The 72,089-nt window shown below is 35.0% G+C and overlaps 1 protein-coding gene across 1 annotated transcript; it reads left to right on the top strand.

Annotated features, from left to right (window-relative positions):
- The first annotated feature begins 27,477 nt into the window (after positions 1–27,477).
- Positions 27,478–31,891, top strand: LOC124358384. The gene is made up of 4 exons (XM_046810685.1): positions 27,478–27,999; positions 28,172–28,227; positions 29,720–30,340; positions 30,382–31,891. The coding sequence occupies exons 1-4, from the start codon at positions 27,478–27,480 to the stop codon at positions 31,889–31,891; spliced, it is 2,709 nt and encodes a 902-aa protein (XP_046666641.1).
- Positions 31,892–72,089: the final 40,198 nt, after the last annotated feature.

Genomic DNA, 72,089 nt, shown 5'->3' on the forward strand with positions numbered 1-72,089 from the left:
CCAACTCAAAGATTGCTCATCTCTTTCCTTCATAAACTTTATTAAAATATTTAAGACCTTTTTTAATTACTAACACGTTATTTACATTGGATTACAAGGGGGGGGGGGGGTTGACCTGAATTTCTTCTCTCATTCATTCACTATAAACAAATAACAACATGAAATTTGGACACACAAGAAGAATGTTAGTACATCAATAATATAATGTCTTTATACTAATATCAGACAGTATAATGGTTGTAGACACTATTATTAAATACTACATTTCTTAATTTTAAATCCTGAGGCCATGTAATTATCCTCTTCGTGTAAATATTTATTTATATGTCATAAAAATCCCCTTTTTTCTTTTAATACCTGAAAGAAAACACAAAACCTTGACTTGGCCTATGGTTACTCAATTATGACATTTTAATATGGGGATTTTTTTTTTTAATTTTATGCTGAAAAAAAAAAATTATCCAATTGGCTCTTAACTGTCCAAGTGTTCCAATTAAATTTCACTTAAGCTGGGTCTCAAAACTTGTAAATGCACTCTTTTCAAAATTTTTAAGTCCTTGGTGTGCTGTATTATATAACTGTTCTCTGAGATAATAATCACAATCTTGTATGGTCCGTCAAATTTCCTATCCAATTTATTTCTGTGTCCAGGTATTTTACAAAACACTTCATCATTAATTTTAAACTTTCGTGGTTTCTATTATAGGGCCTTAACTTCGAATTTTTTAATAAAACTGTGTATTTAAATTTTCCAACGCCTCCGCATATTTTTGACATTTTTCCTTCGGCACTAAATTTTCAAAATTGATTTCAAGTTCCACTTTAAATCCAAACTCATTGTTAGGTTTAAAATTAAACATTAAAGAATATGCGCTATACGCCCAGTACTGTCATTCACACACACGTGTTAACTGCTTGTTGAATTTTACTTAAATCAGAGTCCCAGTTCCTTTTGCAATCACTATACAAGCAAGTCAAAATTGAAATTTAAGTTTCTTAAATATCTTTCAGATTTGTTACCCTGGGGGTTGTACGGGATTGTAGTGATTAAATTTCACACCCCATTTTAAAATATTTGCCTTAAATCCTCGCTGGTGAAGCAAGTGGCGTTGACGCTTACAATAACTTACCTTCGGCAAACCAAAGTTTTTAAAAATATTACTCTCTAAAGTTTACAACACCATACCTGAATTCACTTTCCTGAGAGGCACGACCCCAATTGCACCTTGTGAAGTCGTCCACCATGATTAGGATGAATTCATCCCGCCTTGAAGATCTAGGCAGAGGTCCAAACACATCCATGTAGAGTTCCTGTAGTGATGGACGTGGCGAAATGCCTGCATGCAGCTCACCACGGTCCCGCCAGTTGGTATGTTTTACTCAATAATTTCCTAAGTTTATCTACATTGTCATTAGTAATAATTTATACACCACGGAACCACAGTTATAAATTAATTCGTCCTTACTTTAAAAGGTCCACTTTGAGAGCCATTTTAGGTTAAATAAATTTAACTTAACTATCACAACTTAACTAGACAACATAAGTTCTTGCCAAAGTTTTCTAACAAATTTTATAACAGTTTGTATAAGCTTATTAAAAATTCACTGGATACTTTACTAGCAGAGTGGCGCAGGTCAATATAACGACTTGGATTGTTGATCTTAATATTCCAGAGTATTAATATATAAATCATCAATAATACATCCAAGACGATATAAAATATTTTTTGATTTAGTAAAGATCCTAGTGAATATTAAGTACAATGTATTACTAAAATTGTTAACTATTAAATATTATCTGGTTTGTCTAAAATAAAAATCCACAGTTCTAAATGAAAAAATGGATTTATTTTTTAACTGGCAAATTAATAAGTTCAACGTTTCAGAATTTTTATCACTCTATTTTTCCACAAAGAATTGACAAACCTTTTAGTAAATTTAAAAATTCCTTTGGCAAGAAATAAAAATATTAATCAAATTATCAAACTAAAAATCAGAGCTCTCTTCTAAAATAAAATAATAAAGTTTTAAAATAAAATGAAATACCACTTGGAAATAATTAAAATAAAAATGTTCACTTCTAAGTTCACTCAAAATACAAAATAAAATTTCAACTTCTCTTTACACTATTTGAACCTTAACTTTCAAGTCTCTGCAATCAGATTACAAACTCTCTCTCTAACAATTATAAAGTTCAATTAATTTTCAATTAATAATTCACAATAAACAGTTCCAGTTAAATATTAATAAATTACTACTTTTTTCAAAATCTCAACTAAAATTATTAACAAAGTTCAATTTTAATTCACTTCTCTTGCAAGCATGAACCAAATGTAACTTGTATGATTCTATTATGCTCTATTGTTCTTCGAGAATAAGTTATTCAGATTGCTCTGTAGTTCTATGAATTTAATTTTTTCCTCAAAATCACTCGCGGAAAAAAATTTAAGAAATACGGCGCACTGCAACTAAACTTTACTCACGAAAATAACCAAAAGAAGAAGGGCAAAAATTATGAGCGGGCGCTTAAATACTTCCCTTTCCTAGACATCCGTGGAGCTCTCTCATTGGTCCAGCTGTATCAAACCAGGAGAACAATACTCACAATAAGACAAGTTCTAATCATTTCAAGGCAGTCAACCTGCCTTCCTAACAATTTAAAACTACCAGTGCTAACTTGCCTAAGGATTACATGTTCGATTTTACCCTGACATTTCACAATCTAATCTAAATTAAGTCCCAATATTTCGATCCCAAAATTTTTATTTAATTTAAGTTTTAATTAAAAAAATAAATCAATGTAGCTTTAAAAACGCTACAGTAGGACTAAATTATTTTCATCATCCGTATTACAAAAAATTTCTGTAATATAAGTGTAATATTTCTTACCATAAATATAAATGTTTAAAATTGTAAACCAAAAAAATACTCATATATGATCTTAAAACTGAATTTATCAGTACAGTAATATAATATAATTAACAAAATTTGTATTTATTAATGATGTCACGTGCTATGTTAGGTATTTAAGTGCAGGTAGTTGTCATTGGTTTTATCATATTTCTATTATTATGTTTTGGTTGAATATTTACTCGCAAGTTTTCTTTTTTAATCTTTTTTAATACCCTTAGTTTATTACAGCTATTACATAACTCTTATTACAGATTTTGTAGTGTAATTTATTAATTTATTTACTACCAATTAAGGACTCCACATTATAATATGTTGCTTTTGCCCTATTAATTTTGAATATATTCCAATAGCACAAAAAGATTATGACATTTTATTCGTTGTGCACCATCACTCACATTTTGTAAAGTGTCTTTGGAGTTATAAAGAAAGTTCAATATTAATATAATTAATTCGATATAATTTCTATGTTTTGCAGATATGTTCGTGTGTAAAGTGTCTTTGGAGTTATAAAGAAAGTTCTATATTAATATAATTAATTCCAATTTAAGAAGTAAGTAAAAAAGAAATACGAGTTAAGAAACTCTAAAACAATTGTGGTTAGAAAAAATGTCACTATCACATTTAGGTTATGTTTATGTTTATACTGATGGATCCAAAACTGACACGAGCTCCTCACACGGGCTATCTGTAGTTGGCAGGAGGGGCCCCTCCATCCCCACCTCTTTCTTTCCGCCTCGGTTGATCACCCCATTAAATCTCACACGTGAGGAGCTCGTAACATGCATCATAGTTATGACAAATTAGAGGAATTGTAAACAAAATGTTTATGGTTTATTGTTATGTTAAATGGTTTGCTTTAATATTGACAAAATGGTGGATTTTCTACATTTTAAAAGTCAAATAACAAAAACACTATTACTGGTACAAACTATTTATGAGACACCAATTACATTTCGATTCTCATTATAGTTCAAAAGGATTTTTTTCAATGAAATCCGTCAACGTATAAGTGAGCACAATCACTTTAAAGGTATACTTGGACAAGCCGGAAGCAAGAAATTGACCGTCCGGCACCACCATCAGGGCCGGCCAAGAAGAGGGTGAGGAAAGAGACGAAGAGGTCTCTTTTTACCACAAACCCAGAAGAAAAGGACAGCCCAAACAACAGCCCCACCTGGGCAGTTGTTGCGAGGAGGGGAAGAGGAAAGAAGAAAGTAATGGAGAAAACATCCAAGGCTCCATTAATGGTGAACCCTACCTCTGAAGTCTCGGTTACTCGGATCGTAAAGCAGGCGAGGCGTATACGAGCCAGGCCTGATGTCGTAGTGATGAAGGCGAAGGACCCATCTACCTATGCGGACATTCTGCGTCGCCTGAGGACCGAACCAATGTTGTATGGCGAAGTTGGAAAAAACGTCAACAAAATCAGACGCAGCGCAGCCGGTGACCTTCTACTGCAGCTTGGCAGAGGGTCGAAGGACGCCACCAAAATAGGAGAAAAGCTAAACGAGGTATTTGGAGAACTTGCCACGGCTAGCGCCCGGACGCACGTTACCCTTGTCGAGATAAGGGATCTTGACGGGGTTGCCACCAAGGAAGAAATTTGCCGAGCTCTTAAAGCACAGCTCAGTGACTGCCCCCCGCTGTCTGAGGACACCGTTAAGTCCCTGCGTAAAGCATATGCAGGAACGCAAACAGCAGTAGTGGCCCTAACCGATGACCTCGCAACTAGAGCGATGGGACTCGGCCGTGTACGGGTTGGATGGGTTAACTGCCGAATCCGCGCCAGGACCGAAGTCATGCGATGCTACCGATGCTGGGGGCTCGGTCATGTGGCGACACGCTGTACAGGACCCGACCGCTCCAAGAACTGCCTTCAATGTGGAGAAGAAGGACACCAAGCCAAAACCTGCAAAAGTGTGCCAACGTGCGTCCTCTGTAATTCAAGGACCCATGTGACTAAAAGCAGGAGCTGTCCGCTAACCAAGAAGTTCATTCGCGAGCACCAATGTTGAGGATACTTCAACTTAATCTCAACCACTGCGAGGCTGCACAGGATCTCCTAGTGCAGACCATCCATGAGCAAGATATCGACGTTGCTATCTTGTGTGACCAGCATCGGAATCTAGTGTCACCTCATGTGTGGATATCGGATGCCAATGCACAGACGGCAATCTGGGTGCGTGGAAGCATACCCGTGCAGAAGCGATCAACAGGCACCACGCGACTGTATTCCTGGGTACAAATCGCTGACGTCTACATCTTCAGCGTATATGCTCCACCAAGCCTCTCAGACGGCGAATTTTCATCTTTACTCGCCAGCATTATTGCGGAGGCCAGAGGAAAAAGACCCATCGTCATAGCCGGAGACTTTAATGCTTGGGCAGTGGACTGGGGTAGTAGAGAGACAAGGCCACGGGGCGAAATTCTGTTAGATGCTGTGGCCGCCCTTGACGTTATCCTGCTCAATAGGGGGCAGACACCGACCTTCGTTGGGCCCCAGGGCTGCTCCATGATTGACCTCACATTCGTGAGTGATTCCCTCACTGGCCGAACAAGAGCCTGGCATTTAAGCGATGTCTACACGGATAGTGACCACCGTGCTATCCTGTTCGAGATCACAAGAAGGCGCCAGTTAAATGATTAAATGTAAAACAGTCAAAGCAATTAAATAGGTACTAAAATAATGTTTTTTTTTTGCAGAGGCAGGTTTGCTTCTTCCACCGGATCTCGTTTTACCACTTGATGATGAGGACAGTGTACCCAAAGAAGAAGCAAAAGACTGAATAACATTTGGACTGCCAAATGTTCCTGTAAATATATTGTTCTTTCATATGTTTGTAAAAATATTTAATTTATATGTTTATGATATTATCGTTAATGTTATTAATAAGTTGATTTCATATTTTTAATGCTGCGAGTGTGGTATCTGAGAAAATAATTGTTTATTTTATTGTCTCTTTAAAAACTTTTGTAGAAAAAAGTGTAATGGTTCTTGTATATTTAAATTATTATTTTTAATTTGAGTGAGTTTTCTCAGATATTTCCACACACGTAATAAATAGCCATTACTCATTGTAATTATTAGTCTACTAAGCAGCTATTTTTATCAAGTAAAAAGTTTTAAGGTTCTTGTGCGAAAATGTAATTATAATTTAAGTACGGATAAGTAGAGTAGTTGTCTTACATATTTAAAGTACAGTATCTCAGAAAAATTTCTCACTTAATTTCTTTTATATTTCTTGTAGTAGAAAACCTTTAATGTTTTTTGTAATAATGTCATTGTAATTTGTAATTTTTTAGGTGTTATTTTCCTATTTAAAATTGAAAAACCATTTTGGATTCATGTTACTGAGAACATTAACCGTATGCTTATTATTTTTAAATCCAATGTATTATTTTCCTTATACTGCTGAAAAATAGATTGGCCATTCTTTATACTTAAACATTGTTATTCTTTTTATGGCCAACTGTTATCATGTTTTGAGAATATACCTTACCATAACTCCGTAAATCTGTAAACTAACTGAATTTTGGCTTGTATCCACTTATAGGCTTCAAAATGTGTTCATTATAAACTAATAAGTGAACATAACTTTCTCTATTCTATTTATATTTATTTTTATTTAGTTTTGTTACTTTTTATACGTAGTTTCTAAACTGTTTAATTTGTATTTGTAGTTTGTATTTCTTGTATGGATAAGTAATAAAGTATTCTGGTTTGTTGCTTTGTATACATCGTATTCATTTATTTGATACCAACTACACTTGAGTCATTTTGATTATTAAAAGATAAACATTGTTTTAATGCTATTATATATACAGGGTGTTCAGAAAAGGGAGTCACAAACATCTGTGGCTGATAGTACTCATCATTTAACACAAAAAATGTCATAAAACATAAGTCGAGAAATATGTTCTTTAGCTGATCTCGGCGATTTTGTATTTCTGATACAAAACTTATTATCTTAAGAACAAGTAAAGCTATATATACCAAACATGCATCATAGGTTATGACAAATTAGAGGAATAGTAAACAAAATGTTTATGGTTTATTGTTATGTTAAATGGTTTGCTTTAATATTGACAAAATGGTGGATTTTCTACATTTTAAAAGTCAAATAACAAAAACACTATTACTGGTACAAACTATTTATGAGACACCAATTACATTTCGATTCTCATTATAGTTCAAAAGGATTTTTTTCAATGAAATCCGTCAACGTATAAGTGAGCACAATCACTTTAAAGGTATGCTTGGACAAGCCGGGAGCAAGAAATTGACCGTCCGGCACCGCCATCAGGGCCGGCCAAGAAGAGGGTGAGGAAAGAGACGAAGAGGTCTCTTTTTACCACAAACCCAGAAGAAAAGGACAGCCCAAACAACAGCCCCACCTGGGCAGTTGTTGCGAGGAGGGGAAGAGGAAAGAAGAAAGTAATGGAGAAAACATCCAAGGCTCCATTAATGGTGAACCCTACCTCTGAAGTCTCGGTTACTCGGATCGTAAAGCAGGCGAGGCGTATACGAGCCAGGCCTGATGTCGTAGTGATGAAGGCGAAGGACCCATCTACCTATGCGGACATTCTGCGTCGCCTGAGGACCGAACCAATGTTGTATGGCGAAGTTGGAAAAAACGTCAACAAAATCAGACGCAGCGCAGCCGGTGACCTTCTACTGCAGCTTGGCAGAGGGTCGAAGGACGCCACCAAAATAGGAGAAAAGCTAAACGAGGTATTTGGAGAACTTGCCACGGCTAGCGCCCGGACGCACGTTACCCTTGTCGAGATAAGGGATCTTGACGGGGTTGCCACCAAGGAAGAAATTTGCCGAGCTCTTAAAGCACAGCTCAGTGACTGCCCCCCGCTGTCTGAGGACACCGTTAAGTCCCTGCGTAAAGCATATGCAGGAACGCAAACAGCAGTAGTGGCCCTAACCGATGACCTCGCAACTAGAGCGATGGGACTCGGCCGTGTACGGGTTGGATGGGTTAACTGCCGAATCCGCGCCAGGACCGAAGTCATGCGATGCTACCGATGCTGGGGGCTCGGTCATGTGGCGACACGCTGTACAGGACCCGACCGCTCCAAGAACTGCCTTCAATGTGGAGAAGAAGGACACCAAGCCAAAACCTGCAAAAGTGTGCCAACGTGCGTCCTCTGTAATTCAAGGACCCATGTGACTAAAAGCAGGAGCTGTCCGCTAACCAAGAAGTTCATTCGCGAGCACCAATGTTGAGGATACTTCAACTTAATCTCAACCACTGCGAGGCTGCACAGGATCTCCTAGTGCAGACCATCCATGAGCAAGATATCGACGTTGCTATCTTGTGTGACCAGCATCGGAATCTAGTGTCACCTCATGTGTGGATATCGGATGCCAATGCACAGACGGCAATCTGGGTGCGTGGAAGCATACCCGTGCAGAAGCGATCAACAGGCACCACGCGACTGTATTCCTGGGTACAAATCGCTGACGTCTACATCTTCAGCGTATATGCTCCACCAAGCCTCTCAGACGGCGAATATTCATCTTTACTCGCCAGCATTATTGCGGAGGCCAGAGGAAAAAGACCCATCGTCATAGCCGGAGACTTTAATGCTTGGGCAGTGAACTGGGGTAGTAGAGAGACAAGGCCACGGGGCGAAATTCTGTTAGATGCTGTGGCCGCCCTTGACGTTATCCTGCTCAATAGGGGGCAGACACCGACCTTCGTTGGGCCCCAGGGCTGCTCCATGATTGACCTCACATTCGTGAGTGATTCCCTCACTGGCTGAACAAGAGCCTGGCATTTAAGCGATGTCTACACGGATAGTGACCACCGTGCTATCCTGTTCGAGATCACAAGAAGGCGCCAGTTAAATGATTAAATGTAAAACAGTCAAAGCAATTAAATAGGTACTAAAATAATGTTTTTTTTTTGCAGAGGCAGGTTTGCTTCTTCCACCGGATCTCGTTTTACCACTTGATGATGAGGACAGTGTACCCAAAGAAGAAGCAAAAGACTGAATAACATTTGGACTGCCAAATGTTCATGTAAATATATTGTTCTTTCATATGCTTGTAAAAATATTTAATTTATATGTTTATGATATTATCGTTAATGTTATTAATAAGTTGATTTCATATTTTTAATGCTGCGAGTGTGGTATCTGAGAAAATAATTGTTTATTTTATTGTCTCTTTAAAAACTTTTGTAGAAAAAAGTGTAATGGTTCTTGTATATTTAAATTATTATTTTTAATTTGAGTGAGTTTTCTCAGATATTTCCACACACGTAATAAATAGCCATTACTCATTGTAATTATTAGTCTACTAAGCAGCTATTTTTATCAAGTAAAAAGTTTTAAGGTTCTTGTGCAAAATGTAATTATAATTTAAGTACGGATAAGTAGAGTAGTTGTCTTACATATTTAAAGTACAGTATCTCAGAAAAATTTCTCACTTAATTTCTTTTATATTTCTTGTAGTAGAAAACCTTTAATTTTTTTTGTAATAATGCCATTGTAATTTGTAATTTTTTAGGTGTTATTTTCCTATTTGAAATTGAAAAACCATTTTGGATTCATGTTACTGAGAACATTAACCTTATGCTTATTATTTTTAAATCCAATGTATTATTTTCCATATACTGCTGAAAAATAGATTGGCCATTCTTTATACTTAAACATTGTTATTCTTTTTATGGCCAACTGTTATCATGTTTTGAGAATATGCCTTACCATAACTCCGTAAATCTGTAAACTAACTGAATTTTGGCTTGTATCCACTTATGGGCTTCAAAATGTGTTCATTATAAACTAATAAGTGAACATAACTTTCTCTATTCTATTTATATTTATTTTTATTTAGTTTTGTTACTTTTTATACGTAGTTTCTAAACTGTTTAATTTGTATTTGTAGTTTGTATTTCTTGTATGGATAAGTAATAAAGTATTCTGGTTTGTTGCTTTGTATACATCGTATTCATTTATTTGATACCAACTACACTTGAGTCATTTTGATTATTAAAAGATAAACATTGTTTTAATGCTATTATATATACAGGGTGTTCAGAAAAGGGAGTCACAAACATCTGTGGCTGATAGTACTCATCATTTAACACAAAAAATGTCATAAAACATAAGTCGAGAAATATGTTCTTTAGCTGATCTCGGCGATTTTGTATTTCTGATACAAAACTTATTATCTTAAGAACAAGTAAAGCTATATATACCAAACATGCATCATAGGTTATGACAAATTAGAGGAATAGTAAACAAAATGTTTATGGTTTATTGTTATGTTAAATGGTTTGCTTTAATATTGACAAAATGGTGGATTTTCTACATTTTAAAAGTCAAATAACAAAAACACTATTACTGGTACAAACTATTTATGAGACACCAATTACATTTCGATTCTCATTATAGTTCAAAAGGATTTTTTTCAATGAAATCCGTCAACGTATAAGTGAGCACAATCACTTTAAAGGTATGCTTGGACAAGCCGGGAGCAAGAAATTGACCGTCCGGCACCGCCATCAGGGCCGGCCAAGAAGAGGGTGAGGAAAGAGACGAAGAGGTCTCTTTTTACCACAAACCCAGAAGAAAAGGACAGCCCAAACAACAGCCCCACCTGGGCAGTTGTTGCGAGGAGGGGAAGAGGAAAGAAGAAAGTAATGGAGAAAACATCCAAGGCTCCATTAATGGTGAACCCTACCTCTGAAGTCTCGGTTACTCGGATCGTAAAGCAGGCGAGGCGTATACGAGCCAGGCCTGATGTCGTAGTGATGAAGGCGAAGGACCCATCTACCTATGCGGACATTCTGCGTCGCCTGAGGACCGAACCAATGTTGTATGGCGAAGTTGGAAAAAACGTCAACAAAATCAGACGCAGCGCAGCCGGTGACCTTCTACTGCAGCTTGGCAGAGGGTCGAAGGACGCCACCAAAATAGGAGAAAAGCTAAACGAGGTATTTGGAGAACTTGCCACGGCTAGCGCCCGGACGCACGTTACCCTTGTCGAGATAAGGGATCTTGACGAGGTTGCCACCAAGGAAGAAATTTGCCGAGCTCTTAAAGCACAGCTCAGTGACTGCCCCCCGCTGTCTGAGGACACCGTTAAGTCCCTGCGTAAAGCATATGCAGGAACGCAAACAGCAGTAGTGGCCCTAACCGATGACCTCGCAACTAGAGCGATGGGACTCGGCCGTGTACGGGTTGGATGGGTTAACTGCCGAATCCGCGCCAGGACCGAAGTCATGCGATGCTACCGATGCTGGGGGCTCGGTCATGTGGCGACACGCTGTACAGGACCCGACCGCTCCAAGAACTGCCTTCAATGTGGAGAAGAAGGACACCAAGCCAAAACCTGCAAAAGTGTGCCAACGTGCGTCCTCTGTAATTCAAGGACCCATGTGACTAAAAGCAGGAGCTGTCCGCTAACCAAGAAGTTCATTCGCGAGCACCAATGTTGAGGATACTTCAACTTAATCTCAACCACTGCGAGGCTGCACAGGATCTCCTAGTGCAGACCATCCATGAGCAAGATATCGACGTTGCTATCTTGTGTGACCAGCATCGGAATCTAGTGTCACCTCATGTGTGGATATCGGATGCCAATGCACAGACGGCAATCTGGGTGCGTGGAAGCATACCCGTGCAGAAGCGATCAACAGGCACCACGCGACTGTATTCCTGGGTACAAATCGCTGACGTCTACATCTTCAGCGTATATGCTCCACCAAGCCTCTCAGACGGCGAATATTCATCTTTACTCGCCAGCATTATTGCGGAGGCCAGAGGAAAAAGACCCATCGTCATAGCCGGAGACTTTAATGCTTGGGCAGTGAACTGGGGTAGTAGAGAGACAAGGCCACGGGGCGAAATTCTGTTAGATGCTGTGGCCGCCCTTGACGTTATCCTGCTCAATAGGGGGCAGACACCGACCTTCGTTGGGCCCCAGGGCTGCTCCATGATTGACCTCACATTCGTGAGTGATTCCCTCACTGGCCGAACAAGAGCCTGGCATTTAAGCGATGTCTACACGGATAGTGACCACCGTGCTATCCTGTTCGAGATCACAAGAAGGCGCCAGTTAAATGATTAAATGTAAAACAGTCAAAGCAATTAAATAGGTACTAAAATAATGTTTTTTTTTTGCAGAGGCAGGTTTGCTTCTTCCACCGGATCTCGTTTTACCACTTGATGATGAGGACAGTGTACCCAAAGAAGAAGCAAAAGACTGAATAACATTTGGACTGCCAAATGTTCATGTAAATATATTGTTCTTTCATATGCTTGTAAAAATATTTAATTTATATGTTTATGATATTATCGTTAATGTTATTAATAAGTTGATTTCATATTTTTAATGCTGCGAGTGTGGTATCTGAGAAAATAATTGTTTATTTTATTGTCTCTTTAAAAACTTTTGTAGAAAAAAGTGTAATGGTTCTTGTATATTTAAATTATTATTTTTAATTTGAGTGAGTTTTCTCAGATATTTCCACACACGTAATAAATAGCCATTACTCATTGTAATTATTAGTCTACTAAGCAGCTATTTTTATCAAGTAAAAAGTTTTAAGGTTCTTGTGCAAAATGTAATTATAATTTAAGTACGGATAAGTAGAGTAGTTGTCTTACATATTTAAAGTACAGTATCTCAGAAAAATTTCTCACTTAATTTCTTTTCATATTTCTTGTAGTAGAAAACCTTTAATTTTTTTTTGTAATAATGCCATTGTAATTTGTAATTTTTTAGGTGTTATTTTCCTATTTGAAATTGAAAAACCATTTTGGATTCATGTTACTGAGAACATTAACCTTATGCTTATTATTTTTAAATCCAATGTATTATTTTCCATATACTGCTGAAAAATAGATTGGCCATTCTTTATACTTAAACATTGTTATTCTTTTTATGGCCAACTGTTATCATGTTTTGAGAATATGCCTTACCATAACTCCGTAAATCTGTAAACTAACTGAATTTTGGCTTGTATCCACTTATGGGCTTCAAAATGTGTTCATTATAAACTAATAAGTGAACATAACTTTCTCTATTCTATTTATATTTATTTTTATTTAGTTTTGTTACTTTTTATACGTAGTTTCTAAACTGTTTAATTTGTATTTGTAGTTTGTATTTCTTGTATGGATAAGTAATAAAGTATTCTGGTTTGTTGCTTTGTATACATCGTATTCATTTATTTGATACCAACTACACTTGAGTCATTTTGATTATTAAAAGATAAACATTGTTTTAATGCTATTATATATACAGGGTGTTCAGAAAAGGGAGTCACAAACATCTGTGGCTGATAGTACTCATCATTTAACACAAAAAATGTCATAAAACATAAGTCGAGAAATATGTTCTTTAGCTGATCTCGGCGATTTTGTATTTCTGATACAAAACTTATTATCTTAAGAACAAGTAAAGCTATATATACCAAACATGCATCATAGGTTATGACAAATTAGAGGAATAGTAAACAAAATGTTTATGGTTTATTGTTATGTTAAATGGTTTGCTTTAATATTGACAAAATGGTGGATTTTCTACATTTTAAAAGTCAAATAACAAAAACACTATTACTGGTACAAACTATTTATGAGACACCAATTACATTTCGATTCTCATTATAGTTCAAAAGGATTTTTTTCAATGAAATCCGTCAACGTATAAGTGAGCACAATCACTTTAAAGGTATGCTTGGACAAGCCGGGAGCAAGAAATTGACCGTCCGGCACCGCCATCAGGGCCGGCCAAGAAGAGGGTGAGGAAAGAGACGAAGAGGTCTCTTTTTACCACAAACCCAGAAGAAAAGGACAGCCCAAACAACAGCCCCACCTGGGCAGTTGTTGCGAGGAGGGGAAGAGGAAAGAAGAAAGTAATGGAGAAAACATCCAAGGCTCCATTAATGGTGAACCCTACCTCTGAAGTCTCGGTTACTCGGATCGTAAAGCAGGCGAGGCGTATACGAGCCAGGCCTGATGTCGTAGTGATGAAGGCGAAGGACCCATCTACCTATGCGGACATTCTGCGTCGCCTGAGGACCGAACCAATGTTGTATGGCGAAGTTGGAAAAAACGTCAACAAAATCAGACGCAGCGCAGCCGGTGACCTTCTACTGCAGCTTGGCAGAGGGTCGAAGGACGCCACCAAAATAGGAGAAAAGCTAAACGAGGTATTTGGAGAACTTGCCACGGCTAGCGCCCGGACGCACGTTACCCTTGTCGAGATAAGGGATCTTGACGAGGTTGCCACCAAGGAAGAAATTTGCCGAGCTCTTAAAGCACAGCTCAGTGACTGCCCCCCGCTGTCTGAGGACACCGTTAAGTCCCTGCGTAAAGCATATGCAGGAACGCAAACAGCAGTAGTGGCCCTAACCGATGACCTCGCAACTAGAGCGATGGGACTCGGCCGTGTACGGGTTGGATGGGTTAACTGCCGAATCCGCGCCAGGACCGAAGTCATGCGATGCTACCGATGCTGGGGGCTCGGTCATGTGGCGACACGCTGTACAGGACCCGACCGCTCCAAGAACTGCCTTCAATGTGGAGAAGAAGGACACCAAGCCAAAACCTGCAAAAGTGTGCCAACGTGCGTCCTCTGTAATTCAAGGACCCATGTGACTAAAAGCAGGAGCTGTCCGCTAACCAAGAAGTTCATTCGCGAGCACCAATGTTGAGGATACTTCAACTTAATCTCAACCACTGCGAGGCTGCACAGGATCTCCTAGTGCAGACCATCCATGAGCAAGATATCGACGTTGCTATCTTGTGTGACCAGCATCGGAATCTAGTGTCACCTCATGTGTGGATATCGGATGCCAATGCACAGACGGCAATCTGGGTGCGTGGAAGCATACCCGTGCAGAAGCGATCAACAGGCACCACGCGACTGTATTCCTGGGTACAAATCGCTGACGTCTACATCTTCAGCGTATATGCTCCACCAAGCCTCTCAGACGGCGAATATTCATCTTTACTCGCCAGCATTATTGCGGAGGCCAGAGGAAAAAGACCCATCGTCATAGCCGGAGACTTTAATGCTTGGGCAGTGAACTGGGGTAGTAGAGAGACAAGGCCACGGGGCGAAATTCTGTTAGATGCTGTGGCCGCCCTTGACGTTATCCTGCTCAATAGGGGGCAGACACCGACCTTCGTTGGGCCCCAGGGCTGCTCCATGATTGACCTCACATTCGTGAGTGATTCCCTCACTGGCCGAACAAGAGCCTGGCATTTAAGCGATGTCTACACGGATAGTGACCACCGTGCTATCCTGTTCGAGATCACAAGAAGGCGCCAGTTAAATGATTAAATGTAAAACAGTCAAAGCAATTAAATAGGTACTAAAATAATGTTTTTTTTTGCAGAGGCAGGTTTGCTTCTTCCACCGGATCTCGTTTTACCACTTGATGATGAGGACAGTGTACCCAAAGAAGAAGCAAAAGACTGAATAACATTTGGACTGCCAAATGTTCATGTAAATATATTGTTCTTTCATATGCTTGTAAAAATATTTAATTTATATGTTTATGATATTATCGTTAATGTTATTAATAAGTTGATTTCATATTTTTAATGCTGCGAGTGTGGTATCTGAGAAAATAATTGTTTATTTTATTGTCTCTTTAAAAACTTTTGTAGAAAAAAGTGTAATGGTTCTTGTATATTTAAATTATTATTTTTAATTTGAGTGAGTTTTCTCAGATATTTCCACACACGTAATAAATAGCCATTACTCATTGTAATTATTAGTCTACTAAGCAGCTATTTTTATCAAGTAAAAAGTTTTAAGGTTCTTGTGCAAAATGTAATTATAATTTAAGTACGGATAAGTAGAGTAGTTGTCTTACATATTTAAAGTACAGTATCTCAGAAAAATTTCTCACTTAATTTCTTTCATATTTCTTGTAGTAGAAAACCTTTAATTTTTTTTGTAATAATGCCATTGTAATTTGTAATTTTTTAGGTGTTATTTTCCTATTTGAAATTGAAAAACCATTTTGGATTCATGTTACTGAGAACATTAACCTTATGCTTATTATTTTTAAATCCAATGTATTATTATCCATATACTGCTGAAAAATAGATTGGCCATTCTTTATACTTAAACATTGTTATTCTTTTTATGGCCAACTGTTATCATGTTTTGAGAATATGCCTTACCATAACTCCGTAAATCTGTAAACTAACTGAATTTTGGCTTGTATCCACTTATGGGCTTCAAAATGTGTTCATTATAAACTAATAAGTGAACATAACTTTCTCTATTCTATTTATATTTATTTTTATTTAGTTTTGTTACTTTTTATACGTAGTTTCTAAACTGTTTAATTTGTATTTGTAGTTTGTATTTCTTGTATGGATAAGTAATAAAGTATTCTGGTTTGTTGCTTTGTATACATCGTATTCATTTATTTGATACCAACTACACTTGAGTCATTTTGATTATTAAAAGATAAACATTGTTTTAATGCTATTATATATACAGGGTGTTCAGAAAAGGGAGTCACAAACATCTGTGGCTGATAGTACTCATCATTTAACACAAAAAATGTCATAAAACATAAGTCGAGAAATATGTTCTTTAGCTGATCTCGGCGATTTTGTATTTCTGATACAAAACTTATTATCTTAAGAACAAGTAAAGCTATATATACCAAACATGCATCATAGGTTATGACAAATTAGAGGAATAGTAAACAAAATGTTTATGGTTTATTGTTATGTTAAATGGTTTGCTTTAATATTGACAAAATGGTGGATTTTCTACATTTTAAAAGTCAAATAACAAAAACACTATTACTGGTACAAACTATTTATGAGACACCAATTACATTTCGATTCTCATTATAGTTCAAAAGGATTTTTTTTTTTCAATGAAATCCGTCAACGTATAAGTGAGCACAATCACTTTAAAGGTATGCTTGGACAAGCCGGGAGCAAGAAATTGACCGTCCGGCACCGCCATCAGGGCCGGCCAAGAAGAGGGTGAGGAAAGAGACGAAGAGGTCTCTTTTTACCACAAACCCAGAAGAAAAGGACAGCCCAAACAACAGCCCCACCTGGGCAGTTGTTGCGAGGAGGGGAAGAGGAAAGAAGAAAGTAATGGAGAAAACATCCAAGGCTCCATTAATGGTGAACCCTACCTCTGAAGTCTCGGTTACTCGGATCGTAAAGCAGGCGAGGCGTATACGAGCCAGGCCTGATGTCGTAGTGATGAAGGCGAAGGACCCATCTACCTATGCGGACATTCTGCGTCGCCTGAGGACCGAACCAATGTTGTATGGCGAAGTTGGAAAAAACGTCAACAAAATCAGACGCAGCGCAGCCGGTGACCTTCTACTGCAGCTTGGCAGAGGGTCGAAGGACGCCACCAAAATAGGAGAAAAGCTAAACGAGGTATTTGGAGAACTTGCCACGGCTAGCGCCCGGACGCACGTTACCCTTGTCGAGATAAGGGATCTTGACGAGGTTGCCACCAAGGAAGAAATTTGCCGAGCTCTTAAAGCACAGCTCAGTGACTGCCCCCCGCTGTCTGAGGACACCGTTAAGTCCCTGCGTAAAGCATATGCAGGAACGCAAACAGCAGTAGTGGCCCTAACCGATGACCTCGCAACTAGAGCGATCGATGGGACTCGGCCGTGTACGGGTTGGATGGGTTAACTGCCGAATCCGCGCCAGGACCGAAGTCATGCGATGCTACCGATGCTGGGGGCTCGGTCATGTGGCGACACGCTGTACAGGACCCGACCGCTCCAAGAACTGCCTTCAATGTGGAGAAGAAGGACACCAAGCCAAAACCTGCAAAAGTGTGCCAACGTGCGTCCTCTGTAATTCAAGGACCCATGTGACTAAAAGCAGGAGCTGTCCGCTAACCAAGAAGTTCATTCGCGAGCACCAATGTTGAGGATACTTCAACTTAATCTCAACCACTGCGAGGCTGCACAGGATCTCCTAGTGCAGACCATCCATGAGCAAGATATCGACGTTGCTATCTTGTGTGACCAGCATCGGAATCTAGTGTCACCTCATGTGTGGATATCGGATGCCAATGCACAGACGGCAATCTGGGTGCGTGGAAGCATACCCGTGCAGAAGCGATCAACAGGCACCACGCGACTGTATTCCTGGGTACAAATCGCTGACGTCTACATCTTCAGCGTATATGCTCCACCAAGCCTCTCAGACGGCGAATATTCATCTTTACTCGCCAGCATTATTGCGGAGGCCAGAGGAAAAAGACCCATCGTCATAGCCGGAGACTTTAATGCTTGGGCAGTGAACTGGGGTAGTAGAGAGACAAGGCCACGGGGCGAAATTCTGTTAGATGCTGTGGCCGCCCTTGACGTTATCCTGCTCAATAGGGGGCAGACACCGACCTTCGTTGGGCCCCAGGGCTGCTCCATGATTGACCTCACATTCGTGAGTGATTCCCTCACTGGCTGAACAAGAGCCTGGCATTTAAGCGATGTCTACACGGATAGTGACCACCGTGCTATCCTGTTCGAGATCACAAGAAGGCGCCAGTTAAATGATTAAATGTAAAACAGTCAAAGCAATTAAATAGGTACTAAAATAATGTTTTTTTTGCAGAGGCAGGTTTGCTTCTTCCACCGGATCTCGTTTTACCACTTGATGATGAGGACAGTGTACCCAAAGAAGAAGCAAAAGACTGAATAACATTTGGACTGCCAAATGTTCATGTAAATATATTGTTCTTTCATATGCTTGTAAAAATATTTAATTTATATGTTTATGATATTATCGTTAATGTTATTAATAAGTTGATTTCATATTTTTAATGCTGCGAGTGTGGTATCTGAGAAAATAATTGTTTATTTTATTGTCTCTTTAAAAACTTTTGTAGAAAAAAGTGTAATGGTTCTTGTATATTTAAATTATTATTTTTAATTTGAGTGAGTTTTCTCAGATATTTCCACACACGTAATAAATAGCCATTATTCATTGTAATTATTAGTCTACTAAGCAGCTATTTTTATCAAGTAAAAAGTTTTAAGGTTCTTGTGCAAAATGTAATTATAATTTAAGTACGGATAAGTAGAGTAGTTGTCTTACATATTTAAAGTACAGTATCTCAGAAAAATTTCTCACTTAATTTCTTTTCATATTTCTTGTAGTAGAAAACCTTTAATTTTTTTTGTAATAATGCCATTGTAATTTGTAATTTTTTAGGTGTTATTTTCCTATTTGAAATTGAAAAACCATTTTGGATTCATGTTACTGAGAACATTAACCTTATGCTTATTATTTTTAAATCCAATGTATTATTATCCATATACTGCTGAAAAATAGATTGGCCATTCTTTATACTTAAACATTGTTATTCTTTTTATGGCCAACTGTTATCATGTTTTGAGAATATGCCTTACCATAACTCCGTAAATCTGTAAACTAACTGAATTTTGGCTTGTATCCACTTATGGGCTTCAAAATGTGTTCATTATAAACTAATAAGTGAACATAACTTTCTCTATTCTATTTATATTTATTTTTATTTAGTTTTGTTACTTTTTATACGTAGTTTCTAAACTGTTTAATTTGTATTTGTAGTTTGTATTTCTTGTATGGATAAGTAATAAAGTATTCTGGTTTGTTGCTTTGTATACATCGTATTCATTTATTTGATACCAACTACACTTGAGTCATTTTGATTATTAAAAGATAAACATTGTTTTAATGCTATTATATATACAGGGTGTTCAGAAAAGGGAGTCACAAACATCTGTGGCTGATAGTACTCATCATTTAACACAAAAAATGTCATAAAACATAAGTCGAGAAATATGTTCTTTAGCTGATCTCGGCGATTTTGTATTTCTGATACAAAACTTATTATCTTAAGAACAAGTAAAGCTATATATACCAAACATGCATCATAGGTTATGACAAATTAGAGGAATAGTAAACAAAATGTTTATGGTTTATTGTTATGTTAAATGGTTTGCTTTAATATTGACAAAATGGTGGATTTTCTACATTTTAAAAGTCAAATAACAAAAACACTATTACTGGTACAAACTATTTATGAGACACCAATTACATTTCGATTCTCATTATAGTTCAAAAGGATTTTTTTCAATGAAATCCGTCAACGTATAAGTGAGCACAATCACTTTAAAGGTATGCTTGGACAAGCCGGGAGCAAGAAATTGACCGTCCGGCACCGCCATCAGGGCCGGCCAAGAAGAGGGTGAGGAAAGAGACGAAGAGGTCTCTTTTTACCACAAACCCAGAAGAAAAGGACAGCCCAAACAACAGCCCCACCTGGGCAGTTGTTGCGAGGAGGGGAAGAGGAAAGAAGAAAGTAATGGAGAAAACATCCAAGGCTCCATTAATGGTGAACCCTACCTCTGAAGTCTCGGTTACTCGGATCGTAAAGCAGGCGAGGCGTATACGAGCCAGGCCTGATGTCGTAGTGATGAAGGCGAAGGACCCATCTACCTATGCGGACATTCTGCGTCGCCTGAGGACCGAACCAATGTTGTATGGCGAAGTTGGAAAAAACGTCAACAAAATCAGACGCAGCGCAGCCGGTGACCTTCTACTGCAGCTTGGCAGAGGGTCGAAGGACGCCACCAAAATAGGAGAAAAGCTAAACGAGGTATTTGGAGAACTTGCCACGGCTAGCGCCCGGACGCACGTTACCCTTGTCGAGATAAGGGATCTTGACGAGGTTGCCACCAAGGAAGAAATTTGCCGAGCTCTTAAAGCACAGCTCAGTGACTGCCCCCCGCTGTCTGAGGACACCGTTAAGTCCCTGCGTAAAGCATATGCAGGAACGCAAACAGCAGTAGTGGCCCTAACCGATGACCTCGCAACTAGAGCGATGGGACTCGGCCGTGTACGGGTTGGATGGGTTAACTGCCGAATCCGCGCCAGGACCGAAGTCATGCGATGCTACCGATGCTGGGGGCTCGGTCATGTGGCGACACGCTGTACAGGACCCGACCGCTCCAAGAACTGCCTTCAATGTGGAGAAGAAGGACACCAAGCCAAAACCTGCAAAAGTGTGCCAACGTGCGTCCTCTGTAATTCAAGGACCCATGTGACTAAAAGCAGGAGCTGTCCGCTAACCAAGAAGTTCATTCGCGAGCACCAATGTTGAGGATACTTCAACTTAATCTCAACCACTGCGAGGCTGCACAGGATCTCCTAGTGCAGACCATCCATGAGCAAGATATCGACGTTGCTATCTTGTGTGACCAGCATCGGAATCTAGTGTCACCTCATGTGTGGATATCGGATGCCAATGCACAGACGGCAATCTGGGTGCGTGGAAGCATACCCGTGCAGAAGCGATCAACAGGCACCACGCGACTGTATTCCTGGGTACAAATCGCTGACGTCTACATCTTCAGCGTATATGCTCCACCAAGCCTCTCAGACGGCGAATATTCATCTTTACTCGCCAGCATTATTGCGGAGGCCAGAGGAAAAAGACCCATCGTCATAGCCGGAGACTTTAATGCTTGGGCAGTGAACTGGGGTAGTAGAGAGACAAGGCCACGGGGCGAAATTCTGTTAGATGCTGTGGCCGCCCTTGACGTTATCCTGCTCAATAGGGGGCAGACACCGACCTTCGTTGGGCCCCAGGGCTGCTCCATGATTGACCTCACATTCGTGAGTGATTCCCTCACTGGCTGAACAAGAGCCTGGCATTTAAGCGATGTCTACACGGATAGTGACCACCGTGCTATCCTGTTCGAGATCACAAGAAGGCGCCAGTTAAATGATTAAATGTAAAACAGTCAAAGCAATTAAATAGGTACTAAAATAATGTTTTTTTTTTGCAGAGGCAGGTTTGCTTCTTCCACCGGATCTCGTTTTAAACCACTTGATGATGAGGACAGTGTACCCAAAGAAGAAGCAAAAGACTGAATAACATTTGGACTGCCAAATGTTCATGTAAATATATTGTTCTTTCATATGCTTGTAAAAATATTTAATTTATATGTTTATGATATTATCGTTAATGTTATTAATAAGTTGATTTCATATTTTTAATGCTGCGAGTGTGGTATCTGAGAAAATAATTGTTTATTTTATTGTCTCTTTAAAAACTTTTGTAGAAAAAAGTGTAATGGTTCTTGTATATTTAAATTATTATTTTTAATTTGAGTGAGTTTTCTCAGATATTTCCACACACGTAATAAATAGCCATTATTCATTGTAATTATTAGTCTACTAAGCAGCTATTTTTATCAAGTAAAAAGTTTTAAGGTTCTTGTGCAAAATGTAATTATAATTTAAGTACGGATAAGTAGAGTAGTTGTCTTACATATTTAAAGTACAGTATCTCAGAAAAATTTCTCACTTAATTTCTTTCATATTTCTTGTAGTAGAAAACCTTTAATTTTTTTTGTAATAATGCCATTGTAATTTGTAATTTTTTAGGTGTTATTTTCCTATTTGAAATTGAAAAACCATTTTGGATTCATGTTACTGAGAACATTAACCTTATGCTTATTATTTTTAAATCCAATGTATTATTATCCATATACTGCTGAAAAATAGATTGGCCATTCTTTATACTTAAACATTGTTATTCTTTTTATGGCCAACTGTTATCATGTTTTGAGAATATGCCTTACCATAACTCCGTAAATCTGTAAACTAACTGAATTTTGGCTTGTATCCACTTATGGGCTTCAAAATGTGTTCATTATAAACTAATAAGTGAACATAACTTTCTCTATTCTATTTATATTTATTTTTATTTAGTTTTGTTACTTTTTATACGTAGTTTCTAAACTGTTTAATTTGTATTTGTAGTTTGTATTTCTTGTATGGATAAGTAATAAAGTATTCTGGTTTGTTGCTTTGTATACATCGTATTCATTTATTTGATACCAACTACACTTGAGTCATTTTGATTATTAAAAGATAAACATTGTTTTAATGCTATTATATATACAGGGTGTTCAGAAAAGGGAGTCACAAACATCTGTGGCTGATAGTACTCATCATTTAACACAAAAAATGTCATAAAACATAAGTCGAGAAATATGTTCTTTAGCTGATCTCGGCGATTTTGTATTTCTGATACAAAACTTATTATCTTAAGAACAAGTAAAGCTATATATACCAAACATGCATCATAGGTTATGACAAATTAGAGGAATAGTAAACAAAATGTTTATGGTTTATTGTTATGTTAAATGGTTTGCTTTAATATTGACAAAATGGTGGATTTTCTACATTTTAAAAGTCAAATAACAAAAACACTATTACTGGTACAAACTATTTATGAGACACCAATTACATTTCGATTCTCATTATAGTTCAAAAGGATTTTTTTCAATGAAATCCGTCAACGTATAAGTGAGCACAATCACTTTAAAGGTATGCTTGGACAAGCCGGGAGCAAGAAATTGACCGTCCGGCACCGCCATCAGGGCCGGCCAAGAAGAGGGTGAGGAAAGAGACGAAGAGGTCTCTTTTTACCACAAACCCAGAAGAAAAGGACAGCCCAAACAACAGCCCCACCTGGGCAGTTGTTGCGAGGAGGGGAAGAGGAAAGAAGAAAGTAATGGAGAAAACATCCAAGGCTCCATTAATGGTGAACCCTACCTCTGAAGTCTCGGTTACTCGGATCGTAAAGCAGGCGAGGCGTATACGAGCCAGGCCTGATGTCGTAGTGATGAAGGCGAAGGACCCATCTACCTATGCGGACATTCTGCGTCGCCTGAGGACCGAACCAATGTTGTATGGCGAAGTTGGAAAAAACGTCAACAAAATCAGACGCAGCGCAGCCGGTGACCTTCTACTGCAGCTTGGCAGAGGGTCGAAGGACGCCACCAAAATAGGAGAAAAGCTAAACGAGGTATTTGGAGAACTTGCCACGGCTAGCGCCCGGACGCACGTTACCCTTGTCGAGATAAGGGATCTTGACGAGGTTGCCACCAAGGAAGAAATTTGCCGAGCTCTTAAAGCACAGCTCAGTGACTGCCCCCCGCTGTCTGAGGACACCGTTAAGTCCCTGCGTAAAGCATATGCAGGAACGCAAACAGCAGTAGTGGCCCTAACCGATGACCTCGCAACTAGAGCGATGGGACTCGGCCGTGTACGGGTTGGATGGGTTAACTGCCGAATCCGCGCCAGGACCGAAGTCATGCGATGCTACCGATGCTGGGGGCTCGGTCATGTGGCGACACGCTGTACAGGACCCGACCGCTCCAAGAACTGCCTTCAATGTGGAGAAGAAGGACACCAAGCCAAAACCTGCAAAAGTGTGCCAACGTGCGTCCTCTGTAATTCAAGGACCCATGTGACTAAAAGCAGGAGCTGTCCGCTAACCAAGAAGTTCATTCGCGAGCACCAATGTTGAGGATACTTCAACTTAATCTCAACCACTGCGAGGCTGCACAGGATCTCCTAGTGCAGACCATCCATGAGCAAGATATCGACGTTGCTATCTTGTGTGACCAGCATCGGAATCTAGTGTCACCTCATGTGTGGATATCGGATGCCAATGCACAGACGGCAATCTGGGTGCGTGGAAGCATACCCGTGCAGAAGCGATCAACAGGCACCACGCGACTGTATTCCTGGGTACAAATCGCTGACGTCTACATCTTCAGCGTATATGCTCCACCAAGCCTCTCAGACGGCGAATATTCATCTTTACTCGCCAGCATTATTGCGGAGGCCAGAGGAAAAAGACCCATCGTCATAGCCGGAGACTTTAATGCTTGGGCAGTGAACTGGGGTAGTAGAGAGACAAGGCCACGGGGCGAAATTCTGTTAGATGCTGTGGCCGCCCTTGACGTTATCCTGCTCAATAGGGGGCAGACACCGACCTTCGTTGGGCCCCAGGGCTGCTCCATGATTGACCTCACATTCGTGAGTGATTCCCTCACTGGCTGAACAAGAGCCTGGCATTTAAGCGATGTCTACACGGATAGTGACCACCGTGCTATCCTGTTCGAGATCACAAGAAGGCGCCAGTTAAATGATTAAATGTAAAACAGTCAAAGCAATTAAATAGGTACTAAAATAATGTTTTTTTTTTTTGCAGAGGCAGGTTTGCTTCTTCCACCGGATCTCGTTTTACCACTTGATGATGAGGACAGTGTACCCAAAGAAGAAGCAAAAGACTGAATAACATTTGGACTGCCAAATGTTCATGTAAATATATTGTTCTTTCATATGCTTGTAAAAATATTTAATTTATATGTTTATGATATTATCGTTAATGTTATTAATAAGTTGATTTCATATTTTTAATGCTGCGAGTGTGGTATCTGAGAAAATAATTGTTTATTTTATTGTCTCTTTAAAAACTTTTGTAGAAAAAAGTGTAATGGTTCTTGTATATTTAAATTATTATTTTTAATTTGAGTGAGTTTTCTCAGATATTTCCACACACGTAATAAATAGCCATTACTCATTGTAATTATTAGTCTACTAAGCAGCTATTTTTATCAAGTAAAAAGTTTTAAGGTTCTTGTGCAAAATGTAATTATAATTTAAGTACGGATAAGTAGAGTAGTTGTCTTACATATTTAAAGTACAGTATCTCAGAAAAATTTCTCACTTAATTTCTTTCATATTTCTTGTAGTAGAAAACCTTTAATTTTTTTTGTAATAATGCCATTGTAATTTGTAATTTTTTAGGTGTTATTTTCCTATTTGAAATTGAAAAACCATTTTGGATTCATGTTACTGAGAACATTAACCTTATGCTTATTATTTTTAAATCCAATGTATTATTATCCATATACTGCTGAAAAATAGATTGGCCATTCTTTATACTTAAACATTGTTATTCTTTTTATGGCCAACTGTTATCATGTTTTGAGAATATGCCTTACCATAACTCCGTAAATCTGTAAACTAACTGAATTTTGGCTTGTATCCACTTATGGGCTTCAAAATGTGTTCATTATAAACTAATAAGTGAACATAACTTTCTCTATTCTATTTATATTTATTTTTATTTAGTTTTGTTACTTTTTATACGTAGTTTCTAAACTGTTTAATTTGTATTTGTAGTTTGTATTTCTTGTATGGATAAGTAATAAAGTATTCTGGTTTGTTGCTTTGTATACATCGTATTCATTTATTTGATACCAACTACACTTGAGTCATTTTGATTATTAAAAGATAAACATTGTTTTAATGCTATTATATATACAGGGTGTTCAGAAAAGGGAGTCACAAACATCTGTGGCTGATAGTACTCATCATTTAACACAAAAAATGTCATAAAACATAAGTCGAGAAATATGTTCTTTAGCTGATCTCGGCGATTTTGTATTTCTGATACAAAACTTATTATCTTAAGAACAAGTAAAGCTATATATACCAAACATGCATCATAGGTTATGACAAATTAGAGGAATAGTAAACAAAATGTTTATGGTTTATTGTTATGTTAAATGGTTTGCTTTAATATTGACAAAATGGTGGATTTTCTACATTTTAAAAGTCAAATAACAAAAACACTATTACTGGTACAAACTATTTATGAGACACCAATTACATTTCGATTCTCATTATAGTTCAAAAGGATTTTTTTTTTCAATGAAATCCGTCAACGTATAAGTGAGCACAATCACTTTAAAGGTATGCTTGGACAAGCCGGGAGCAAGAAATTGACCGTCCGGCACCGCCATCAGGGCCGGCCAAGAAGAGGGTGAGGAAAGAGACGAAGAGGTCTCTTTTTACCACAAACCCAGAAGAAAAGGACAGCCCAAACAACAGCCCCACCTGGGCAGTTGTTGCGAGGAGGGGAAGAGGAAAGAAGAAAGTAATGGAGAAAACATCCAAGGCTCCATTAATGGTGAACCCTACCTCTGAAGTCTCGGTTACTCGGATCGTAAAGCAGGCGAGGCGTATACGAGCCAGGCCTGATGTCGTAGTGATGAAGGCGAAGGACCCATCTACCTATGCGGACATTCTGCGTCGCCTGAGGACCGAACCAATGTTGTATGGCGAAGTTGGAAAAAACGTCAACAAAATCAGACGCAGCGCAGCCGGTGACCTTCTACTGCAGCTTGGCAGAGGGTCGAAGGACGCCACCAAAATAGGAGAAAAGCTAAACGAGGTATTTGGAGAACTTGCCACGGCTAGCGCCCGGACGCACGTTACCCTTGTCGAGATAAGGGATCTTGACGAGGTTGCCACCAAGGAAGAAATTTGCCGAGCTCTTAAAGCACAGCTCAGTGACTGCCCCCCGCTGTCTGAGGACACCGTTAAGTCCCTGCGTAAAGCATATGCAGGAACGCAAACAGCAGTAGTGGCCCTAACCGATGACCTCGCAACTAGAGCGATGGGACTCGGCCGTGTACGGGTTGGATGGGTTAACTGCCGAATCCGCGCCAGGACCGAAGTCATGCGATGCTACCGATGCTGGGGGCTCGGTCATGTGGCGACACGCTGTACAGGACCCGACCGCTCCAAGAACTGCCTTCAATGTGGAGAAGAAGGACACCAAGCCAAAACCTGCAAAAGTGTGCCAACGTGCGTCCTCTGTAATTCAAGGACCCATGTGACTAAAAGCAGGAGCTGTCCGCTAACCAAGAAGTTCATTCGCGAGCACCAATGTTGAGGATACTTCAACTTAATCTCAACCACTGCGAGGCTGCACAGGATCTCCTAGTGCAGACCATCCATGAGCAAGATATCGACGTTGCTATCTTGTGTGACCAGCATCGGAATCTAGTGTCACCTCATGTGTGGATATCGGATGCCAATGCACAGACGGCAATCTGGGTGCGTGGAAGCATACCCGTGCAGAAGCGATCAACAGGCACCACGCGACTGTATTCCTGGGTACAAATCGCTGACGTCTACATCTTCAGCGTATATGCTCCACCAAGCCTCTCAGACGGCGAATTTTCATCTTTACTCGCCAGCATTATTGCGGAGGCCAGAGGAAAAAGACCCATCGTCATAGCCGGAGACTTTAATGCTTGGGCAGTGAACTGGGGTAGTAGAGAGACAAGGCCACGGGGCGAAATTCTGTTAGATGCTGTGGCCGCCCTTGACGTTATCCTGCTCAATAGGGGGCAGACACCGACCTTCGTTGGGCCCCAGGGCTGCTCCATGATTGACCTCACATTCGTGAGTGATTCCCTCACTGGCTGAACAAGAGCCTGGCATTTAAGCGATGTCTACACGGATAGTGACCACCGTGCTATCCTGTTCGAGATCACAAGAAGGCGCCAGTTAAATGATTAAATGTAAAACAGTCAAAGCAATTAAATAGGTACTAAAATAATGTTTTTTTTTGCAGAGGCAGGTTTGCTTCTTCCACCGGATCTCGTTTTACCACTTGATGATGAGGACAGTGTACCCAAAGAAGAAGCAAAAGACTGAATAACATTTGGACTGCCAAATGTTCATGTAAATATATTGTTCTTTCATATGTTTGTAAAAATATTTAATTTATATGTTTATGATATTATCGTTAATGTTATTAATAAGTTGATTTCATATTTTTAATGCTGCGAGTGTGGTATCTGAGAAAATAATTGTTTATTTTATTGTCTCTTTAAAACATTTTGTAGAAAAAAGTGTAATGGTTCTTGTATATTTAAATTATTATTTTTAATTTGAGTGAGTTTTCTCAGATATTTCCACACACGTAATAAATAGCCATTATTCATTGTAATTATTAGTCTACTAAGCAGCTATTTTTATCAAGTAAAAAGTTTTAAGGTTCTTGTGCGAAAATGTAATTATAATTTAAGTACGGATAAGTAGAGTAGTTGTCTTACATATTTAAAGTACAGTATCTCAGAAAAATTTCTCACTTAATTTCTTTCATATTTCTTGTAGTAGAAAACCTTTAATGTTTTTTGTAATAATGTCATTGTAATTTGTAATTTTTTAGGTGTTATTTTCCTATTTGAAATTGAAAAACCATTTTGGATTCATGTTACTGAGAACATTAACCGTATGCTTATTATTTTTAAATCCAATGTATTATTATCCATATACTGCTGAAAAATAGATTGGCCATTCTTTATACTTAAACATTGTTATTCTTTTTATGGCCAACTGTTATCATGTTTTGAGAATATGCCTTACCATAACTCCGTAAATCTGTAAACTAACTGAATTTTGGCTTGTATCCACTTATAGGCTTCAAAATGTGTTCATTATAAACTAATAAGTGAACATAACTTTCTCTATTCTATTTATATTTATTTTTATTTAGTTTTGTTACTTTTTATACGTAGTTTCTAAACTGTTTAATTTGTATTTGTAGTTTGTATTTCTTGTATGGATAAGTAATAAAGTATTCTGGTTTGTTGCTTTGTATACATCGTATTCATTTATTTGATACCAACTACACTTGAGTCATTTTGATTATTAAAAGATAAACATTGTTTTAATGCTATTATATATACAGGGTGTTCAGAAAAGGGAGTCACAAACATCTGTGGCTGATAGTACTCATCATTTAACACAAAAAATGTCATAAAACATAAGTCGAGAAATATGTTCTTTAGCTGATCTCGGCGATTTTGTATTTCTGATACAAAACTTATTATCTTAAGAACAAGTAAAGCTATATATACCAAACATGCATCATAGGTTATGACAAATTAGAGGAATAGTAAACAAAATGTTTATGGTTTATTGTTATGTTAAATGGTTTGCTTTAATATTGACAAAATGGTGGATTTTCTACATTTTAAAAGTCAAATAACAAAAACACTATTACTGGTACAAACTATTTATGAGACACCAATTACATTTCGATTCTCATTATAGTTCAAAAGGATTTTTTTCAATGAAATCCGTCAACGTATAAGTGAGCACAATCACTTTAAAGGTATGCTTGGACAAGCCGGGAGCAAGAAATTGACCGTCCGGCACCGCCATCAGGGCCGGCCAAGAAGAGGGTGAGGAAAGAGACGAAGAGGTCTCTTTTTACCACAAACCCAGAAGAAAAGGACAGCCCAAACAACAGCCCCACCTGGGCAGTTGTTGCGAGGAGGGGAAGAGGAAAGAAGAAAGTAATGGAGAAAACATCCAAGGCTCCATTAATGGTGAACCCTACCTCTGAAGTCTCGGTTACTCGGATCGTAAAGCAGGCGAGGCGTATACGAGCCAGGCCTGATGTCGTAGTGATGAAGGCGAAGGACCCATCTACCTATGCGGACATTCTGCGTCGCCTGAGGACCGAACCAATGTTGTATGGCGAAGTTGGAAAAAACGTCAACAAAATCAGACGCAGCGCAGCCGGTGACCTTCTACTGCAGCTTGGCAGAGGGTCGAAGGACGCCACCAAAATAGGAGAAAAGCTAAACGAGGTATTTGGAGAACTTGCCACGGCTAGCGCCCGGACGCACGTTACCCTTGTCGAGGTAAGGGATCTTGACGAGGTTGCCACCAAGGAAGAAATTTGCCGAGCTCTTAAAGCACAGCTCAGTGACTGCCCCCCGCTGTCTGAGTACCATACAGGACCGTCATGGCTCGTTTGAAAGACTCCAGGAAGGCCTCTCCCAGCTCCCCACAATTAGTGCGCAGGGCAGTCAGTGCACTGTTCCCCACAGTGCATGACCCCCAAATTGTTCCACAACCCCGGCCAATTATAGAGGAAGTTCCTACCGTCACCAGGAATGAGCTCCAGAGAGCCTGTGGGAGAGTGAGAGATGCGGCTGCGCCAGGACCAGATGGCATACCTAACGCCGTCTTGAAGGTCGCCATAGAGCTCCACCCTGACATCTTCGAGCGGGTGTTTACAAGATGTCTACAAGAGGGTGTATTCCCGACACACTGGAAACGCCAGAGGCTGGTCCTCACCTTGAAGCCAGGCAAGCCAGCTGAGGAACCTTCCTCCTACCGCCCGCTTTGTATGCTGGACACAATGGGCAAGATTCTCGAAAGAATCATTGCAGACCGGCTTGAGACATGGACGGAAGACCCAGCTGGTCTTACCAAAGCACAATTCGGATTTCGTAAGGGACGATCCACGGTGGACGCCATCCAGATGGTGATCAACATGGCTCGAGAGGCCATCTCTGGCAAGAGATGGAAGCATGGATCTAAAAAATACTGTGCCATAGTCACACTGGACGTGCGAAATGCTTTTAATTCGGCAAGATGGAACAACATCCTCAGTGCCCTCCGACAGTTCAACATCCCGGAGTATCTGTTGAGGATAATCTCAAGCTACTTCCATGGCAGGGTGCTGGAATTCCGCACGGACGATGGCCCGGAGACCTATGACGTCACAGCCGGGGTGCCTCAAGGATCGGTGCTTGGCCCCATTCTATGGAATGTCATGTACGACAGGATTCTTCGGCTGAACCTCCCGGGGTCGGCGAAGGTTGTTGGATTCGCCGACGATATCGCAGTGGTCATCGCGGCTAAACACCTGGATGAAGTCATTTATGAGGTCAACAGTGCCATTCACCAAGTGCGTGAGGCACTAACAGACCTGGGGCTTGAAACGGCGGACCAGAAGACTGAAGCCCTGCTCGTCACTAGCAGGAAGGCGATGGAGACCATCACTCTAAGAGTGGGTGACTGCGATATCGTGTCGGCTCCCTCCATCCGATATCTGGGGGCACAGATAGATGCCAGATTGACCTTCAAAAAACACCTGGCAAAGGTCTGGGACAAGGCTTCCAAGGCGGCGGGAGCCCTCTCGGGTATAATGCCGAATATCGGGGGCCCGAGAAACAGCCGACGAAGATTGTATGCAAGCGTCATCGATTCCATCCTCCTCTACGCAGCGCCTATTTGGCACGACGCTGTTGAGACGCGAACATACTTCCATCAGGCAGATGCAATCCACAGACGAGCTTGCCTGCGTGTGATCTGCGGATTCAGGGATATATCCTATGAAGCTACCTACGTTCTAGCCGGCATACCACCACTAGCGTTGCTTGTTGATGAGCGCTCAAGAATGTATCACCGATGTCCCACGGATGGCAGAGATGTGGAACGCTCAATAACTGTGGAATCGTGGCAGGTGCGATTGGACCAATCAACCTAAGCCGATGGACACACCGGCTGATCCCAAACATCGCACCTTGGATCGGAAGGAAGCACGGAGAAGTAGATTATCACCTCACACAACTCCGGACCGGACATGGGTGCTTTAGAAAGTACCTGCACCGCACCCATAATGACATCAGTGATGCCTGCCCGGTCTGCTTTTCCGTTGAAGAAGACGCGGAGCACGTCTTCTTCAACTGCCCAAGATTCAATGAAGAAAGAGTGGAATTGTCCCTCGTTCTCGGTGAGGCTGCTACAACGGATAATGTTGTGGAGAATATGATCCGAATGGAAGTGAACTGGCTCGCGGTCGCGACTTTTGCTAAGAAGACTGAGGGAGGAGGAACGATCGAGACGTCCCCTACAGTCACCCTAGAGAGCCTCACACAATGTTACAGTGTTGCCTGAAATGAGGTCAATTGGATCACCCTGAAGTAGCGGATAGCTCGTGTCACTCCCCGCGAAATAATGCCTGGCGGTGGTCTCGCGGGGAGTATTTGTGACAAGAGGAAATGCTTTTGGTGGTGGTTTTAGTGGGTATATACGTAGTATGAGTCCCACACTCTGGGGAGTGACGGTTCCCTACCCCAGGTGTCCATAAAGGATATCCCCACCGTGTTGGCATCGCCAAAAAAAAAAAAAAAAAAAAAACACACACACACACAAACACAAGCGCGCGCGCACGCACGCAAGTTACAGAGGTTAAGTTGGACAGAGAGGACTTTATAGTCCTAACTTCGCCTCTAATAAAGATATTTTATATTTCATTTCACGCACGCATACATTATTAAAAGACTTTAAAATCGAACAAAATTAGCTCAAAACAACTATGTCAAAATGTGTTTAAATTTCCTGCACCGAACTCCAAATAACAGCAAATGTTAACAGTAAACTAAACCATCAGTATGTCTACCACCATGTCAAAACGCCTTGTTAGATTACATATCGTCTGACTTAACCATAATAGACCGTCTTGTGCACATCTTTACTCTTTTGGATATATTTGTAAAACATTCCAGAGGATACCAATTCTTAGACACTTTTTGGTCTAAAGTTCCTTCAAAGGGAACAGTCTAGTGTTGAGTCACTTTTAGACCATTCAATAGATATGATGTTCATACTAGAAAAGTTATCTTTCAGTAAAATATTCCAGGCCATTTTACTGATTAGTTTAGTGTACAAATCAATTAGGTAATTTTACTTATTCACTCTATTGCTAAACAATAATACACGTCCGAAAAATTAAATAGATAGACGTAATGTCTAAATTAATAGCTTGTTAATTAATGTGTAATGAAAAGTTTCTGTTGGAAAATTAATTTAAAGTGAACAAATTTGTTTCTGTTTAAAGAATTGTCTTTAACTAATGTTGTAAAATAGATTTTACAGAATAATAAAATAGTATTCAAGAAGATATGCAAATTATTATTGTATGAACATTTATACATAACAGGAACAGTGATATTTTAATCCAAGATTTTGTTTCAATTTATATAATAATCGGCATGACATAATTCCAGAATCTTTTTCCTCAACCCGTAGTAAAGCCATCACATATACCACATCGGTTAAATTTTTATTGATGAATGCAATTAGGAGTCATTATACCGTGTGCCCTAAACAGTCCATAAACGTTTGAACTGCCGTTACTGACCGTGTCCCATGTTTATGTTAAATTAGCACTAATGTGGTAACAAGTACTGTGAATCAACATGTGCCGATGTGTTTAGCTGGCATGATTGGCATTTACCTTTATTGCTATATTGACGTGTCAGGACAGAAAGCTAAATTGCACTAGGATCCTAAAGCTAAGTGTTGAAATCATGTTTTTCTGTAGAAGTAGTTTTTCTAGGTTTTAACGAATTTTTAACAGTAACCGCCTATTTATCAGGCTTGGAATCAAACATATATTTTATGTGCTAAGTTTTACTATTATATGAAGATTAATTTTATATTTTGAACTCAAAATGAACATACTTGTTTAAAGAAACAATCATTCAGATAACCTGTCTTTAAACTTGGTTAAACTGTATTTAACAACAGAATAATAGGTATTAAATTGATAAAAAATTAAAAACAGTAGGCAGTAAATCAATATCACCGTTAAGGCCTTTGCCAATTCCTTTAAATACAAATGTAGAAAGATCAATCCAATATAAATCGATTTGCCTGGTCTGTACCGCAAGTGTTAGAAACAATTCTTTGCGTTAAGGGGTGGCCGCCTCACAGTTTTTTGGAGGAAATTGAACCCCTGACATAAAAATGAAAAGTCGCTTCATATCACCAATTTTATGTTTTATAAATAAAAATTATTCGTATTTGGTTTATTTTTACGTACTTTATTAAATACTTAGAGATAAAACATCGCCACAGAGTATTTTAAACCTGTACAATTGCCATCAAATGGTTTTTTAACGCATAACAAGGTGAATAGGCAAAATTACGTGTCGTAAAACAAGTTTTGCTGAATATGCATACACATTTTAAGTTTATGGCTCATTTTATTGTTATCACATTGTACTGACAGACAGAAAATCAAACACAACAGAGATATTTTAAGCCCCTGAGTAATAATTTTAATGACTCTCAACCAAACACCAAAAACAGCGCCATTATCGAACTCAATCGTGTCTATGAAGAAATCAAGTTTCATGTAAAATTTGAAGTGTATAGATCAACTCGTCGTGGTCAGTTAGTCTACTTTGGAAGGACAAGCACCGTCATCAATCACAAAAGTTTTTTACGTAGATTTCAACGAAGATACATGTAGATATTCATGAATATAGGTAAATTCATTCTCGAGATATTTGTGAAGAGACAAAGATACATAAGGAAAATGTTTTCATTTAACACCTAAAAGTGATAAGCTTCAATAACGCTCAGCCAATAAATGGGTTGCAATAATAAAAGTAAAACAAAAGTGTACTTCTAGAATCAGTATATATTTTCCCTCTCAACAACCTATTCCCCTACTAAAATTAAAAACATATTATATAAAACCCAGTATTCAACGTTCATGTGCTTATGATTGAAAGTAATTAGAAACACAAGTTTCGTATGTTTTTCATATATATATATATGAAACCCGTCATATATGATAGTGCAAAACCCGTGTCTTCTTGTTAGTAATTAGTGAAAGGCTAATCTTCAAATTTACTTTGATTATATTTTACATAAAATTATTTTTATCAACAAATGCTATGTAATTATTTTTAGTAATTATATTAAAAAATTTGCCTTCAAAGCGAATTTAACAAAATCCAAATCTTTTATGTATTTTTATTAGATCCTGAAACATATATTATATTTCCTTCGACGAACCTTTATTCATTATTTCACTAAATTTTAATTTTTTGGGATGCTGTGTCGTTTTGAATATTTTTAATCAGTTTCTTTTTGCATACTGTAAAAATTATTAGAACTGAAAATTATTAGCCCAGAAAATGCAAGTAGATTTTGCGTTGAATTACAAAACTTATAACTTACACAAAATTTACAACTAGAACGAAAGAACTAAGCCATTCAAATTCGTACTCAACAATATTAGTGAGGAACGGGATAGGCCCGCTCGGTGTAATAATGATATCTGCTACCTGGGTGACGTCACGTCGCCGCCAGTTGCTCTGCTTACATGCGCAAGAGCACACTCTCGTCTCCCTGCATCAATGAAGCAAGCTATAATTTCAGACAAGGAAGTATGTACTGGTATGTATGAGTCCCCTCTATATTAAATTTCAGCTTCTCGGTTATCCCAAAACACAGTTTTTAATTTTAAACACTTTCCCAAATAATATTTTTGTTTAAGTGACGTTATTTAAAGTAAACTAATAGCTTAATAAAGTGGAATAAAAAGTATATCTCCAACATATAAATAAACAACAATAAAATCTTAATATTAAAAACCTTGGGATCAATGTTCATGAAATTTGGCTTATAAGTTAAACTCATTCTAGGCGTTTCTTTAGGAACTTTTGATATATTTTACTTATAATAGTGTTTAAAAAATCTTAAAATACACACTTTTTTAAAGTTATATTTTTAGATTGAGATAGATCGTCAACTAACACATGGAATAACGGTAGGGTTATATGCATTGTATGATGTAAAAGGAGAATAGGTATGTAAAAACTTTCGAAATTTCTACCTTCTTCAAATTACGGCGAGTGTATACACGATAAAAAATACAAGGATTACCGTTTATATAATTGTTTAACGTTTTATATCGTAGACAAATATTTAAATAAGGGTAGACATGTTTAATTGAGCTGTAACTTTTAACTATAGCTTTGATTACCTTCGTGGCAAATGTCGTTCAATGAAAGTAAATTAACCTCTAAATATTCTTAATCGCAAACTTGTTATTTTTAATACTTATTCACGATGTGGAGTAAATATGAATTTTGTTTCTAAATTCGGCCGAGTAAAATCTTACAAGAAAGTCCAGAAAGAGCAAATGTACGAGAATCACGTATCTACTCAGAACAGGCACAGTCAGCTGTGGCCTCACCCCGACACGAATGTAGCAAGCTGATCCACAGTACAGGTCATCTGATTATCATAGTTAATTCAGTAAGATAGGCAATAAAATGAATAAATACTTTATATCCGTTTTAATAATCCAGTTATGGCTGTTACAATCATTCCATTATTATGCTCATTGAGGAATATAATACAAAATATTGTTATCGTTCATAAATATTGAGTTCATTTTGCTTTTATTGTCGAGTTAATTATGATTCTGTAACCCGATAATCCGGATAAATATAAATACGAGTATATATATATATATATATATATATATATATATATATATATATATATATATATATAAATTGTTTAAAGTGTTTTGTAACCTGTTACAGGTTCAAGACCTAGTTTCCATAGAAATGTATAATATGCCTAAATGTATTCAACATTTTCAGGGTCAGGCAATTATGACTAAAAAAGGCATGACATATTTATAGTTTTGATAAATTTAATCGACTACAAAATGCGGGCATTGCAATTTTGGCATTAGAGTGTACCTTAAATTTTTACAGTACCTTGATATCATACACTATTTAACGAATTAACTTTATTCATTCCTTACACGTTACCAATTTGTGCCTTTCGATAATTAAGTTTTCTTCCTAGTACAATTTAGATGGACACATTTGCTATCGGTAACTTTCAATGGAATAAAGTATAGTTCTGTCATATAATTCAGCTGTGGCCTAAAAGTTCAAAATCTTTAAAGCCATGTTCCTCTTGGAAAACAAAAAACAAAAAGATGCTTCATGGGTAAGAAAAAGAATAGATACTGCACTTCAGATAAGCGTACTACAACGGAGCAGAACAAAGTTTAGGTTGTCATATTACTAACTTTTGCTCAAACAAAACAAACTCTCCGCTCAATAGAACACTATCTATCGTGCAAATCTAGTTCATGAGAACAAGACCTTGGTAATTCTTCTGCCACTAAAACGTTATCTTTATACAAAGCTAAACTTACACACAGTCTGGAATAAATTATTACTCGATTTACTTAAAATCCTTTGATTAAATAGCGCTAGCATAGTAATTGAAAACGTTTTACCAAATAATACAATTAGGATGATTATCATTGTAAATTTAATCTAATCAATGTATGTTGTTAAGTAGGTACTAATATTGAAATAAATATTTAATTAAAAAGTAATTGAATTTATGTCGATAATTAAATTTAACACTCCATATAAACAAATGAAGAACTGATCATGTAGTAATATAGTTCGGTGAATTTTTTTAAATAAAATAATAAGACTCATGGAATATATGTAAACCTAACAGAACTATTTCCAACTTTGCTTCTCTTTGGTATCTTGAGCCTAAAATCGAAAGAGTTTTCTCTTGGACAAAGATGAAGCTATATTCCAAGTCTGTGGGAACTTTCTATCAAGAGATAACGTACAGAATTGCAGGTAGACAACTGCGTTATTTTAAGGATTAATTTATCCCATTCTTAAAAAATCTTTCTAAGCCTAAAGGGGTATAATCAAAGGGTTTCTTCTTAATCATTACCAATAGCCACTACACTAGAAGGCTACAATGACATGATCGAACTATATTCTTCCGTCCAAGGAATAATTAAATTAATACTTCCTCTAGTCACTGGATCACATAATTAACAAATACTAAATTCAAATTGTAAAATACGTGAGCCTAACTCTAATATTTTCATAATAATTTAGTTTGTTAAAGTTTTAGATTTTTAATGTTACAGTGATTTGATGATAAAACCCACAATGTTTAATACAGACAAAAACAAGTCATATCATTCGTATTGTAATGTTATTTTCCCCTATAGTAATTAATGGACGGTTAGTTTGGATTCATAGGATCTGAAAAGTTTACAATAAAACAAATGAAATAGAAACATTTTATGGGGGTATAGGGATTTTATACAGGAGTTTAATTGAGATTGGGACAGAACAGGACACCAGAAAATGTAAATATCTATTCCGACCGTTCGGGGTGAATAAATTGATAACAAATGGTTGTACAGCAGCAATAATGTCAATATACCGCACCATTCCTGTAACAGCACACAAGGGAGACTTGTGGCAGTGTTACGGTACAATAATTGCGGTTATCGAGAGTCGGAACTCGGTGCAGCTGTGTCCTCAATAGAAAGGTTTTTAATACATTTTAAATCAAAAGGTAAAAGATTGATTTTAAGTTACTCAAATCATTGTACAAGTTTTTTTTAATGTAAAATCCTACTGAATAAAACTACTATCCCATGAAATTGTTTCTTCCAAAAGAAGATGTACTTAGAAGTTGTTTTTAGTAAGAATAACAGTAATAATGCTATTAATTATTATACATTTTAAAGCCGTCAAAGTTCTAACAAATGTAGATAAATAATAATGTAGATAAATAATAAATAATAATAATAATAAATAATGTAGATAAATTTGAATTCGAACCACTCTAAGACAAGTTTTTTACCATTTTAATTTATTCAAAACTCCGATTTATTGGTATATTTTGTACATTGTTTGTGTGTAATCTGTAATAGTATAAAATCATGTGACAAAAATTTAGACATTACTGCAATAATTAAGGTTACAAACATGGTTGGAAAATGCCAAACTTACACAATAAGGTCATCGAACGATATGAGGTTCATTTACACAATTATAAAGATCGACCATCATGTGCAGTGTATATTTTGACAAATTTATCATAAGACTAAAATAATTTGGGAGTTAAGAAGGACCGCTCAGCCTCACTATGGCGGCGTTAATTCCAGGTGTCGTACCAGACTAATAGGGAAATCTAAAACCGTGGCACGGAGTTGGGGTGGTGGCTCATAAAAATGCTGATCTTAACTACCCCGCTAGTGTGAGCTAGACGGTGTTATAATCACAGCTACCAAGGAAGTACGGAGATTTTCTCCCCCAACTATAACGATTTTCTCGAGCATAAAACCGAGATCAGCGCCCAGAGGAACGGACTTTTACGTTCAATGATGGAAAAAATGGCACGGTAATTGAAAAACACCGCCTGCTAAACCACACCAGTCGCTACGTCATTACCCAAATGCCTAAGATAGTATTAGGCCCAAATTAAACTCTAAAATGAGATTGCGAAACAATGAAACCCCAAACGCGGCCGTAAGCTTACCGAACTACCCGACCTTGTGTGACACGTCGGTCTACGATTACAACTCCTGGGGTCGCAATTTAACACTCGTTGAAATTCGAGATTTAATCTCTGGGTTGGGCTAAACCTACTTTAACTCATATTTAATTAGCACAAAGAAACCAAGACAAATTAATAATCATCAAGAGCAAAAGGATTATAATACAAGTACTAAAGTACATATCTATCCACAATTTGAAAGAAATAAAACTAAAACCATTCTCAGAACTAGTAAAACTTACAATAAAAAGAACTAAAATTAACTTTGATTCTCTGGCTTTTACGAGTACTCATAAACTATCTGAGCAATGAATTAAAATTCTATAAAACAACTCTAAGTTGCGGATTAATGCGGAATAAAAATAAATAGGCCTTGGTAATTACCAAATTTTAATTTTAATACCGAAACAAAACCAAGTAGGGTAGCCACTTAAGATTTTAATTTATAACACAATTTACTATTGTTAGCGTTACAAGTTGGATGGCAACCTGTTAGTACCGGCTGTAACTTGATCGCCGGAATTATAAAAATCACCAAAAATTATCAAATATCCTGGAAAAATTGTTCCCCGAATCAAAGAAAAAATATTAATAATATGATAAGCTATTACAAGCCCAAGCGAGGCTGAAAACACCCAGTGTGCAAAATCCTGCAAGTTTGGACAAGTCACTACAGATCAAAACAAGCCGTCAACAGCTAATAATATTAATAGGTAAATTCAAAAGCTCGATAAACAATTCTGAATTTTTTCAACCTAATACTCGTATATATTTTATGAAAAATTGTGAAATCAATACAGGCACAAAAAAGCTACAAGAAACTATAGCAATATGTATTTTATTTATACTTCAGTAAAGTTTGTCTACTAACACGTTTAAAAGAATCACGCATATGGACTAATAGAACTACACCTTATCCTTTGTTACGAAAAACTATATCAGATTCATCAATTTATCTAAAATTTCACTTTATAATGTTTAATGAACAAATTAATTCTAAAGTCGTGTCATTTGATTTTAGACAAAATTATTCACTTTTTCCTCTCATTCGCCTCCTTAAAAATGGATACACTATATAAGTGAAGTTATTGTATTAGAAGGCAATATTCTGATGAAAAACGCTGTTATCACACTCTCGTTCTTGTAAGCAATAACACGTATATCATGACATATTCTAATGTTGTTGTGTTTAATTACCTCTAATAGAAAAGGACCTACTAAAATTCTAAAAAACTACAGCTCAATTATTAAATATTGAAGTCAATTAGTAAAGAGTTCATATTTTATTTAACAATACAGTCTACCATCATATTATATTTCCTAAATATGTACTAGCAACACCTAGCACCGTAGCATATACAAGAAAATCAAGTTATGTATATGAAAGTACCAATATGTATAGAGAATAAAACACAGTTCACGGATGTAAATTCTTGCCTCAGGATTTGTTAACAAAACATTCATCCTGAATGAGACTAAAATAGCAAGGGACCTTGCATTTGAAAAATAATCACGACTCTATTCAGCCATATCTCAGCAAGACGACGCTTTTGTCTGAGAACAGCCTCAGATTACTTCTTCACCATTAACCGCGAGTTCATCATCCAAACTGCACCCCTCACCCCTCACCACCGCTGTTTGCTTGGGGCACCTTGAGACGTCCAATCCCAGGTGAGTCCAACTGCGCAGCGTGTACAGTCCAGGATTCTTTAATATTTCTGTACGTGATAATGCAAAACAGTATTTAATGTGATGTTTCTTTTGGATTAATATATACTTTTTGTAAAATATATTTACTGCGGTCATATGCAACGATTAGTATAATAATAAACCATAATTTAACTGTCAATCAAAATAGTCAATTTGTTCCATACGTTTTATTATGAGCTCGTTTTATTAGGGGAGAACCATGTCATTAAATATCCGTCAGTATGTCCTTCCGTGCGAGAACGCTCGATAGATAGGTCACAGAGACTTAACACTTGGTATATAGGTTTCTTTTGTTTCCAAAGAAATATTCTATTAATATTTAAGCTAAAGGACCAAAATGAAACGTAAAAATAATTATATTTTTCAATTCATCCTAAGAGTAGCCATGATATACACGAGAAAATCGCGGAACAAATATCTTGTGAATAAATGTGACTACAATCATGATATGAGATTTCATCACGTGAGACAGTAACACATCATGCAACACGATGATTGATATTTCGTTACGTTCTCTCGTTCCTTCAATATTCTGCTGTGTCGATTTATTATGTTTAACTTCCTTTAGAGTGTGAGTAACATACACTTTATACATTGTATTGTGAATTTGTGAAGTAGAATTGTAAAATTAATAACGTTTGTAAAATTAGAATTGTATGTAATTTGTCAGAAACGTGTCGTATAATTTCTGACAGGAATAATTTTCTAGGTTTCTTAAATTCACAGACAATTTATCACAAATGGTTATTTTTACAACGAGAATCCGGAATTTCCGTAATAATTACCGTGTAATATTGTCGTTGTGGCAGGATTTACAAGGCCACAACGCCTGATGTGTATAAGGCTGACTCTGCAATCACTGGAAACAAGTAAATATTAAGAAATATGATAAAAGTACAAGCCTGATTGTGACTTGCGATAAAAAATTAGTCCTTATAGCCATAAAATCACGAGACAACCCATGCATGACATTAAAACTTTGGTCACGGGAAGTTTTTCAATTTTCTTAGGACATGAATCTGAGAAACCCCTCATTGCACTTAGTCCTAAAGGTACCTTTGCGCTTGCTTCCAGAATTTTAGGATATTAATAATGAGTAACAAATATGAAACGGTATGTGGAATATTTAATAACAATGAAATAATTAATTTTATATCTCCCAGAAAAAATACAAAAATAATAAAACATCAAACTAGGAAATAAAAACTTCCTCTATTTATTAACTTTTGCTAACTTTTAATTTGCTTTGTTTTTCGTAATATCAAACCATATAATAGCTGTAATTAATTTGTGTAAACTTTTATATTTTGAGGTGAAGCAGATATGTCAATGAGATACAAGTAAGTCATCGTCCTTTCTTGAAAAACGCCCCCGTTCTTACCCTGACAAAATAAATTGCAGTGAATTAGCGCTGTAATCGTTTGAGTGAATAAAATAAATTGGAAAGTGAATTTAAATTAAATTACTGCCATAGATCTAGTTTGGTCTAGCACAAAAAGCATTAAATATTGTACTTTGAACGTAAAGGTAAACTATTTAGCAGTTCGATGTTAAATAGAAAGGCGTACAAAGATAAACTTAACAATTGCATGTTTTTTAAGAAGGCTGATGCTACCACTTTATCCATAAGTTCTAGTTGTGGTTGTATTAGTTACACAGGAGATAAATCATTTATACGGACGTGGCGGTAATCCTGGGGATTATTTCAGTTAGTTCTGATGTCCGACAATAGGGCCTTGTCACATAACTTTGATTGTTACTGTTCAAATATTTGCTACCTAAACTTTGACCGCGCCTGAATTTATAGCATCGGATAAGTTATCTCCGGTTTCTGCGTTGGCCAAAATCGTGAAGGAACTCGAAAATTGAATCATGTCGAATTTGCAATCAAATACTACCCGTACAAGCACGAATATACAGTACATCATTACTTGGTTACTGGCATTATTACTTGATACATTATACTAAATATACTACATTATAAAAAGATGAATAAATATGTAAAATAAACTAACTTCAATTTCAATAAATTGTTACATAGATTGAAAGAAAACAACATAGCTCACATAATAGCTTCAAACTTTATTGTAAAATCGGTTAAAAAAATGTATGTAGGGTTTATAGAGATATTGTTAGGCACAATAACGAATAATTAACAAGATTATATTACTGCCCAGTAACTATTTCAAATTTGAATTGATTCCAAAATTAAAAATTATATTTAATATTTCTACTGAACATTTTAGCATATTACAATTTTAATGAAAGCACAGAGTACATTTATTTTATATATAAAACTTTATTGATTTGTTTATTTATTGAAGGATGTTATAACTTGAAGCTGGAATTCAGTATAAAATATATTAAGTAACAAGTATCATCAGTCTCGTTATAATAAATTTTAAGAAATACAATGATACAAAGATACTAAGATACTATATATTTCATTTGAGTATATTTTAAATCTTTATTAGAACAATTAAAATGATATTGTAATAGTTACCTAAGTTCTACTCAATAATATTCGTTGGAATATTATTGAGTAGAACTTAGTCACGTTTATATACTTATGTTTGAAACGTAGATAAACGTGACGGAACCAAGGAGCAGCACAATAGCTGAGACCACAGTCTGTGGTTTAATACAGTCAGCCTCATCTGCCAAGATAATTGAAGGCAAGATACATCATAAGCGAATAATGAGAATGTGCTATCTCTACGCACAATGTCATGCTCACAAAGTGGTTAGGTTGAATTTGCTTCCCTTGCTTTCATTTCTACATGATTCTATACTTCTGATCAAAATTTTGGAAGGGAAAAAATTGTATCTCTGCTATCACAAGCAGCATTCCAGAGCGAAACCAAAAAAGGTTTCAGAAGTGTAGGGTACTTTACAAAATACTTTGGCCTTCTAACCTTTATAATATTTTAGCGAGTCACTATGTCGGAAGTACAAATATAGAGGAATTTATGACAACTTAGCAGCAGTAACAGCAAATGTGATATCGAAAGTAATTTATAATGTATCATAAAGTAATATTATATACTTTTTGTAATCCAACTATATAGCTATACTTTTTAAATAAAAAGATAGAGTTGCTTAACCAGAAACGATTCCCTATTCTGCTAGTATTGGCAAAATGGTCGTAATTATACTAAGAAACAAATGGCAATGAAATATACTTATGGAAAGATTTTTATAGTAAGTGGGTCCTGCTTTAAAGTTTAAATTTTACTATACATTTTATCTTGGACACTAGTAAAAACATTAATTTTATGGCAATATGTGCTAATAATAAACATAAATCCAATAGTATACATACGATTATGTAATAATTTGGAAGAAAAGAGAAGGGGTCTCTTGGCCATAACATATAAATAATTTAAATTACGTGTTGAGGAGAAAATTTGTAACTTAAAAATGCGCGAGCTTCTATAGGACTGAAATCCCACTAAAATTCTAGAAAGGTAAAGGGTCTTAGGAGCTACGAACTACGAGAAAACATGTGCCCTACCGGGCTGGGTCTTTGCAAAGACCAGATAGCGATATAGTATCTGCAAGGAGATAGATGTTCAAGAGGTTTGAAGCTGCCAGAGACTAACAGATTTCCATAATTGGACATAGTGTATTAGTATTACAAAGATCCTGGAAGCTTGAAGATTCAAAGAGCTACTAGAATATAGAAAATCTAACTATTCTGTGGGTGAGGTTGTAAGGTTCCAGAGGTCATGAGCATCAAAGGTCAGGTGCTCTCCTAGAAGATAAAAGTACCCAGAGATAGAAAATTCCACAGTCTAGAAACTCCCTAGATTGAGATGCTTCCTAAGAACAGGAGCTTCCAGATGGAGAAGATGCACGAACTGTGCACTAATAATTTATACTGCTAACTGTACATCTCTATTTGTTATGCTTTTAAAAGTATACACGATGTGTATACAAAATTTAAAAAATACAATAACACAATTCGATTTAAAAATTTGTCTCAAACACCTTTTGGTGTTGACAGAAGTTTAAATAGTCTTTATATAGCACTGTTTTATTTAGAATTACTTTCATAGACGTAATACTTTATAGGTGATTGAATAAATTAAAACATTACCGTACAATCATATTTTGGAAAAAAGTAGGCATAGTAGCATAGGCATGCTAGGCATCACAATCGTGCAGTACGTTTACCTATTTTTATTCAATATACCAAAGCACTTGGATTATCCACTAAGCACACATATAACAATTAGCACTGATAAACACAATTTTAAATACTATGTTTACTTACACATCAAGGAAATATAATTTAAACATATTTTACAAAGCGAGACAGTTTAAGTACTTCGTACCACGATTAAAAAAAAACTCTATTTGTGTAAAACTTTTGCATTTCATTGACCATTATGTATATGATTAACTGGTCAAATGGTAAAAATAAAAAAGTTTACTTAAATGAATAATATAAATTTAAAAAATAGCGTAACACCATACATTTTTATTAAGATCTACAGTATATTTTGTATAACGATAAAGACTGCAATTACCATTCAACAGCAAGTTATGATCTCTGAAACATTATCTTTTTCACACGGTTTGACAGGTGCATTTACCGTTATAACGGAATTTAAAATATATTACGTCCTATATCCCCTCGATTTCCGTCTGAGCTTGCCTAATCGGAATAACTTGCCTGAGCCACGGGAAAACATCCGGCGCGGCGCGGCGGAACTCCTCTTTCCCTTCCTTATCTGCTCATATGCAATCATCCGGAATCACTATTTTTGAGGGGTCACTACAAATTAATTTTATTGTGCGATGTCCACGTTGCCATTATGGTTACCCACAAGACCAATTAAAAAGTTTTTGCTAACGCTCAGCGACATTCCATGGGATTATATGCACCATAATAACTCAGTTTTGCCTATATTTAAATCTATAGGTCAGTTCTTTATCGAGATAAAGTATGGACAGACAGACAGACAGATACAGAGACAGAAACAAATTTAATCAGCGCCTTTCCTAACTCTCATCAAATCATCATCTCTCACAATTCTAAAATTAAAAATAAGTGTGTAAAAGTTTTTCAGGTTTACTTTAGTTATTATGAGATTAAAATCAAGTTGACCACTAGCACAGACGGCTTTTGATGTGTGGTCAAGATATCACCACTTGCTGCGTAGCGTTGTATGTTATATTGTGAATTCAAATTTTTCGTGTTAATTTAAGTCATTTAGAAGATAGTAAATCTTGAATGGCTTTTTTGCAAAATGGCAAATGTCATTAATTTTTCAATAATATTAAAACAATTAGTTATTCACAAGAGTTCTTGTAAAAGGTTCGTATTGTCATAATGTCTATGTTACATAGCTTACCAATGATTGGCCATTTAGATATTATAGTTTTTGGAGAAAAATATGTTATCCTGCACAGTAGAATATCGAAGCAGAAATAAAATATTAATTTATGCACTATCTTAAAATTTAAAGTAAATCACGAGTCTATTTTAACCAAAAAGACGATTTTAACAGAAACGCCGCTATTATTTGTTGTACTGGATATTGAATTTAGCCTACCTTATAATGACAAAGAAGAGGCTGCATTGAGATATACGGGTTGACAACATATCTAACAATGTATCAGGGTTGTATATTACAGCCTGCCATTCTCTTCAGCCGAGCTTGTTATCCTGTGTAGGTGTTTCTTGTATCAGACAGAGACAAGTAGTAATTTATATCAGTGCACATCCTTCTTTTACTACTCTTTGTTAAATTTTGATTTATTGTATGTAGGAGGTTAAACATTAAATATATTTCCCTTTCAGAATTAAATTTCATACACATCCTAATAATATGATAAATGCGAACGTGTCTATGTTTGTTTTGTTTTGTTTTCAAACGTAAACCACTCAACCGATTGTACTTAAATTTTACATACATATTCTTGCGGTTCCTGAGATGAATGTAGGCCGAATATTATTTCGAAAATCCCTCTGGCATACGCTCCACTGGTCTTTAAAGTAGCAAAATATCCTAACTTGGTCTCTAAAGTTTTGTAATATTAATTGAATTATCCTGTTAAATGTAATCAACTGTCCTGTGTAAACAGTGTTTATTATTTTCAATTTGTTTACATTTATAGTGAGTAAACTTTCTAATAAGTAACTATAATCTTTAATCCCGTTAGTTATAGATTTCAGCGAACTTACTAATCTCCCTTATAAAATGTCCTAAAACATAAAAAAGTCTGAATTTGACTCCAGAGGCACCCTTTAAGCGGTCTACAAAACCTATGCTAGATGAAATTTCGCTGGACTCTGGCTTTAATAGAAGTAGACTTCTTGATTGGAAAAGAAAACTAAATCAACTATGGAACAAAACATCTTAAGAATTAAATAAATTGCAATGGCCATAATTATAAACTTTTTGACGGATTTCCTCGATCTCGGTAACAAGGAAAACTCAAAATTGGGGTCGGAAATATAATCTATTCGAGCCAGCAGTGGTTATAAACGTGCAACGCTTACTAAATTGCGTGCAAAGCAGCGAGTAACCGCTCATTATAAATAAAGCAGAAATAATATCCGCTATATTTGTCAACATCATTCTTTGATAGAATAAATGCCCGTACATTCAGGGACTTGAAAATCTAACAAAGCTTTATTGATACGCTGAAATAATTTATTCCAACTATCCTTATCTCGCCGATTATTGCCTAATGTAGGTAACTGGAAAAATATAAAGGACATAGTATCAACAAAAAACATCAGGTCACACTCTGCTGGGTTTTTAAATACTGACATATAAACTAGAAACGTACGATAACACTGAATGGAGATAATATCCGGTGCTGAGAACGACCGACATAGCCAACTTGTTGCTCACTTAATTTCCAGTAGTTACAAAAATAGAGCTTGAATTTTACACGCAATAATACAGTACACCTCCGTTTCCATGACAATATTGTTTTGTTACATTGTTGTAATACTTTAACTATGGTTAGTACACCTCCGTTTCCATGACAATATTGTTTTGTTACATTGTTGTAATACTTTAACTATGGTTAATCATTTACTCGTAGTTTATTATAAATTCCAGATGTATTAGAGTTATTGCTTGTCATACACGAAAGTGAAAATAAACTAATCCATATGATTTTTTTTCCACATGTAGATAGTCAGTAAATTTCAAGGGGGGTTCATTTTTTGGGAGCTCGAGCAGAAATTCACAATTCCAGATTCCCAAGTTAATTTGGATTACGTAATCCTCTTACATATTTGATTTCACTTATATCTGAATTTTAAGCTGACAAAATTTCTGACCTTTACAAACATTTGCAGGAATTAAGTATGTTTATTGCATACTATATTATTAGTGTGGTTTATTTGTCTAGGAGCCTTATACTTAGCTGTCGTAACCCATTTAGAGTAAAATGTGTACTCTTTTTTTATTTAGGACTAATGTAGATGCTTTTTACGTTCTAATATGTATGATCATGATCTACAATAGTAGGGATTGAAAGTAAGACTAATGATAGGTTTATATTACAGACAAGTGGACAATTACATACTACTCACTGGAATCCCACTCCAGCCTCTAACGGTGCCAGTCCCCAGCACTAACGGATGTCTAAATGTATAAAAACGTGTTGTCTTTAGTTTCAGTCATATGCTTAAAGGTTGACAACTGCACTATAAACATCGGAAGTGCACCATCTGTAAGTAATTTACCGAACTAGAGTTTACTAATTTAGAATATAATAAACATCTTCTCCTTGTAAATCAAAGGAAATATTATTGAAACATTTATCAAGCATTTTAATCTTTTACTTAAGCTTCATGAGAAACTTGAGAAGAAAGAAATGTGTTATATTTCCTTAGAATAAACTTACTTATGAGGAAGAAGGTACGTATTGACACAGAGAGCCAAGCGTATCTCTATAAACATATAGTTTCAACCAACTACCACGAAGCTGTGTTTTACTATTTTCAATAATTTAATTTCAATAACTCGTCTATTTAATATTGTTTTAGAATTTGTATTCAAGTTAAACGACGTATCCTTTTGAACTAGACTAAAATATTGTCTATCGTATGATCATCATTTAAAAAGTGGGCCGTTTGAGTATATGTATGCGACAAAATGTGGAATTGAAAAAAAAAAAACATAAATGGTTTTCAAGTCTAGACAAGTATACGAAAAAGAAATTCTTTAAAATATTAAGTCTATATTAACAATTTTTTTAATAAACAATTCTTAACACATTTATAGCCGCCATACTGCAAAATGACTGAACAGTTTGTAAATGAAAAATTCATGTGTTTAATGGTCACCGAAAACTAGTAGTAGTCCAAAATGACAATTCACAATTTCCTGTCTTAACTGTGTTTGAGGCACTAATGGTGGAAATGTCAGGATAGATATCAGGTATATATTTTTAAAATCAACTAAGTAATTTTGATTCGATGTACAACCGAAAACGATAACATGTTTTAAAGTAAGAGGTAAATGTTTACCACTACATTTGCTTAATTTTTATCAGAGAATCTAAAACAGCAAGGGAGTGTACGTGCTCAGACACTGTAATGTTTACTTTAACGGCGATATTTACTGTGTGTTCCGTAAAAAACAATTTATTTAAGTCTGTAGCCTTTACAAGAAACATGATCAATCCAACTAGGTGTTAAGAGATTATTTAGAGAATTTACCAATTACAAAATAAAATAGCTAGATTTCTATGATATATCTAGATAGATAGATTTGCAGAAAGTAACAAAAAAATTTAACATTGCATTTTCATCTACTAATGTACAACGTAAACATGGTTCTCTTTTAAGTTTTTGTTGCCTTTTTAACTTGTTTAAAAACAGAATTATATTTTAAGCGGTCTTCTTTAGCACTATTCTCTCCATTTGCCCTGCCGGGTTTTCTTTTTCCTGATTCTGGCTGATCCACTCGTGGAAAGTTTACGAATTATTTACCCAACCCCTTGGCTTGACAGCCTTGTGAGTTTACCACTATCCTCCAGAATAAGTATTTGAAAAATAAATGCTCCTAATTCTTTGATAAACATAATGCCGTTTTTAAATCACTTGCTTAAACGAAACAATAAAAATTGTAGCAAGACATTCTCTTCTTCAATTAGCTTGAAACCATTATTAAAACTATTATTCGTGTCTCTGTATTTTTTTTACAAATTTTCAGGAAAATCTTCAAATTTTATGATTAATTCAACAAAAGGTACATTTGTGCAATTGGTTATTGGATGTATTGCTATTGTTTATTAACTTTATTCTTTGCAATCGTATATAAGAGATTTTGGAACACGTTTGTAGACGGGCAAATTAAAACTGAAAATTGTAAATGTAAGTACGTATATTATGTGAGAAGTGTTAATTTGAACTGCAGTACCACCTATTATAGGAATATAATCTGTATATATATATATATATATATATATATATATATATATATATATATATATATATATATATAATTAATATTATATATTAATTATTTTTTAAGTAAACCAAGCGCCTCAGAGAGTGACTTTGGATGTATCGAGACTGGACTCATTTATAATTTTTATACTATGTATTTATATTAGTTAAGGATGTTGTAATTTTTTTATATTTAATAATTCACACTGACCACACATACTTGTAAATGTGGTCAGTTATTTCCAAGGACATTTTATGTTATATTCATGTAAATTAACGAATGGAAAATAAATTATTATTATTATATTCTTTCGTCTTTATACTAAATTTAATAATATCCTGAAATAATATTTTTTAAATCTTGCATAAGAGCTTATTTTTCTAAGCATTTTAAAAAAGAGGACTTTCTAATGTTATTGCACGTTTAGCTCGGCTATATTAAAGTTACAACAGTTTTGTTTATTAAAGTTATAACAGATCTAATTAATACTGACGCAGTTCATAAAATCTAGGTCAATAAGGTATTAACATCTGTTGATAAGTAACGGTTATTTCCTAATGCTTTAGTCAGCTTGCTAAATTTTCAAAGTTGCTAAAGAAAATGTTAAGCTCTCAGACTCTTTCTGTAACTATGATGCTATTTAAATAGCGCATTACTCTTGAACGTATTATAAAAGGGAATCACAATGATAATGCATTCATTAAATAGGATTCAAAGGTATTAATTAGGGCGAAGTCACAGGTTGCGCCATAACTCATTTTCAGGACCCTGCAATATTTCACATCGGTGCGAACTGTAAGCGAAGTCTTATTAGGGAAAATTAATTGAAAATATAAGCTAAATAAAAGATACTTTATGTTAAACCATTGGTATTTGTGCTAAAAGTATTCATGATGTTTAGTATAAAAGTGTCGTTTACCTTGTAGTATAACAAACACATTTGAATATGCATGTTATTCCACTCAATATAATGGCACTACTAATGTAGTTCCAAATTCCCAACAGGATAAACCATTGGTATTTGTGCTAAAAGTATTCATGATGTTTAGTATAAAAGTGTCGTTTACCTTGTTGTATAACAAACACATTTGAATATGCATGTTATTCCACTCAATATAATGGCACTACTAATGTAGTTCCAAATTCCCAACAGGATAGCTCCAACTTAAGTTAAACCATTGGTATTTGTGCTAAAAGTATTCATGATGTTTAGTGTAAAAGTTTCGTTTACCTTGTTGTATAACAAACACATTTGAATATGCATGTTATTCCACTCAATATAATGGCACTACTAATGTAGTTCCAAATTCCCAACAGGATAGCTCCAACTTAAGTTAAACCATTGGTATTTGTGCTAAAAGTATTCATGATGTTTAGTATAAAAGTGTCGTTTACCTTGTAGTATAACAAACACATTTGAATATGCATCTTATTCCACTCAATATAATGGCACTACTAATGTAGTTCCAAATTCCCAACAGGATAGCTCCAACTTAAGTTAAACCATTGGTATTTGTGCTAAAAGTATTCATGATGTTTAGTATAAAAGTGTCGTTTACCTTGTAGTATAACAAACACATTTGAATATGCATGTTATTCCACTCAATATAATGGCACTACTAATGTAGTTCCAAATTCCCAACAGGATAGCTCCAACTTAAGTTAAACCATTGGTATTTGTGCTAAAAGTATTCATGATGTTTAGTATAAAAGTGTCGTTTACCTTGTAGTATAACAAACACATTTGAATATGCATGTTATTCCACTCAATATAATGGCACTACTAATGTAGTTCCAAATTCTCAACAGGATAGCTCCAACTTAAGTTAAACCATTGGTATTTGTGCTAAAAGTATTCATGATGTTTAGTATAAAAGTGTCGTTTACCTTGTAGTATAACAAACACATTTGAATATGCATGTTATTCCACTCAATATAATGGCACTACTAATGTAGTTCCAAATTCCCAACAGGATAGCTCCAACTTAAGTTAAACCATTGGTATTTGTGCTAAAAGTATTCATGATGTTTAGTGTAAAAGTTTCGTTTACCTTGTTGTATAACAAACACATTTGAATATGCATGTTATTCCACTCAATATAATGGCACTACTAATGTAGTTCCAAATTCCCAACAGGATAGCTCCAACTTAAGTTAAACCATTGGTATTTGTGCTAAAAGTATTCATGATGTTTAGTATAAAAGTGTCGTTTACCTTGTTGTATAACAAACACATTTGAATATGCATGTTATTCCACTCAATATAATGGCACTACTAATGTAGTTCCAAATTCTCAACAGGATAGCTCCAACTTAAGTTAAACCATTGGTATTTGTGCTAAAAGTATTCATGATGTTTAGTATAAAAGTGTCGTTTACCTTGTTGTATAACAAACACATTTGAATATGCATGTTATTCCACTCAATATAATGGCACTACTAATGTAGTTCCAAATTCCCAACAGGATAGCTCCAACTTAAGTTAAACCATTGGTATTTGTGCTAAAAGTATTCATGATGTTTAGTATAAAAGTGTCGTTTACCTTGTAGTATAACAAACACATTTGAATATGCATGTTATTCCACTCAATATAATGGCACTACTAATGTAGTTCCAAATTCCCAACAGGATAGCTCCAACTTAAGTTAAACCATTGGTATTTGTGCTAAAAGTATTCATGATGTTTAGTATAAAAGTGTCGTTTACCTTGTTGTATAACAAACACATTTGAATATGCATGTTATTCCACTCAATATAATGGCACTACTAATGTAGTTCCAAATTCTCAACAAGATAGCTCCAACTTAAGTTAAACCATTGGTATTTGTGCTAAAAGTATTCATGATGTTTAGTATAAAAGTGTCGTTTACCTTGTTGTATAACAAACACATTTGAATATGCATGTTATTCCACTCAATATAATGGCACTACTAATGTAGTTCCAAATTCCCAACAGGATAGCTCCAACTTAAGTTAAACCATTGGTATTTGTGCTAAAAGTATTCATGATGTTTAGTATAAAAGTGTCGTTTACCTTGTAGTATAACAAACACATTTGAATATGCATGTTATTCCACTCAATATAATGGCACTACTAATGTAGTTCCAAATTCTCAACAGGATAGCTCCAACTTAAGTTAAACCATTGGTATTTGTGCTAAAAGTATTCATGATGTTTAGTATAAAAGTGTCGTTTACCTTGTTGTATAACAAACACATTTGAATATGCATGTTATTCCACTCAATATAATGGCACTACTAATGTAGTTCCAAATTCCCAACAGGATAGCTCCAACTTAAGTTAAACCATTGTGAAGTTTAATCTTGCACAAATTTAATCAATCAAAAATTAAATGCAACTTATATAATTGAATGATTAAGTTAATCATAAATCCAAATGAAAGTCAGCTAACTTGTTCAATTTTTTAAAACTGCTTTATATTGACAGGATAATAGGACTTCGGATACGTGCCATCGTCATATGTTAAAAATCGATCAATACTTTTTGAGGATTAAAATCTACCCTCTTATTTAGGTATCAAACACTCTAATACACAAAATTTCACACACATTAAGAAAGTTAAAAGTGTTTTAATTAATTGCGAGTAAAAACGTAATCGTTCCCCTTAAAGTTAAATCGTCGTCAACATTTGACCTGTATAATGATGGCAAATGTTTGAAATCCTATGAACCCTTCAAATGATCCATCGTCAATAACTAAATTTGAACACGGGAGTGTTTTAGATTGTTACAAAAGGTAATCACTGGTATCTTTGGCGGCATTATTATCCAAGAGGTTTTTTATGGCAAATCCAGCAAAGTGTGGTGTAAGTTCTTCTCAAATAATTCACAGAACGTTCACGAAAGTTTAATTAACTGAGAAAGTTCCTAAGACTGATTATAAACGGTAACAGCTTCCTTCGATAAAGAAAGGATCCTTTTTGTACGACTACATTAATCCAGAATATCCTTAAGGTAACTTCATTGTTGAGTAAAATATCTTGATTTTATGAAAAATGTTTGATGTGAATAATTGTGCTTGAATAAATATTTCTAAGAGTTAATTTTTACAAGATGACAGAGTGTTAATAATATTTGGTGAGAATTGTACAAGCCTAAAACCTTAACGATATAAGATATGTTTAAAATGAATGTGAAAATTCTGCACAGCATTTAATGATCAAAACTAGTACAATAATCTCATGTATTGCTCTGAAAATTCTTTTCAAAATTATTAGATCTACTTTCCTCATATTCTTATTCCTAGATAATTAAAATAATTTAAACTCACAGTAAAATAATAATTTAAAACTTTTCATGGTGGAAACAAATTATGAAATGTACCCTACCTTTTAATTGTTAATAATGTACATTTCTTTAACTTTAAAATTTTCCCATCTAATGTATTTTGGTTTTTTGTGTTGATGGGTGTAATTATATTAATACATTAAATTATATTTTATTTAAATTCAAATATATAAAATACACATTAGAAAATAATATATTTATGGGTCTATTATTTCTTAATAAGATTCATAACTATTTTTCTAATATGTTTAAACTATTGTAAAACTAGAATTAAGTTCAGTTATATCTAAATTCATTGTTTTAAACGCCAATGTATTATACGTTTTTACGACATTTTAAATTCCAGATGATAAAGTTTGGTAACTTTTCGGCATAAATTCTTACTCTGTCTCTTCAAATAGAATTTGTTCCTCAAAATCATCAAGTGATTTCTTTTCTATTTAAAGAAAGTTTATATTTTATCTATATTCCTAAATTATAAAATATGTTTATAACCATAAATGTATTTACATTTCTAATTATACAATTTTCATAAATATTGGAAACTATATTAACATTTTCATATTTTTGGTCATGCCAAAATAACTGGAATTGTTTTGTGGAAATTTCAGTTTTAAATTTCTGAAATAATGAGTTCAAATGTTTTGCATTTTATAGTTAAAAACAATAATATTTTAATTTTTAACAATTCATCAGTCACGTTTTAAGATTTTTTTCGTATCACAGTGATGGGTTATTTCTTCACCATTTTTTCTCTACAAAACATATGTTTAAATATAATTTGTAATTCTTTGAACTTAATCTAATATAAATTGATACGGGACAAGCTTTTGGTACTTCAATAGAATTTACACACTTAAAAAATCATTGAAACTACAACAAATCCGTCCGAAAACATTAAAATTATACTTGAATTTATTTCGAAATATTCTATTTGGTAACTATTACCTAATAATAAACTGTGGAATGTACAGGTACAAAAGATATTTATAATTAGTAATCGTTGTTTTATAATTCTTATCCAGAATGGCAAGATCGCTTAAACTCTATGTCATAGCGAGACGAGTTCCGAAGCGGCACTAGCGGGAACAGCCTCCAGCAGACGGACAGATACATCAACCAGCCAATAGGAGAAGTATCACCCCATCCAACGTCGGAACCTAAACATCAATCAGACTAGTTTATTTATTAATTTGCGCTAAAAGTATAATTATTTGTACAAAGAATTTATTCTAAGTAATGAAGCTAAAATATTATCAATTTACACAACCCTTAAAATATAATTTAATACTCATTCATTGAATACTAATTTAATACTCAATGATCATTACTGATTGAATTAAGATTCACGAGGTATTTTAATAATTACTACATTTACTAACTAAAATACTAAAAAAACTAAACATTTTAAATATGAAGTTGTATCAGGTTGAGAATTGAAAACATTTTTTTTAGTATAAAAATAATCATCTAATTAATTTTTATTGATTTTAGAAATTAAAGCCTTGAAAAAAAGAAAATTTATATTCAGATATAACTAATGTTTACTGATTGGGAGATGGTATATTCATTGCAACTAGGCCGGGCCGGTATGTTAATCAAATAGCCTCGCAGTTTCTGTTCGGATAGTCAGCATAGTTTAGAAGCTTTGGCCGAGCTGTCCAAGAGAGAGAGAAACCTTTGTACCAAATTAATTAAAACTAAAGAATCCTCTTTACCTGCTTTTATAAAGTTTTGCGTTAATGCGGCAAAAGCTATTACTCTTACGGTCCCTATTTTACAATTTAGTAATATAATTTCCTGTTTTGAATCATACTAGAATTCATTATATCTGAAAACAAATTCTGTTTCAAGATTTGTAAATTACAAATCTTAAGCAAATGCCAAGCACTGATGTATAAGCTATATAATAAACTAAATATATCATGTTTTGATTCATTTACTGGACCTATATACAGGAATTTTTGTTAACCAATCACTCGAAGGGTTGACAAAATGTAGTTTCTGTTTTCTGTCTGCTTGTTCACACGATATCTTGAGAACATACTGGGCTATCACTATAATTAATTTAATTTTAAATAAAGTTTACTTTATTTATTTATTATCCATTTATATGTGTATATAGAATTAATAATATACATGTTGTATATTGTCAACACAAATAGTTGAATTGTAAACTTCTTTTACTTACGTAAATATCTCTGAAACTTACAGCTCGAGAATCACAGTTCAGGCCCAATTAGAAGAATTCGTATTTACTTGAAAAAAAAAACTACTACACACCGACAAAAATGGTGTTTGGATGTAAGTTGTCAAAGATGTAAGCCGGAGATAAGTTCACACGCTGCCTACGATGCCTTAAGCTGAACACCAATGTACAGAGTTTAATAAGGAGGGAAATGTGACTGCTGCACCAGTCGCTATTCATATTATAAATAATCACCTGTTCTAGCCGTTCTCTTCATAAAATCGGGAATAGGCAGTACAGTTCAGTTTAGATTGTCCCGCAGATGTTCTACGCCATTGTCGTTTTTCCCAGCCTTAATTTAGGGACATATCAACCTTGTATGTGTGACACAATAGACTTGACGTTTCCATGTAAATAGGCAACATCGAGTTCGATATGTTTTTTCAACGAATCTTTCAGGGTACTCTCCCTACCTATACTATAATTACCCTTTCTAAAGTATAGCATTTGATACAGAGAATAAGATAACGAGAACATTCAAAATCCGATAGTTTTCAAAACAAGACCTCTTGAGTCATATAAGTACATTATTTTTACTATTGTACGAAATAAATGATATATATGATGATGATATTGTAATGATAAATAGAAATCAATCAAAATTTTTGACAGTTATTGCCTGTGCGTTAGCAAAGCCCATCTATAAGAGCTGAAACAGCTTATCTGCAGTGCATCCGTCTGACACTCCGTAGGGTATCTCAAAAACGAACTAGGTTTGAAAATGTCCATGTAAATTCGTTTATACACAGGCAATATCGAGTTCATGATGATGGTGCATGTTCTTCCAAGGGGTGTCTATCAATCTACCCTTAGCACAGTCTGTTACTTGACATGTGGTCTAACGTTCTCTTAACTTGAAATTTACACATTACTATACGTAAAATTAATTTCAAACATTTATACATAATTCATGTAATTTGGTACATTTGTTCGATGCGTTTTTACATTCGATGTTGCATTTACAGTATTACAGTGTTTAGCTAAAAAATTCTATCAGACTAGATATACAGGAAGTACGCAAGTGTTACGCCCAAAACTGGACACACCTAGCTATATTATTACAAAGCAATAGATGATTGGCTTGTAGGCACAAATAGAATATACCAAATGAAGTAAAATTGCCTCTTTTTTTGTCAGGTGTTCCGAATTGTGGTATCCTATCAGGCGTTTCAAGTATGTGTGTTCAGTGCAATTTAAGAATATCTCTTCTCCCCATTGAAAATTAATTGGTATAAAATTGGGCCGCACAACTAATTTTGTTACATGTACTCATCATCTCACATAATTATTTCTAAGCGTAATTTGTTATTCATACATTGGAATAGGAAACGTTACACTTAATTTATTATTCATTTATAAGCGCCAATGTAATAATACGTTATTGACTTTACAATGTAAAACAACCTTATAATACATTACTATTGTAAAAATATATTATTCCTGTTGTTAAGTACTTTTTATATAAAAACACAGAAAATGTTTACGGTTACAAAAAGGCATATCTTTTTAAGCTGATATATCCGTTGAGAAATATACAACATATTCAAGATTTATTTATTTTCACATACATCCAAAATGCAATGCAATGAAAGACATAAGCAAAAATAAGCTTATGTAGAAAAATTATAAGAAAAACATATCTACCTAATATAGGAGCAATTAAACATAGTTAACTTGTCTATTTAAATTAAAGCAATCCTCTAGTAAAACGATAAATAACAAATGCCATCATCTAATAAGTTAAAATAACAATTATATCCCCAAAATTATACACAACAAAGGTTTTTTATAATATAAAATGTTTACGTAAAAAAACAATAATAGCAATCACTTGAGGTTGGCTCCACAAGGTTTAACCAGTAATTGTATTAACTAGTTTAACTATTGGCAGAACATAGAGTAAGAGTGTAATATTATTAAGCCTAGTGAACCGTAGCAGTCACCCTGGTTTTATCTGCCAAACCCAACTGTATTAAAATAGCCATGCGTAATTAAGTACGAATTTATGTGCACTTAAGTTTAATAAAAGTTTATACCTTAAAAGATTTTACATTTTAATAGAAATAAGGTAGTCCTTAAAAAATGTTTGTTGTTATTATCTTATAATGAAGTTTACTTCAGTTACTTCAATGCGTTTTAATCAACTTATTTTTCGGTGGTATCTATAAAACATGTCACAATTATTCAAGATGAAACGTGAAGAACACAACGCGTGATGGTTTTGGAAACAAGCCACAAAACAAATCGAAACAGCGAGACAAATAGCTCGACATTCAAGTGATTTGTTACCAAAGAGTGTCATACATATATCAGACAGGGGACTCAGGACGACAACCTGCCTCACGTTTCTTACACTACACAAACAAAGAACACGATACAGAAACTGTGACAGTCTGGCACCATCTGCACTCTGACAGCCAGGAAGTGTACACTTTAATTCCGAACTCTCCTGTGGTAACCATGACAAATGGCTCAGAGTGTATTCTAACTGTCCGGTGATATGCAGTAGTTAAAACATTACTAACACAGTAGTTAACACGCGTCAAAAATTCTTTTAAGTCTTATATCAGAAATTATGGCATTATAAGTGCAGCATTATAACTTAAGTGTATGCCAGTTAACTTTTTTCATTGCGGGATTAATTTTTGACATAACTCCTCAATTATCGAATGGTATACGTGACAAGCCGATTGTTGAGGCGTTACCGCGTCTTCAGCATATAACTTCAACATGTGAGGTTATTTTTAAAGACGCGTTTACAAGTCCAATTTTGTTTTTTTTTTTTAATAAAAAAACAGTTAAAACTTTTTTGGACCTGAGACAAAAAATGTTTTGTCTGTAAACTATTAAGATACCAGTTTACATTGATCAATAAAATAATCAGATCAGTTAAAACCTCATACTTTTTATTTTGGAGTAAAATGTGGAATTATTATAAATGTGGAATCTATTAGAGTAACCAGAGAAGTACATAAGTCATAATTAGGCATTTAATTCATGAATAACATGCTTTAAATAGTTATGAGTAGTATCTCTGTGCATTGTAAAATCAGCCCTCCATTGTAAAATTCTGAAAACAATAAACCTTATTCAAACATTACAATAACAAATAAACTTTTTACACTTTATATTCTTATTTTTAATTAGAATAAAACCTTGATAATACACTTAAATGTTACAATTTCAGTCCAATGTTACTACGAGTAATATCCAGACGACGATCTTTATGTGGCTTAATACTGCCTATAACTTTACTCACTATTATTAATCACTTTGATTGCTACATTTATGTTTCCTTGTTGTTTCCTTTCTCTCTCTAATGATTCAATATTATATTTCAAGACTTTATTACATTATGGTTTCTTATTCCGGTACTTTACCAAAATTTATATGTATATATATAAATAAATGTAGATACATTTATACTATATAAATAATAATATGTATTCATATAAAAATTATATTATACTAAAATACAATATATAATCATACTTATTACATATTTTTGCTTACATAATTTGTTAGATTAATATGTCTTAAAAGAATTATTTTGGGTGGGAAATATTTATTTTAAGTAACCTGAATGAGGCTACTAAGCCAAATGCCATGGATGAACATGCATTATCCTAGTCTACGTAGAAAACTAAATTCGTGACAAATTTAAAGTTTACTATGTATAAAAGGTTTCTATAGATACTTTCCCACATGATTTACTATCATTTTGATTCATTAAGTTTGGATTCTTACAAATGTTAAAATAATAAATTCTACTCACCAAATGATTATGTATGTGTTGGGTAATTAAGCTAATGTATAAGTATGCCACATGTTACAATATTTTATGATCGTATCAAGTAGTGTACAAACATAATTATTCTGTGATTTTCTCATTGCCATAATAGATATCTATAAAGCAATATAAAATTGCTCGTTGATGTGCTCCAAAAATAATGGAATGACAAAATTTTAAATCCATAGTTCGATACATTTTCGAGATTTTGCAGACAGACACACAGAAATAAATATTTCTCCACGCCTTCCAGTAACATACTTCACTAACACTTTGGCAATTATTCTTCCCAATAATTATTACAGAATGCTACGAAGTAATTATTACTTTGTTTATCCAAGCTATCATGTTAAGATAACTGAGAAGGATTATTATGTGTGCTAGTATTTGTTTCATTGTTTTCATAATTTTTAAAGTGTTTGTTTTATTATTAATTAGTTGATTTAAAATATTATATTTTAATATGTAGAGATTGTACATGAAATAATGCTTAATATTTCAAATGAATCAGGTTATTTGAAATATCCATTGAATATTTTGATGATTTCAAAATTTCAATGGAATGGAAATTTTTACAAATTTTAAGTTAGGAAGAAGCCTTGTTGGATTATTTCAATTGCTGCTTCAATGCAATTGAGACAGTTCAACTCGTATGAAAAGCAAAGAAGGTAAGCCGATTGCCACACCAGCGTTGTTTAATTCCAACCCATCCAATGCAAAGTGATGTTGATTAATTAGATAGTAAATAATTGAAGAAATAAAGGTTTGATGAAACATTAGGTTATTGAAAACATAAAAATATAGGCTGAAAACATAGTAAACAATTCAACTATCAAACAAAATACTAAACACTCCCAACCCCCTTTTGTTAAAGTTGAGATTCTTGGGCACTCGTCCTGAACGCCGAGGTAGTTCTCTATGCTCTGATTCACAGGTCAGCAACTAAAATTTTACTTTTCGTTGAGGAAAAGATCGATCTGGGAAAGATATATTCTCTTGGCTTTGTGACTCATCTTCTGTTGCTTAGTACGTTATCTCTAGCTCAGACCCAAAGTCCGGTGTCTTAGACCGCTCGGCCATCGGCACTTCCACGACGTGACACCATACAGCCAGTAAAAGACTTTGTTTTCACATAAATATTTTTGTCTTTGATAAAATAAAATTTAAAAACCTATTTTATTAACTTTTGTATAAAATATTTTGAAGTAGAAAATAACTATTGCTTATATCAAAGATACATTATATGTTAATTAAAAATACTAGTTGTGTAAAAATTAAAGAAATCGTGTAACTGATACAATTTTATATTGCTTTTATAATGTCCAATTTTAATGTGGTAAAGAAATAATCAAAATTCTATTTTGATAGGTACTTCCACTTTAGTAACAAATTTTAGAAAGATTTCATCTATAGACAATTTAGTTCAACAGTACATACAATCCGTGAATAATGCAAATGAATGTTGCTGAAAGATATAGAGTTACATTTGGAATTACACGCAGGTTGACAACTACTGTACATGTCCAAACTGATATTTTAAAATGAATTTCCTAAAACTATTTATAATGTTTCGTATAGCTATAAAATATTTTGTGTCTGATTTGGTATTAAATTAAACTTTATATTTTATATTTATACAACGATCTGTTACGAAAATTCCAAAAAACTCAATGATATTGATAAAGATAATGACAGATGATTGAAAATTTGGCTCGAAACTAATTTTTATGAAGACTGGAGAAGTTGACTGCGGAACGATTCAGTCAAGTTTTCAATAGCCGGATGCGGAAAGTTAGTGACCAAGTCTAAAGAACTACTGAAGATTCAAACCAAAATACTTGTATAGATATGTTATAAAGTTTGACATTTTTATTCTGGTTACTCAAATTCTTTTTCTCTCCCAGTCTCTCAATACCTCTTTCCTTGTTGAGAAAAGGAAAAACCCGTAAAGAAAATGTACGGTATATACATCCACAGGTCTGAGAAGTCTACTTCTGTCATAAGATAACTAAGACACTTATAACAAAGTCTTATAACAGTCTTTACATCATAATAAAAGTAAGATGTTTACTTTGTCTTTGATATCTAGATTACAGCAATGACAATTCACTGAAATGTTCAGTGAAAAGTATATTTTCAAATTTTAGTTTTCTTATCTGTATATGTTATATGTAGAGTAAGCTGCCCAACAGTGGGTGCAGAATAATTATGAATCTTTTTACTATCAAGTTTACTCGATGATTACAAGACTATAAATGTAAAAGAAATAAAAATGATGGTTGAATTAATTAAGCATATTTTTGTGCTGTTATAGAACAAATCGGAAACGTTGAATACATTTAAAAAGCACTTAAAAGAATAACATTATTTGGGGCAATGCGCCTTTACAGACTAGTCGTAGTAATTCCGAGGAAATTTTAAAACAAGAATAGACCTATAAGTAAACCAGTGACCTTAGGAATGTCCATATAAAATTCCAGTGGAGTAGTTTTAACGTGATTGAGTAAAAAAACCACATACACACAAGCACGCACAAAGATATTTCTACTTTATCGATCCAAGTCTTATGTTAAAAATTTAGTTTTATCTTCTTTTATTAAGAATTAAATACTTATGATTGTAAAAGCATGTATATATGCACAAGTTTGAAACCTAGCTACAAGATAACATAAATAGCAATAAAGAAGGGCATAATAGAATCGTTTTAGTTATATGATAAAATATGGGCTAAGGATTAAATACTCATACATATTGTTTCATACATATAAGGGTCTTAAAAGCAGGTAAAAATGTAGGTGAAATATTGGTACCCATGCGTTTAGTGTTTTCTACTAAGCAGCGGCTGTAAAAAATCGTATGGTAAAAACTTGTTTGATCATAGCCCAATTAAAAAAAATATCTCTTTAAATGATTTTTTCTGAGTCTTCTTTCAAAATAATACAGAAAATATTATGATTTTTTTTATTTTCCTCAATAATTTTGCTCTAAGCATATTCACATACGGTTAGAAGTACAGAATCGTCAATAAGTCTATTTATAATAAGGTCGGCCTTATTGTTTGTAGGCTAAAAGCACATCCGGATTGAGTAAATGCAGGGTTTAGTAATCTAGAATATTCTAAGTGGGTTTGGGCTATCAAGCCACTTGAAGCGAGGAAGGAGGCGATTGCCATAGGATAATTATTGTTAGATTCTTTCATCAGCATTTTATTAGATAAAATCAACATTAAATGGAATTAAGAGTGGAAACTTCAATTTCAATTGTTATCTGATAACAATAGTTAGCAGGTAATACTATACACTTAAAATAAAAATAAAACGTAAAATAAAAGTAAATTGTAGCACAGCCTCAAAGCATCCTGCGTTAAAGTCTGTTGATTGATTAGTAACATTGATAACGGTAAAGTGAGTTAAGGAGGAACGTAAAAAGTGGTTTCAAGGCAAAAATTTCAACAAAGGTTATATCCTTTCCATACTATCATAATAAAACCAATCCCGTATTGTTTGGATTTGTATTGACAGAGAGTTTAAAAGACAATATTAAGTTTTAACTAAGTTTTACCGGGTCACATATTAAGTCATATAAGTGTACTTAGTTTGGTCACAAATTTATTTTTTCTCCAATTTTCTCGTTGCCATCAAGGTTCAGCCAAATCATTTAGCAAGGCATGCAGTATCGTCGTACTCGATGTTACAGTATGCCTAATTAATACAAACGGATGAGTACTCAACTGTGTTTCATCACAACTCTAATCACTGTTGGATAATGTTAGCGAAGTTGTGGATTCAAAGTATTCGTGATGCAAACCGTTCTAAGCTAACTAAGTGATTCTTTCTGCATCTTGGATGGAACATCTTTGCTGGTCATCCTTATCCTTAGCCTTTTCCAATATGGCTTGTCTTACTTTCCGGAGTAGTTCGGAATAATGTTCCGCTGTTATTGTACCATTGTTGTCAAGGTAATCAATCATCAGTATACCCTTTGAATCTCAGAAACCTTTTGTTCATCACTTGTTCATGACTGATTTATGAATTTCATCGATGGTGGACATTCCTTACGCCACCACTACATGGATAGATGCTTGGTATCAGGTTCTGGTATGTTTTGTCTCGAGTCAGTAGTCGGCCCATCAAGTCTTCTGAGTCATTTTCATAGAGGCGCATAAGCTCTCGAGAGGAAGTCACACGATGATGGCACATGCGTTTCGAGGCACCCATATAGCTGAGACTCTGGACATGCACAGAACATCATGAATTATCGTGAATGTACTGCCATATGAATATTTAGTTCAATAGCAACTTCAGAGATCTTTATCCACCGATTTTTAATAATGAAGGTTTCAGCACGGGTAATATGATCTGGGTCAGTCAAGGTCTCCATGGCCGTGGGTTGTCTTTCATGGTTTCGCTTCCACGTTTAAACTCACTGAACCACTGGGTTATTATGAAAAAGGACACTTCTCACCGTACACTTTCATCTAAATTCGTTGGAATCTGCCACAATTTGTTAAGCAGCTGCAGAACCTGAACCAAATGAAGAGATATTAGGAGTGCATTATCCTTGAGGGATAAGATATGAAATGAGGCCAATAGATGAGCTAGGCATGCTTCCTTTATACTATAATTGCAACTTTTTTATCTGCCCTCTTAGCTCTAGGAAATGTACTGGGTCAAAAATTGTCTCTTTCCGACTCTTTTAACCCATTTTTGGTCTAAACTCTTTCTATATCAATAATTGAGTTTTCCTTGTTCAAGAAAATAAGTATTTAAGATGTATAAAATTAATCTTAGAGTATCAATGTATTCAAATAACTTAATAAATATCTTTTTAAATCCCAGTACTTTCTTTTTATACTTGTAAAACCATTATAACCATTATAGCAACTAACATTACATAAAGAGATGTTGACGGGTTTTTAGACTAGCTATATGCTCAATCTAATTACTTAAAACGAGGAATTAATATTTCTTCATTATTTACATATATTAACGTAACCGTCTTGACTATCCAACCTTTTCTATCGTAGTCAATAGAAATCTCGTTACACAAAACGCTTTACTGCAGCAAAGTCAAAGTAGTTGCTGGGCCAGACGCTTATGCAGTGGCAAGCCGCAAAGCTAGGGCGTAAACCTGTCAACAACAACCACAGGTAACGGCGGTTTATGTAATGGCTCCCATTGTCTCTAATGGACTTGGATCTTACCTGTGGTAAACGGCCGCTAACTGTTACTACACGTTCCAAGTCGAACCCGAGCGTTTTAGTAACACTATCTAATTTAAAATCCTTTAATTATTAGAATTTGGACATTTTACGGTTCTTTATATTGAGGACTAGACGAATATTCTAATAAACTATTAATTCACAATTTATCGATCAAATTCTCTGAATTAGTTGTTCTACAAAATGTTTATCAACAATTTTTAAGATTTATCTATATTGTTTTGTAATAAAGGTGTAGACGGGTTGATCACGAAAAATGAGTATTTACAGTATATTATGCTCAAAAATATGAACCCTAGTAAGTTCCAGCAATGACGTAATTAACCTCAAAAAAGTTTGCGCTACCCTTTTTAGCCGTACTTTCCCCGTCTTCATGGTTACTGGCTTATGCGAGGATCTTATTGAAGAGAAAAAAGCGGGAGAGTTGATAAATTGCTAGACTGATGCACGACAACCTTCCGGTTCATCAGCCCCGTGTTGCACAGGGTGTCCTGCGGAGTGTGGTTTGGAGAATTAAACCGCTCACCCTACAGTCAAGATCTAGCACATACTGATTATTTCCTCTTATTATTGCTCGGGATAACAATTCAGACTCACGTATGGCGTTCGAAATATAACTGATTATGAAGGAGAATGCTCTATACATGCCAACACGATATAATAGTTGCTTTAACTCTGATACTGTTAACCATGAACACTGAAATATGTATCAGATGTTTACCTACTTACGTTTTAAAAATGTCATGAATCGTTATCATTAAAATAATAAATAATTTTACCAAGTAGTATACGAACTTCTGTTTTGAAAATTACATCCGAAACCCACGGGTAACAGCTAGTATTTTTAAAAACATACAACATTTTAATTTGCTACTTTTGGTATGACATGCAACTTTCTCGCACTGGTGAACAAGGAAAATATCGAAGCAAATCACCACATGCACAATGCCAGACCTCAAATTGTATTTGCAGTCTTGTCGAGTCTGCAGTTATTGTCGAGGCTAATGAGAGGAATTGAGGGACAGAATGAATAATAAACACGTTATAGTAATTGGACATTAGTACTTAAATTAATATTAGTGCAATATGCCATCCCAGCTTACTATTATCACATTTCTTGGATCTCGGTTTTGGAATATGTTTGGGATAGAACATTTTATTTTGCTGTATATTTTCTTTACTGTTCAAATCTTTTTATCCCTATGTGTATACAGTTTTTGTTAACAATTAACATTAAATAATTAATTAAATTATTTCGCCATGTTTGTTTTATTTGTGTGACCAAAATAAAGATTACATCAAACAAGGCTATGTTGTATGTGCTTGTCAAAACAGTAATAAAGAACATTATAATAACAACATTTCAACCGTACAATGCAAATTTGCAGATCATTTAGGGTGAAATGGATAAAACTGAAGTTAGCGTTATAGATAATATCTTTATATCAAAGCAGTAGTTAGAGTACATACGGTCTTTTGTATTCAAGATACATTTAATACATTTTTAATATATCATAAGGTAAAATTAACCACTTACTAATTGATGCTTAGACTTTATGTGACATAAGCACCCACCTCACATACGATATTAAGTACATATGATTTCCATCTATGTTCCAGGTCATATACATGACACTGGCCGATGCTACAGTTTACTAGATTAGGAGTTGGCGTACGTACCTAAATGTAAATGTACCTTAATTTCTTTTATTCTTAAGCTGATTTAATTTAAGCACAATTATATAATTGTTTTTCTTAAAGTAAGTGTAATATAATTATGTTTCAAATTTACTCATAACGACTTCTAAGAACGGTGAGTGTGAAGCTGAAGGAAATGTTTTCCTACTACCGGTAGCTTAGAAATATTTAAATAAACTCATTAACTTTGACCCTAAAGGAGTATTTCTAGTAAAACTTTTAAAATATAAAATATTGCTAAAAACTAAACAACACAAATATTACTACAAGGATGCACGTTATCAACTAAGATACTACGTACTGGTCTGTTTTTCATACTATACCATTAGTTAGTTAATAATAGCATTAACTAACATAGAAGTTGATAAATAATTAAACAATTATTATTGTTTTTGAAAACAAACCTGTTTTCACAAACGGGAAATAGTTTCTAATATATTTCTATTTGGCTAACAACAAACAAGGAAACTTTGTTTGTATTTTGTAATTATAACTTTGTCAATTAAAAACAATAAAACAACAAAACTGTGGCGAAGAAAGAAATAATCTGATAATTGTACAACTTAGTTGGCAAACCTAAGTCGTCTCTTTTACGCCTCAACGTAGTGGCTGTTTACTATACTACTACATTAAAGAACTCATTGGTTTTTTTTTTTTTTTTTTAAATTTTGAGTTGTATGTGTTATTACAGAGCGTTAGTTAAAGCTAACGGCCTTTGTTAATTCGTTAGCTCACTTGATTATAGAGATCGTAAATGTTTGAGCTTAAAATTGTAAAATACCTTTGGAAATGTAAAATCTTTCCTCGCAATGAAGTATGCTACTCACCAATGCTTACGTTCACAGCCAGAAAAAAACGAATGTTGTGTGACAGGCTTTGTTGAGATCGTATACAAAAGTCTATAACTCAGTATATAGTTGGGCTACATGTGTTATTATGTTATATACTGAAATTCCATATGCTTGTACTCAGTTTGCTTATTACTATATTTATTTAGTGAATTAGTTCTCGTTGCCATCATGGTTACCCAGCAATGTAAAAGTGTATGTTAACGCTCAACCAAGTGCTTATTAATGCGATTGATGTGCACCATCATTGAACTTGATTTTGCGTATGTATATATAAAGCTCCATGCAAAATTTCAATCTAGTTCATTAAGAGATCTCGTACGGACAGACAGACCGAAAGATAATTTTTTTCAACTCCTTGGGTGATGTGCTTCACTAACGCTCAGCCAAATATAAAAATAAGAAAACTATTGAGATGCTAATGCTCAAAAATTTAACCTTGGTATTAGTGAAGCAGGGGAGAGTCATTTTGTATTTTATGCTTATTATAACCAGTTATTTTTAATGAAAGGAGGATTTAGTTAGCTGACGCTAATTTAATAATTATTTCCGTGTCTCACTATTCTTTTAAAGAGTTTGAAGCTAAGAAAATTATAATATGATGAAATACATCTTTGATATTTTAAAATCCTTTAGATAACCCTTCCATTTCGACCACAACCAAAACTGACTCAACTGATTATCAATTTCTTTCTTAGGAGGAGGCTCCCAGAGGCAATTTGATTGATTTATTTGTTCCCATTCGCACCAGGGCTTTCAGTGATCGCGGGACCGTGGCCCGCGGCTGTCCAAAGTGTTAGGGTGAGCGAGCTGAACGACTTACTTATCTGTAGCACGAGTTGGAACTTGCTCGGGGATACTATGCTTCTAGTCGAGAATGGTGGTAAATTATTACAAATTAAATAAATAGTAAATAATCGTTTAAATAGTAACTAGTTTAAATAGTAAATTGAAACGAGTTGAATATCCAGTAGGTGATGTACAAGAAACCAACCAATATTTACAAGGGAGTTCGTATTTCTAGACTGATGTAAACCATTCAACCAGATAAAAATAAGTGAGAGAAGACCAGCACCTAACTGGTTGTGTAACTCCATTTGCCTCGATGTACTCCAATCAAGAGGACATTAGTAATGTGTTCTTGAAAATTTCCAACAATGCCTGTGAAATTTTACACATTTTACAATTTCTTGACATCTATTCGCGAGATTTTAGGCAAAATAATCTATAGCGTTTTACCTATTTTGCATTTTGAAATCCATTTGCTGCGTATACAATACTGAAAGACACGCTTACAGCCATAATAGACCCATATACGATAATGCATCGACCACAATTATTATGTTTTTTAGAACGCACAAACTAGTTTATACAATTTTAATCGAAATAGAAACGATTTCTACTGAGGTTTTTACTAAAGCGTAGATTTTTAGATCAAGTTTGACGGTGGAAACCAGGATTCCAGAGCAAATCATATATAGCCATGTATCTTTTGCTGCAATTAAAAATAACGTATGACAAACTATAGCAACCCTTTTCTGTGTTGGCATTTCAAAAATTCAAGCCACTTTTGCAAAACATTAGCTGTTAAGTCTGTATTCAAGATTTCTATGTTAATAATCCAGAAGTTACAAAACATTATTATGAAAAAAACACTGTGCTTAAGTAAAAGATAGTTCCTGTGAGTTACCTGAAAAACTAAGTGGCGTGACTAAAAAAGGTACTAACGGTGTTTGTTAGTAAAGCTGTTCATAACAAAATTTTTCTTATGAGTTCTAGCATATAAATCTAGAACATTTCCTTAAAGGCTAAGAAACGTAAAAAAATACCGGATCAGAACTTCGAAAATCATCGTGTACATATATATATATTACAAGGTCATTTTACGCTCTACCGCATCATAACTTACAACATAAGAGGCATAGCTAAATGTCTAGTTCGTTAATGCAATACTTGTGCAATCCGGATGAAACCATCAGAAATACAAATAGACTTCCACCATCGATGCTGCTTTAAAGTATTGCTAATCATATTTGTATATAACCAAATTTTACTTACTTAATTTAAAAAATTTTATTGTACTAAGCCATTGTTGGATTTTAAAAAGTCACTGATTGAAGCTAAAGTTCATGCATATATTGTAAATGTTTTACATACTTACCTTTTTTTTGGGTCTGATTAAAAAATTTCCTGAATTTCATACTTTAAATGTACATAATTCACGTGGAGTAAAAAATGTCTACTTCTTTCCTATTAAGTCATGCTCCAGTCTCAAAATTGATCGGGATAGTGTCAAGAGCAGGGCTGTAAGTGCGTTAAATATAATACTAAAAAAGTAAAAGGAAACATGAGTTTCTAAAGTTAAACATATTAAATTGTGATATGTCTAGGAGTCCAGGAGCTAATTTGTTGTGTATAAGGACACCACCTGGGTTTCTTGAAACTGATAGAGTAAATTTTCCTGAAGAACAGTAAAACAGTAATCAATGTAGAAAAGCATTTTTGTGAACAATAAAAATGTAACGATATTATCAGTGATTTACAATCAGTTTAATAAAACTCCAATTAATAATAATAAAGATACGTCGTATCAGTGAAAAGCAGGTTAATCAATGACAATGAGAACAGTCTCGAGTTGGTAGGCTGTCACTGCCGGGTCAGGGTGTATCCCCTGCATCAATAATGAGAGCCTCCCTACAGCGGATTGCTGTGCATTGAACTTCCATTTCACATTTAGTGAGCTAAACTACTTTATATTTTATTCTATACAAATTTTAGTAACCAAACTGACGTTATACCTATAGTAAAATAAGGAAACGAACACCAGGCTTTTTTTGACGTGGAAAACAACGCCATTTTTTTAGTCCCATATAATAGTGGAGATAATAAATCCCTTATTAATTTCTAATTCACACTTAAAATCCGTCTCATTAGGCGGCACATTGAAATGTAATAAAAATGTCTTATTACCTTGTTAATTATTTTTTGTTTTAAAAAATATTAGAAAATTATCAGTATTAATTTGAAAAAAAAAGACATTGTTCTTTTTTGCAATATTGCAATAATTTACCACGATTATACCCATACTAGTGCACTATAGAGTGTGGAAATTACAAATCAATCCAAAATTATGGTTAATTGAGTTTGTCGTTAGCTAAAAGCCTTAGCCTTATTTTATCTTTGCCTCAACTTTATCTTTTTTATTAACACGATAGATTAAGTATTTCCACTTCCGTTTTTAACGACGAGACAAAATGGAACACTGCGCGATGCTGTTGGCAA

The sequence above is a fragment of the Homalodisca vitripennis genome, chromosome 3, assembly GCF_021130785.1.
Source record: "Homalodisca vitripennis isolate AUS2020 chromosome 3, UT_GWSS_2.1, whole genome shotgun sequence".
NCBI classification, from domain to species: domain Eukaryota; kingdom Metazoa; phylum Arthropoda; class Insecta; order Hemiptera; family Cicadellidae; genus Homalodisca; species Homalodisca vitripennis.

Bases quoted from the DNA above. Each gene is read 5' to 3' on its own strand.
- LOC124358384 (XM_046810685.1), top strand. From the start codon at position 27,478: ATGTTGAGGATACTTCAACTTAATCTCAACCACTGCGAGGCTGCACAG. The intron at 28,000-28,171 runs GTGAGTGATTCC...TTTTTTTTGCAG, and splicing joins CCATGATTGACCTCACATTC to AGGCAGGTTTGCTTCTTCCA. The intron at 28,228-29,719 runs GTACCCAAAGAA...ATCACTTTAAAG, and splicing joins CACTTGATGATGAGGACAGT to GTATGCTTGGACAAGCCGGG.